Here is a 72,089-nt window from a genome sequence, read left to right on the forward strand (position 1 = left end):
TGCAATGCAAGACTAATGGCATTAATCAATAGTCCGTCATGTGTATAAAACTCTAATTCTCATTATCTGAACGAGACCTATTACATGACAGACGCTCAGAGTATGCAATTGAAGCATAATCGGTCCATTCCTCAGGCTCTACAGGAAGGACCGCTCTGATACCATAATGTAACACCCTCGCTTACAGAAGTCACGCTTCCGGCTGCGCTACTCTGATAACAAAAAGTATTACGACTACTTTATATATTAAATACTAAAATAGGAGCCTGTGACTCGACACTGTATCGCTGATTTCTTTGAACATCGGAGGTAAATACTTTATCTTAAAAAAAACAAACAAGCAGGAATAGATTCATACAAAAGACTCCTTACATAATAACTCAACATATTAGAAAATATAAAACATACAATTCCTATCCCTCTTACAAACTTGTAATAACAAAAACGAGGGAAGAAATAATCTAAATAATACAACAGCATAAACCAAATGCAGTATAACTCTTCTTAATGCTTCTTCATCCGGTTCCTGAAAAGGTAAAGCTGTAGGGGGTGAGAACCTAACCACACGGTTTCACCACGGAGTTTCAAAGTTGTCATAAGAAGATATTTAACAAGAAAACTGTTTTCAAGATCAATGATTATTATTGCCTTATGAATCTTTTAAAAACCAATAGGTAATCATTCACAACCTTTTCAAAGAAACAATGTTTAATCTTTCAGAAATTCGAAACCTTTCTTTTTTTATAAGAAAATCTCAATCAAAAACCAACCACGCAATCAAACAACACAATCATTAATTTAGCACCAAAGTTCATTCTCAAATGTAGCACACCAAGACAAATACAGGCAAGACAGACAAGGAAAGCACAAGTAGGCAGCAGTTACAGCAAATAGTTCAAGTAGCAGTTACGAACAGTTTAGCAATTAGGCAAACCAAAACAAATTCAAACTCAAGCAAAGCATACGAATGCATATGATGCATGCCTGTCCTATGGCTGATGAGGCTCATCTGTCGGTTATCCAGCCAACCCGACAAGTCTGAATTGTACTTAGACTGTCCCCCGACGTGCATCCCCAAGAGTCTATGCATAGCTTTTTCTCAAATAATCAATATTACTCAATGGGGGTAACATTCCCGGGAATTTATATAGTGCCCGGTCACACACTTACATCGTAGGGTCAACAGAGTATCGAGTTTTCAACCTGGTACACGTGGTGGCAAGCCACGGCACTTAATCCAGGGAACCTCGTATCTCAGATATTTCAAATTCATAAGCCATATAAATAATTCATTCATCATTCATCAATATCTAAACCATTTCCAATATCATCATCATTCAATCCACATCCATTACCAAATTCATTCAAAATCATATTTCAAATCAATCATCATTCTTCTTCCTGTTTCGTTCACTAACAATTCTCAATCCAAAACATAACTTTTTCTTTGATAAATGAAGTATTCTTAAATCATATAATGCTTAAAATTAAACCTTTTAAAATAACTATTTCAAATGAAACTTCTAATTTTATAAAATTTCGGCAGCATCTCCTCTAAAACTCGGATTCTGCCACCCTTTTCGGGTCCCATCCAAAACATTTCTCAAACCTTTTCAAAACCTCGATCATTTTTCCAGATTCGGCTAGTTCCAATATCAAATAATTTTCAAAGTGAATCAGTGCCCGTAATAAATCTCTTTTTAAAATCAAACCAGCTCAAATACTAAATCATTTATAAAGTCACTAACTCAAAATTAAACCATTTCCAAAGCCAATTCCTTTACATCATTAAAAATAGCTTCAAAACCAAGAAAAGCCATTTTTCATAATAATCAGTTAAATAACCTTTCAAACTAATTTCTTTTCAGCAATCACAAGCTACTCAAGCAATCAAGCAATCAGTCATTCAATCCAGCAAACAACCACATTTAGAAGACAATTATAATCACAGGCATATGTTCTCTCACATTAATATCTATTTATCACAACTCTGTAATATAAATTAGATTTAAGAAAAACCCCTACCTCGAAAGTTGAACCCATAAACTAAAGGCGTCACAAGAACCATTCCTATTCGCCCGAAACCAACTGCAGCTTCAATCGCAAGTCTGCTCACTTCCGCTCAGACTTCCGCAATAGCAGAAACGGCTTTAATTGCAACAGGCAATCCCGATAACTCAATCGATAACAGCAGAACGGAACAGTAGCAACCCCGAACTGTCCCCACAGCGGCTCCGGTGATGGCGGAAAACCTCAGTGGCGGCTGCAATAACATCGCAGTGATAACAATATCCTTATAAAATTGAAAGAATGGGGACCGAGAGCAGGAAGACTATTTACCAACGGCAGTGGCAGCGACTAAGAACTCCGATAATGGCTGTGGCAGCTCAGGAGTGGCTCTGTCAGTCCAGCAGCAACGGTGATTATATAACCAAGCAAACCTAGATCTCGGCGGTGGTTTCTGGTGGCAGTGGCGATCTCCGAGCAGTTCTGATGGCCACAGCACCGTTTCTGGCGACCACAGTCGCGGCGGCGCAGCTCAGAACGGCGAATAACGGCGGTGACACCAACTCAACAATAACAGTGACAGATCAACGCTGATGGAGGCACATAGGAAAGTAGAACGCGACGGCGGCGACTCCCTTAACGACGACGACATGCAGCTCGGCGATGGTGACCCGACATCGGCGACGACGAACGACAGATTTGACGCGAGAGAAGGTAACGCGAGCTCCCTCTCTTTCTCTCTTCGTGGGTCTGTCTCCCGGCGGAGGTTCGGCGGCAGTTTCCCTCCATCGGCGGCGACGGGAAGTAGCGAGACCCGTGGCGCCGGCGCAGCTTTCCTCTCCTCCTCCCTCGGTTCTCTTTCTCTTTGTTATCCCTTTCCTCTCTTTTCTTTTTTTTTTCCCCATGAATTGTTGTTGTGTGTGGGAGAAAGAAGGACTTTGGTGGCTGAAGGAGGTAAGGCGCTAGGGTTAGGAAAATTGGGGTTAGGGTAATATTTTGGAAATTTATGGTTTAATTTAGGACAAATATGAAATTAGGAATTTTTGGCCAAATTAGGGTTTTGTTAAATTTTAATAAAATTAAGAGATATTATTAAATTAAATATAAAATATCTATCTTTAGAATACTTTCAATTATAAATTTATAATTAGTTTCAATTAAATGCTAATAAAAAAAAATTGGAGACAAATAAACTAATTCTCCTTCATTATAGATAAGGTTAAAAATAAATATTTAAAATCAAGGCATATAAATATTCACTATTTTCAATTATAAGAACTCTAAATAAAAATAAGAGTTTATTCAACTTTTATATAAAAATCTCCAAAATACAATCTTAAATAAATATAATGCATCGTAAATAATTAATTAATAACTTTTAAAAATTTAGAGGTCTTACACGTTTAATATTCCGTCTTAAATTCATAAGTTTAAAAAAATATAAATTTTCTGAAATTTAAACTAAAACACAAAAGTTAGATTTCTATTCTTATTCGTTTTGATTTTTTTGATATTTTTATTTGAATTCAAATAGAAAGTATTTTTTTATTGACATTTATATTTTAAAGTTAATAGAAAATAATTTATACTAATACTAAATCAAATTAAGCTGATTCAATTTATTATATATAGACTATTTAATAATAAATCAAATAGCATGAGATTTTAACGTAATAATTTTTATTTTGAAAAATTCATGTAATTTTAAGATACCTTTAATTTAGTTATGCATTTTACTCTATTTATTATCAATAGCAATTACTCAAACGCAATATACAACTCTTTTATGATACACAAAATTTTATCGATAGATCAAGAATATTTTTGCATGTTAATTTCATTAGTTACATTCACTATTTAAAATTTTATTAACTCAATGAATATTAGCACCGGATACATACCTATGTAAAATATTTGTGATTCTCTTTGGAATAGGACTCTATGTCTCTATATGCAATAAAGTTCTCACTATTATAATATATTAATAATAAATTCATATTAACTTTCATTTTTCTTTCCAAAACTTTATTAACTTTTGCTCTACACTTAGAGATTAAAGATGAGAGAAACTTTGCATAGGAGACTATAGAAAGAAAGTTAAAATGAACATTGCAATTCCTAGTGGTATATATATACTAAAAAATGAGTTTTTTTTTTTTTTAAATGATTCTTTAGCTTGGTAATTAGATTTTAATTGAAAATAAACTTTAATATCATTTTGCATATTATGAAAAATTGAATCCATCAACTCAATTTATAAAACATGCTTCTCGAAGCTAAATTCATTGAGTCCTGTTGGAGAGTTAATGGAATATTTGTACAATGTGTATCCGGATACTAGGGATAATAAAGCTCTGATACTATGTCATGATACAACTCATCCCAAAAACTTCAGTTGATAGAAAAAGATAACACTAATGATTATATCTCTAAAATTGAATTAAACATTCCTAAATTTTCATTGTACATATTGTACAAATATTCCATTAGTTCCTTATACTTTCTCAAATTCATTACATAAAGTTACTTTTTCGTAGAAAAAAGAAAAAGAATTTTTTTTTTATAAATTGCGAGGAGCTCAAACCTATATATTTGCATTTCCCACAAGTCATATTTTATGATAATACGTCAAAATTAAATCATATATAAATTTTTCAACTAACATATAATGGCATTAGTATATTATAACATAGGAAAATTTTTAAATATATCTAAAATACTGATATTTCAATAATCTTAATTGTTAATGTTAACTAATATATATTATATATTTTTTATAATTAAAATTAACGATTAAAATTATTAAAATACAAATATACTTGATATATTTAAAATTCTTCTGATAATATAAGAGAATCTAAATTTTACTCTTCTAATAAGGGTCATCTTTATTTCGTCTATTTCTGTTTTCGTTCTCTCTCTTGAAAAGAAAAAAATTATGACAAACCGTTACTTAAAAGGTTATATTGCTGCCAACTTTTTAAGGCATAATAAGTTAAGAGATTAGTCCTTTTTTCTTTCTTTCTTTTTTTTTTTGGTATTTGTAATTATTTTTTTTAAATTTAAATAATTCTTTACGATGTTATTTATATTCTTTTGTGGTATCTTTTGTTTCCTTTTATAGGTGGTATTATTATGTTTAAAATTTTTAAAATCCAAGAGTTTCAAGTATACATCAAGAGAAGGTTTTCATTCCTAGAGGAACTTCCAAATCATAAACGAGCTTATATTTGTTCAAAGAGAAGGATAATCAATGTTGCAACACTACTTTCTTGTACATTTGGAAACTAGAGGCAGAGTATCATATATATTCTCTATTTATGAAGATTCTTTGTTATTGATATTTGTGTTCACTCTCAAATAAAGAATATCTATTTATCTTCTTTAGTTTTAAATTTAGAAAATAGATATTGTCACTCCAATTTTAATATACCATTTATTTTTTGTCAATTCATGCAATATATAATATAAAAAAATAATAATAATGTCACACATTTAAACTTTTTATTGATTAAATCTAACAAAATTAGTCAACATAACAAAAATCAGTTATAGCTAATATTATTCTAAATTTTATTGTTTAACTTGTTTATACTTAGTTCATAAAAGGACTTAGGGCTTGTTTGGGCGAGCTTTCAAAAATTTTTTTTTTCAAAAGATCTTATAAAAAAGTAAAAATAATTTTATGTTTGTATAATTTATGCAAAAGATCTTTTTATTTATCAATTATATTTGGGTATAACAGTACTTTTTTGTTTATTTATTACGTGAAAATGATCTTTAATTTAAAAAAAGATCTTTTAAAAAATGTAAATTATAACTTCTCAAAAAAGATATTTTTTTTAGTGTTTTTACTTTTACTATTAAAAATTTACAAAATACGCTAAAAAATATTTTTTATTGAAAAAAGATATTTTTATATCAACTTAATGATGTTCAAATAAGCACTTAGATATGTAGCATTACTCATAAAAAAATTATATATAAAATGGTGTATAAGAAAAGGAGTAGATTCATTATTTTTCTTGGATCTAATATATTTCTATTGTTAGGCACCAGAGATCAAGGGTGAAGAAGGCGAAGATTGTGTATTCTCATTCAACGAAATAGAAGAACGGTATCTTATACATGAAAAGGGCCACATAAACTCTATATATAGAAACTCAATCCTTCATGGCCCAATAACAAGATGATAACAGAATTGGTTAGTTAAAACAGAGTTTTAACACAATAAATTTTGATTTTCTTGCTTAGTCAAGTTATCTCAGTAACTCTATTATTTCTATACTCAACATCCCCCTCAAACTCATGGTCTTTTCAGACAAGACCTTGTGTTTATTCTTGAAGCAATCAAAGGTGAAAAAGGGACAGGGGCTTTGTAAAGAGATATGCAACTTGGTCTGTTAGTTGGAATGTGAACTATGACAAGTTGATTGTGATTTATTCATTCCCGTACTGAATGGAGATCAAGGTCAAAGTGTTTGATTTTGTTATGGAGGATAGGATTTTTTGTGAGCATGACAGCACTGACGTTATCATTGTAAATCACTGGAGTGTTTGAACATTAGAGTCAAAGTTCAGTGAACAAGTTCAATATCCACCGAAGATCTGTTTCGGCTGCAGCAATGCTTCTGAACTCAGCATCAGCACTAGACTTGCTGACAGAATGTTGCTTCCTACTTGCCCAAGAAACCAGATTGGTGCGTGCCAAGATAGACACAGAAGCCAGTTGTGGATTGACGGTCATCAACATCCGAACCCCAATCTGAATTTGCAAAGATAAACAAAGTCAAATCAGTATAAGATTGAAAAAGAAGTCCTTGATCAATGGTACCTGCTAAATATCTCAAAATTCTCTTAACACACTTCCAGTGTGGGAGAAGAAGTTTATGCATATACTGAGAAACTTTGTTCACAGCATAGGCAATGTCAAGCCTAATTAGAGTAGCATACTGAAAGGCCCCAACAATTGATCTGTAATGAGTTGAATTGTCAAATACATCATTGCCATGAGCTGAGAGTTTAATACTTATAATCATGGGAGTAGGTATAGGATGAGATTCATGCATCCAGAATCTAACTAAAAGGTCTCTAATATACTTTGATTTTGATAATATGTAAGATCCTGATGTTTTTGTTACTTCTATACCTAAGAAGAAACTGAATTCTCCCAAGCCCTATAAAGCAAAAATAGAATTAAGTTGTGATATAAGTTTAATAATCTCAAAATCATTATTATAGGTAACAAGAATATAATCAACATACACTAAAACATACATAGTAACAGTTTTAGTGAATCGTAAGAACAAAGAAGGATCTGACCTGATATTTTGAAAGCCAAATCGAGAAAAGGTGTTAGACAATTTAGTGAACCAGGCTCGAGAGGCCTAACCATAAATTGACTTATGAAGTTTGCAAACTTAACTTGGGAAGCCTTGAAGAAAAGAGGGAGGTTGCTACATGTAAATAGTTTCTTGAAGTTTACCATTGAGGAAAGCATTTTTAAAATCGAATTGTCGAATTGACCAAGATTGAGAAATTACAATTTTTAAAATGATATGAATAGTTGCTAGCTTGATGATAGGGTTGAAGATTTGATCATAGTCAATTCCTTCTCATTGATGAAAGCCTTTTACCACAAGTCGTGCTTTATATTTGAGTATTGTTCCATCGGGATGTCATTTGATGGCAAAGACCCAACGACAACCTATCACAGTGCTATTTGGTGGTGGTGCAACTATTGTCCAAGTTTGATTTCGATGTAGAGCAGCTAACTCCTTCTCCATTTTCTTGGTCTAATGTGTTGTTGTAAGTTGGAGGTTATTTCATTGAGAAGATCAGGAGGAGCTTTCACTCTGGATTGTAAAAATTTAGGCTTTAGGGACCTAGTTTTTGAACGGGTAATCATAGGATAAGCATTGGTAGTGTTGGAATTAGCAATGAATGGAGGTAAAATTTCAATGCCCCTTATAGAAATAGGAGTTAGGGTTGAAAATTAGTTACTATATCTGAAGAGGAGGTTGGAGGGGCGGTACTAGTAATTGGTGTGGGAGATGTGTGAGTGATAAGTGAAGGAGAAAGTGAATTGGATGTAAAATCGGTAGTGAAAATCAGCATAGGAACTGGCAATATAGAAGTGACAGTAGTATTTCTGGCTGGTATGTTGCACTATTCTGAAAACATAGAAGTATATGAAAAAATCTTTTCATCAAAAAGCACGTGACGAGTAATAAATATCTTACCTTGAGAATCCATACACTTGTAACTTTTGTGATGTGGGCCATATCCCATAAAGACACACAAATTATATTTAAATTAAAATTTAGTAGAGTTATAAGGTGTAAATAAAGGATAACATCCACATCCAAACACTTTAAAAAAGAAATTGTAATCTGGTACTTGTTTATGTAAAAGTTCAATGGTAATTTATTTGATATCACAGTGGAAGGTAATCTATTTATAATGAACGCAGCAGCTAAAAATGCATTATCCCAGTGCTTAAGAGGCATGGATGCAGTAGATAATAATGAAAGGCCTACTTCTACTAAATGTCTATGTTTTCTTTTAACTCTACCATTTTGTTGGTGAGTGTAGGGACATGAAAATCGATGTATGATGCCATTTATTGATAAAAAAAATTAAAGGAATGAGACATATACTCTTGACCATGATCAGATTGTAATTGTTTAATTCGTAAACTAGTAAAATTTTTTATCTGATTTTTGTATTACTAAAAAACAGTGAATACTTGTGATTTTGAGGATTGGTAAACAATGAATGATGAGGATTCCCAAATATCAATGTAGACCATTTCTAATGGATGATTGAATTGAAAAATATCAAAGTTAAAAGACAGTGAGTGCATTTCAGACATACAACAAGACTTGTATAGAGATGAATAATCAATATCATTTTTATTCATACGAATTAAAGGAAGATTATAGAAATTTAGTACTGAAAATACAATTTTAGGGACACAGTGACCAAATCTTTGATGTCAGACATGAAAATTAGTACAAACAGCAATAAAGACAAGGGGATTAGACTGAGTTTTAAATGATTTATTTATAGAAACCCTCTCAAATTCATACACTCCTTGCTTATGATATCCTCGGAGTAGAATCTGGTGGGTGCTATGTAATTTTACATAACATGCATCAGGATGAAATTCAAAATAGCAACTGTTGTCAACTGTGAATTGATGCACAATGATTAGATTATGAGAGATATTTGGTGTATGAAGTAATTGTTTTAAAATACATCTATGATTGTTATCTAAAGAGATGAGATATGAATGACCAATGTGTGCAATAGGAGTTTGAGAATCATTACCTAATACTACCTGTTCGGCCCCTTGAAAATTCGAAGAGGAGTAAAGATTGGTCTGATCATTAGTGATATGATGTGAGGCTTTCGTGTCTGGAAACTAGGAGGATTCAACATCAAATTTAGGTGTTATAAAATAGGCTCTGGAGTTGTGAAAAGAGTTTGGTGGTGGTGTTACTGAGGAGGAGGAATTGGAATTGGCGTTTGAATTTGTGCAAAAATTCTGGTTGAACCGATGAAAACAGAAAGCTGCAATGTGTCCAAAACTTTCACAGAGTTGGCATTGAGGACGATTTGTGGAATTTCAATTTGATCGGCCACCTCTAAAGGTTCTTTCTCTTCCTCTTCTTGCTGCAAAACCTCTACCATTTCCTTTATTGTTGAATTGATAGCTGGTTTGAGTGAAGTTTGATTGAATGATTTCAAGATCAGATTTTTTGAATTTTTGCAGCATACTTTTATGAGAGATCAGTAATGTCTCAACATCTATTAGACTCATAGAGTCTGATTTTGACATCATCGAGATGTATATTTTATATTCTTCATTTAAATTTTCAGTAGTGGCTTCAAAGTGCTCATCAAGTATTAAATGATGACCCATAACAGCGAAAGAATCAATAATTTTTCTAATTTTCTTGAGATACTCACTAGCTGAACTTTCTCCTTTCTTGATGCTTTTTAATTCTGTCCTCAATTGCTTGATTTTGATCTTCGAAAAATTTACAAAATGCTCTTGAATTCTTTCTTATATCTTATAATAAAATTTACAACCAATCATTTTTGTTTTGAAAAATTCATCCATGGATTGAAGGAGTCATGTAGTGAGAAGATTATCACGTTATTTTCACTACTTGTAGTTCTTTAAAATTATGTTCGATGCACGATCTGCTTCAGAATCAAACATGGAGGAGACCAATTCTTTTTGGAGGTGATTCTCAAGATCATTGGCTCTTATTGTGAATAAAACAAGTTGTTCCAAGTAAAAAAACTTGCTTCATCAAGCTTGTCACCGATCGGCATAAACTTTTGAGAATTATTTGTGAGAAGAGAAAGATTGTTAATCATGGTAAGAATTTTGGAAGATGTAATTCTGGTGAATTTATTTCTGAATCGGAGCCTTACTCTAATACTATGTTAGGCACCAGAAATTAAGGATGAAGAAGGCAAAGATTGATGATGAACGCAGCAGAGGAGATTCTACAACAGTAACAATAAAATTGGTATTGTGTATTCTCATTTAATGAAATAGAAAAAATGTATCTTATACATAAAATAGATCACATAATTCTATATATAAAACCCAATCCTTCATGACCCAATAATAAGATAATAATAGAATTGGTTAGTTAAAACAGAATCTTAACACAATAAATTTTAATTTTTTTATTTAGTCAAATTATTTCAATAATTCTATTATTTTATACTCAACATCTATAATTATAAGTATCATTTGACTATACTTTAAAAATGATATAACCTTACTTCTATTTTAAATAAAAAATCATCCCAATGAAAGATATCATCAAAAAGAATAAATTTGACGAAAACCAAAAGAAAATTGAGTTTCTTTCTAGCTAAGAGATATCATTAAGGAAACAAAATCAAAATTAAATTATTCACATTAGGAAAAGAGAATCAATATTAAATCTTGGATTTAGAGCTAATGGCATATGCTATTCAAAACATGAATGCAACTAACTCAATTATATGTTATAGGCTAGGAGCCTAGGACCACCGATTTCTTGGTTGCTGACATACTTCCATTTTACATAGGACAAGCTAGGACAGAGAGACATGAGAGTTAATGTTCCTTAAACACTGATTAGATTAAATGGTGACCCCAGCAATTATTCTATGAACTGTCTCCACATAGGTCATTATCCAAATCAACATCTAGAAGATAACCGTCCATATATGACAAATATTTAATTAATATTTTGCATAATTATTTGCTTTTTTAGTTTTATTATTAGAATTTATGATAATAATTTAAAAATAAATATTATATATAGATATTGTTGTGATAATTTATAAGCGTTGTATATAATATGATTTAAGGTACCATTTATCTATAAGTGTTAAACAAATTAAAAAATCATCAAATACTAAATACTTAATGTCTTATTATTAATAAAAATGGGTTAATAGTCAAATTATTTTCTAAAAAATAAAATATTTTTTAAATTTATTCTTGAAAGATTTTTTCAATTAAATTGATCTTTTAAAAACTGTGAATTAATCATATTTGTCCTCTAGTCACTCTATTAACAATTTTTTTCAAAAATTGATGTTGTAAAACGTTAATTGATAGATATAATATCTTATATGCCTAATTGGATATTGACCAAATATATTTATGAAAATTTATTAATTTAATCATTTTTTCAATTACAAAAATTATGTTCCTAATATAACCTAGTGACTAAATTGATAGATTTTCATAAACATATTTAGTCAACGTCTAATTGAACATGTTATGTGTTATATATGCTATTAGTTAACATTTCACATAATCAATCGTTGACGAAAATTGTGAGTGAAGTATTTGAATGACAGATATGATTAATTCATAATTTTTGAAGGACTAATTTAATTAAAAAAATCTTTTGAGGACAAATTTAAAGAATACCTTCTCTTTTAGAAATTAATTTGACTATTAACCCTAATAAAAATATCAATCAACATTAATCTAATTAATACATACATATTCTAATATATTCTCTAATAACTCCAAAAATAAGAGCTTAGGTTTTCTTTGTTGAAATTGTAATGCGTTTCTACTACTATATTAACACTTATATTGATAAAGTACATGGTAAATATTACTTCTTTATTCATAAATTATCCTCAAAGACACAAATTTTTAGATTTTAAAATTTTTTTATAATTTTTAAAAAAAATAAAAATAATTTTATATTTAGATATTTTATATAAAAATATATTTTTATCTAATAATTATATTTTAGTATAACAAGATAAAAATATTTATTTATTATTTATTATGTTAAAAATATTTTTTAGATTTTTAAAAAAATATAAATTATAACTTTTAAAAAATATATTTTTTATCTTTTTAGTATTTTTATTTTTATTATTAAAATTTTGTCAAATACACTAAACAATAAAAAAATTATTATTAAATTTTTTTTTAATAATTTAATAACACTCAAACAAACACTTTATTAATAATCGCATTACTTACGAAACTTGAACAACTTGGTGAGCAGAAAATATTATATATTGTTGTAGTAATTAATTAAATTTTAATAATTATAAAACCTTTTCAATATTAAAATATTATTAAATGTTTGTAAAAAAGATATGAAAATTATTTAATATCGTCTTTTTTATTAATAATTAAAAGAATATTTTGAAGCAATTTTAAAGGACAATTTTGATATGTAAATAATGTGTTAATAGAGAAATTCTCCACATATATGCATTTTTTTATACAAGTCTTTACAAGTGCACATTTTTCTTCTTCTTGCGCACGTTCTTCTTCCTCTTTCTCTTTTTTTTTTCGTATCTTGCATTCTCTTTCTCATTCTTCACATTTCACTGCACCTCCTTCTTCTTCTTGCTGCACGTTCTTCTTCTTTTTTTCTTTCGCTTCTTGCCTTCTCTTTCTCCTTCTTCAACCGTTACTGCACGTTTTCACTTCTTCTTCTTCTTCTTCTTCTTCTTCTTCTTCTTCTTCATTTACGTGCTTTTCTCTCTGTTTTCTTTCTTCGTTATTCTCGATTTTAATTGTTTTTTGACATCAAGCTCTGAAATCGTTTTTGAAGAAAAAGAAGGAGCAGAAGATGAGGAGGAGAAAGAGAAAGAGTTTTGAATTATGCATAAGGTGTACTTCAACGAATTTTGGATGTATTTCTTAAATTCTTTGGGTGTAGTTTTTGTAATCCTTTAGGTGTATTTCTATAATCGTTTGGGTGAGTTCCTATAACCGTTTGGGTGTATTTCTGTAATCTTTTTGGTGTATTTCTGTAATCGTTTGAGTGTATTTCTGTGTTTGGGTGTATTTCTGAAGTTCTATTATCTTTAAATTTGGCAAGAAATTCGTTTTCATGAAGGAAGAAGAAGAAGAGTCGTTTATAATGGATGGTGAGTAGTGCGCTTTGGAAATAGGAAGTGGTTGAATAACGTGCGTTTATTTACTCTTGAATGTAGAAGTGTAATGCGTGTTTTTTGTTGGGCTTGTATCAACTTATAAAATTTGTAAGTCAAAAAGATTTGTATATGTAGTAGGCCTCGTGTTAATATTAATATATATGGGAAAATTAATGTTAAGGATAACTAAGAGGGGTTAATTAAAACAAAGACCAAATTATATTGAAATTACTAAAATTATATCAGTTTTTTATATATAAATGTTAGTATCCCTTTCTTTCCTTCTCAATCTTTTTATTTATTTTTTCTTATTCAAAATCTTTATAATATCCCCTTTAAGTATTTCTTAAATCTCGTCATATATAGTCATCGATATTTTTTATAATAAAATTGTACAAAGACAGTTCACCAAAAGAAAAAAAATAATAAAGAACTACTGATAAAAAAAAAGTTTAATTATTCTATTAGTTTTTATAGTTTTATTAAATTTTTAATTAGATCTTTATATTTTTTTAATTGGTCTTTATACTATTTTTAATTTTACAATTATATTATTTTTATGTTATTAAAATTAACATAATATTTTTACTAAAATACATACGATCAAATATTTAATTAAGTTTTTAATTATAACTAAATACCATGAAAAAATATTCAGTTAACTCTAATATTTTTTTACATTAGGAAGAATTTAATTATAAAATTAAAGCAATATAAGACTAATTGAAAAAAAATTATAAAAATATAATTAAAAATTTGATAAAACTATTGAGACAAACAAAATAATTAAACAAAAAAAAAACCTATAACGACAATATTTTCTTCTCTTATCGATTCAAAGAAGGTTGGTTTTCAACATTAGTTGATTGATATTCTCAATTTATTTATAAATTATTTTGTCAATAATATTTTTTAAATTTTTTTTATCAGCAGTTAGATTTTGGATATTAAATTAGCAATTAATTTAATAATATATTTTTTAAAATAATCATATTAAATATATATTAAATATCAATCACTAAATTAATTATTGATATAAAATATATATTAAAAATAAATTAAATAATATATATTTATATAAATATATAATAAATAGTTTAATAATTAATTTTTTATATATATATCATTTTTTTTTCAAATTGTCTGAATATTTATTATAGTAATTTAGAGTCTATTTGAGAAGCTTCAAGAATTTTTTTTTTGAGTTTTTGATTTATGAAAAGTAATAATATTAATATTTGGTACAATTTTCAAAACTAAATGATAACTTTCTAAAAAGTTATTTAAGTGTTTATAAAGAAGTTTTTAAAAAAAATTTCATAATAAAAAATTTTGGATTTAGATCCTATAAAGTTTGAATTTCACTTTAGAGAGTAAAATTTGATCTCTCACCATTTATTTCATATGTGGAACCAAGAATAAATATGAAAGAAAAATCATTTAAAAGTAAAAAATCAAACTTTACTCTTTAAAGTGAAATTAAAACTTTAGAAGATTTAAATCCAAAAATTTTTCATCACATTTTTTTAAAAATAAGTATTTTTAAAATTAAAAAATCAAAAATAAAATAATTTATTTGTAAACTATTTTTAATATAAATATTTATTATTTAAACTATTTTTTAATTTAAAAATTGTTTACTCAAATTGGATCACAGTGATTATTGAACGTACATGGATTTTGTTGTGATAAAAGTGGATGACCATGGATAACCACGCAAGACTTAGGTAGATTTCATTCTCAAGACTAAATGAATCCATTTACAAGACAAATGGAAATAAATGAAAGTTGAAAGTGGTATCATTCTTCATGTATAAATAGCAAGCATCCTCGTATGCTTTTACACACACAGCAATAACAAATATTCCTACTTTTCTCTTCTTTCATATATTATTATAAAGTCTGATTCTATTTCTCTCTCTTTTTCTTTACGGTGAAAAGCAAGTAATAAGAAATCTATTATCTCTTTATGTTACAATCAAACACTCTTCTCCTTATATTTCTACTACAATTTGTTCTCTTCTTTTATTTTATAAGTATTTTAAATTCTATTTTCTATTACTCTTTACATATAATATTAATAGCAATATTAACCATCTTTATTATATTTAGATAGTAACAATAAACAAATGCAATTCTCTCTTTCTTTATTTTTAATACTTTTTCTTATCTTTGTATATATATACACAATACAACATATAATATTATTATATATATATAAATATTATTGAGCTAATTATATTAATAATAGAATCTTCTATTTATACATCTTTATTTTATATATCTTTTATTTATTTTACAACACGTTATCAGCACGAGACTCTGATCAAATTTTTAGGAAGACTCAGGTAATATTTTCATTATGTCGAAGCTCTCTCATCTTGAATTCAATGCTCTTGATATATCTGGAAATAATTATTTATCATGGATATTAGATGCTGAAATCCATCTTGATTCAATGGATCTTGGAGATACCATTAAGGCTGAAAATAATGCATCCCAGAAGGATAAAGCCAAAGCCATGATTTTTCTTCGTCGTCATCTTGACGAGGAATTGAAAAATGAATATCTCACATTAAAAGATCCTGCAGATCTTTGGAAAGACCTTGAAGAAAGGTACAATCATCAGAAAACGGTGATACTTCCTCAAGCCCGGTATGAATGGACGCATTTGCGTTTACAAGATTTTAAATCTATAAATGAATATAATTCTGCAATGTTTCGAATCACCTCACGAATGAAATTATGTGGGGAAAAAATAACTGATCATGATATGTTGGAGAAAACTTTCTCAACCTTCCATGCCTCGAATGTGCTCCTGCAGCAGCAGTATCGAGAAAAAGGGTTTAAAAAATATTCTGAGTTAATTTCTTGCCTTCTTGTTGCCGAACGCAACAATGAGTTGTTATTGAAAAATCATGAAGCGCGCCCAGCTGGCGCCGCCCCATTTCCTGAAGTAAATGCGGCAAATCATTACCCCAGAAGAGGTAAATGGCAAGCTTTTAATAACAAGAAAAATTATGGAAGGAAAAAGAATTATGTTCAAAAGAGAGGATCTCACCAGAAGTGGGACAAAGAAAGGAATATCGGGCAGAATAAATTAACCGAGGAGAAGTGTTTCCGCTGTGGTGGAAAGGGCCATTGGTCATGTACCTGTCGTACCCCAAGGCACCTAGTCGATCTTTACCAGGCATCTTTGAAAAAGAACGACAAAGGAAAGGAAACAAATTTTGTTTCAAATGATGCTGAGAACTCCACCACTCATTATGATGTATCTGATTTTTTTGAGGATCCTGAAGGAAATATTGGTCATTTGATCAATGATGGAATAGTTTAATATGTGGGATTGTGAAGTATCTATGTAAATAAATAATGTAAAGAACTTATTGTTAAGTTTTATTTTCTATGTATTTAAGTTTCAAATGTGATGTACATAAATAATGAAATATTAATGTTTATGAATTTTGAAATCAATAAATATGTCATGTTTTTAAAATAAAATTTTAGTATATGACATTATTTTATGTGCAGTATTTTTTTAGAAAAATAATTCTGATCAAGTAATCAATTTAACTGTGCATACTACTCATTTTATTATTATTTGTTTTTGAAGAATGGCAAGGATATGTAATGAAGATGTATGCCTTGCGGATAGTGCAAGTTCGCACACTATTCTCAAAAGTGATATATTTTACCCATCTTTGCCAAAAGAGGAATATGTTAACACTATTATTGGCTCAGGCAATGTGATAGAAGGCTCCGGAAGAGCTATAATTTTGTTTCCTGGAGGAACAAAATTTATAATAAATAATGCACTATTATCTACCAAGTCTCTGAGGAACTTGTTAAGTTTCAAAGATATTCGCCGAAATGGATATCATGTTGAAACTATGAATGAGGGAAATCATGAGTATTTATATATCACAACTCATGATTCAAATAAGAAAGTTATATTAGAAAAATTACCCTCACTTTCATCTGGGTTGTATTATACCAAGATTAGTGCAATTGAATCACATGCCACTGTAAACCAGAAGTTTACTAGCCCAAATGAATTCATAACTTGGCACGACCGATTGGGTCATCCGGGAACAACCATGATGAGGAGAATTATTGAAAACTCTCATGGACATTCACTAAAGAACTAGAAGATTCTTAAAACTAGTGAATTTTGTTGTGCTGCATGTTCTCAGGGAAAGTTAATTTTAAGGCCATCACCAGTAAAGATTGGATTTGAGTCTCCTGAATTCCTAGAAAGGATTCAAGGTGATATATGTGGACCTATTCATCCACCATGTGGATCTTTTAGATATTTTATGGTCCTGATAGACGCATCTTCGAGATGATCACATGTGTGCTCATTATCTTCTCGCAACCTGGCGTTTGCGAGATTACTGGCTCAAATTATTCGATTAAAAGCACAATTTCCAGAAAATCCAATTAAAGCAATTCGTCTTGATAATGCTGGTGAATTTACTTCCCAAGCTTTTGATGCTTATTGTATGGCTAATGGAATAAGTGTTGAACATCCAGTAGCTTATGTTCACACACAAAATGGGTTAGCAGAATCACTTATTAAGCGCCTCCAATTAATTGCTAGACCCTTGCTTATGAGAACAAATCTCCCAACCTCGGTTTGGGGGCATGCCATTTTACATGCCGCAGCACTTATTCGTTTGAGGCCAACGAGTTATAATCAATTCTCTCCTATGCAATTAGCTTTTGGCCAGCAGCCAAATGTTTCCCATTTAAGAATATTTGGGTGTGCAATATATGTTTCCATTGCACCACCTAATCGCACCAAAATGGGACCCCAAAGAAAATTGGGAATATATGTTGGATATGATTCTCCCTCTATAGTGAGGTATCTTGAGATACAAACTGGAGATGTATTTAAAGCCAGGTTTGCGGATTGTCATTTTGATGAATCAAAATTTCCAACATTAGGGGGAGAGAATAAGCTTCCTGAAAAGGAACTTAATTGGAATGCATCATCGTTGATGCATTTAGATCCTCGATAAGGGCAATGTGAACTAGAAGTTCAAAAGATTATACATTTGCAAAGAATAGCAAATGAATTGCCTGATGCATTTTCCGATACAAAGAGGATAACCAATCTTATATACCAGCGGAAAATGCCTCAATTCGAATTGACGTCCCAGTAGGACAAGTAGCCACTGAAGCAAATTCACGCCAGAAGCGTGGCAGGGCGGAAAATGCCCCAATTCGAATTGATGTCCCAGTAGGACAAATAGCCACGGAAGCAAATACACGCCAGAAGCGTGGCAGGCCTGTCGGTTCCAAAGACAAAAATCCTCGAAAGAGAAAAGAGGTAAAATGTTCCTGTTGAAAAAGACATAGTAGAGACACCTGCAGTTGTCCAATTCTGATATAACGCCAGAAGACGTCAGGTACCTGAAAATTGTGAAAATGACGAGATCTCGATAAATTATGTCTTTACAGGAGAGAAATGGACCGAAATAAGACAATTGTCAATGAAATATTTGCATATAATGTGGCATTAGATATCATGCATGAAAGTAAGGATCTTGAGCCAAGATCAGTCGAAGAATGTCGACAAAGAAATGATTGGCCAAAATGGGAAGCAGCCATGAAGGCTGAATTAGACTCACTTGCAAAACGTGAAGTCTTTGGACCTGTAGTCCGTACACCTGCAGATGTAAAACCTGTTGGATACAAATGGGTATTTGTGTGAGAAAACGAAATGAGAAAAATGAAGTTGTGCGCTATAAAGCCCGACTTGTGGCACAAGGTTTTTCACAAAGACCCGGTATAGATTATGAAGAAACGTATTCCCCTGTAGTGGATGCGATAACTTTGCATTATTTGGTCAGTTTATCTGCATATCATAAACTGCATATGCATTTAATGGATGTGGTAACAGCCTATTTATACGGCTCATTAGATCGGGATATCTATATGAAAGTCCCTGAAAGATTAAAGATATCTAAACCATCCAATGAATATTCACAAGGGCTATACTCAGTCAAATTACAAAGATCTTTATATGGTCTAAAGCAATCTGGACGAATGTGGTATAATCGTCTTACTGAGTATCTGGCAAAAAATGGATTTAAGAATGATGATATCTGCCCATGTGTTTTTATAAAGAAAACTATATCTGGGTTCATTATAATTGCTGTGTACGTTGATGATTTAAATATCATTGGGACTCCTGAAGAGATTCCAACAATTATAAAAACTCTAAAAGAAGAGTTTGAGATGAAAGATCTTGGAAGAACTAAATTTTGTCTCGGCCTGCAGATCGAGCATATAAAAAGTGGGATCTTTATTCATCAAACAACATACACAGAAAAGATCTTGAAGAGATTTTATATGGATAAGTCACATCCATTAAGTACTCCAATGATTGTAAGATCTTTAGATGTGAAAAAGGATCAATTCCGTCCTAAAGAAGAGAATGAAGATATCCTTGGTCCTGAAGTACCATATCTTAGTGCCATTGGAGCGCTAATGTATCTTGCTAATAATACGCGACCTGACATATCATTTGCTGTGAATTTACTAGCAAGATATAGTTCCTCTCCAACCAGAAGACATTGGAGTGGAATCAAACAAATTTTTCGATATCTTCATGGAACGGTTGATATGGGATTGCTTTATCCCTATGGATCCAAGTCACAACTAGTTGGCTATGCAGATGCTGGATACTTGTCTGATCCACATAAAGGGAGATCTCAAACAGGATACCTGTTCACATATGGCGGTACAGCTATATCTTGGAGGTCCACGAAACAGACGATTGCTGCAACATCCTCTAATCATGCTGAAATACTGGCGATTCATGAAGCTAGTCGCGAGTGTTTTTGGCTGAGGAGTCTGATTCAATATATTCTATCATCATGTGGACTGATTGATCATAAGATAGCTCCAACCGTCCTGTTTGAAGATAATACAGCATGCATTACTCAACTTAAGGGTGGATACATCAAAGGTGATAGAACAAAGCATATTTCTCCTAAATTCTTCTTCACTCATGATCTTCAAAATCAAGGGACGATTGATGTCCAACAGATCCGCTCAAGCGACAATCTGGCAGATTTATTTACAAAGTCACTCCCAAAATCCTCCTTTGAAAGATTGGTACATGAGATTGGGATGCGTCGATTTCGAGACATTAAATGATGTCGACAAGAGGGGGAGACTGTACTCTTTTTTCCTTGGACAGGTTTTTTTCCCATTGGGTTTTTCTTGACAATGTTTTTAATGAGGCAGTCCCTATCACTAAAGGATATTGTACTCTTTTTCCTTCACTAAGGTTTTTTTTTCCCACTGGGTTTTTTTTTAGTAAGGTTTTAACGAGGCAATAATCCTAAATGGTCATCCAAGGGGGAGTGTTGTGATAAAAGTGGATGACCATGGATAACCACGCAAGACTTAGGTGGATTTCATTCTCAAGACTAAATGAATCCATTTACAAGACAAATGGAAATAAATGAAAGTTGAAAGTGGTATCATTCTTCATGTATAAATAGCAAGCATCCTCGTATGCTTTTACACACACAGCAATAACAAATATTCCTACTTTTCTCTTCTTTCATATATTATTATAAAGTCTGATTCTATTTCTCTCTCTTTTTCTTTACGGTGAAAAGCAAGTAATAAGAAATCTATTCTCTCTTTATGTTACAATCAAACACTCTTCTCCTTATATTTCTACTACAATTTGTTCTCTTCTTTTATTTTATAAGTATTTTAAATTCTATTTTCTATTACTCTTTACATATAATATTAATAGCAATATTAACCATCTTTATTATATTTAGATAGTAACAATAAACAAATGCAATTCTCTCTTTCTTTATTTTTAATACTTTTTCTTATCTTTGTATATATATACACAATACAATATATAATATTATTATATATATATAAATATTATTGAGCTAATTATATTAATAATAGAATCTTCTATTTATACATCTTTATTTTATATATCTTTTATTTATTTTACAACAGATTTTTTTTTTCCCTCATAATTGTACTTACAATGAAGAGAGAGATTCTAGGACCAAATAATAAGAATATTAATATTCGTCCCCTTCTAATATATAATTTTCATACATATTCTTAATTAATCATTGTTAATGGTTCTTCTCATTAATTCTCTCTATTATTGTTCCGTGGAATTCATGCTTTGAAACACTAATTCCCTATTTGATTGGTTGATTCTTGATGCGGTGTGCTTTCTTTTCATATAAAAAAGACAAAGTCATTTAGCGTAGTCAGTATACATTATCCATGATTCTTTCCCATTACCTCTCTAGCCCCACTTGTACTTGCGTAACGCCATAATTAATTGATCAAATCGACGGTGGTGGATTGATTTTCCCAAATGATTTGATTAAATTTCACATATAATGACAAATTCATTATTAATCTTTTATTAGTATACTTAAATTGTACGCACTTCATAGATATATAGTTTCAAAAGCTTTGTATCATATGTGCTTATATGTTTGATTTTTTTTGGGTGATTAGACAAGAAAAAAAAACAAAAGAGAAAAAAAGATTTCTTAAAAATTAGCAGCTAAGTCTCTTGTAAGTAAGATGTGAAGTTTATTTCAAGACTTCAACAACTCAGTTTAGAGAATATTATTTATTAGTTATAAATTTTGTCATAGCATCTATAACATAGTTGACTGATCTCTGAATTATTTTGACATCAGCTCTCCAATTTTATGTCAAAATATCATGAATTTTAGAAATCAAATTATGATCAAAACTTTGAATGTTAGTAAAATAGTTTTTGACTAGGAAAAAAGTTTCTAAACAATTTGTCTCACAAGAAATCTGCCTGTACCCTGCCTCCCAAGCCAAAAATAATCCCCTTCAAATAGCAAAAATCTCACAATGAAAAACCATTCCTAGTGACAGAACCCTAATACAACCACCTTTTCAGACACCATCCGAGTTTTGGATAACACAGCCAAAGCCAGCACAATCGCCATAGATACTAGCGTCACTGTTAATCTTAAACATCCCCCCAAGAGGAGGAGACCAAAATAAGCTCAGACAAGATAAATAGACACCGTTAAGCTTAGTGAACAAAGAATTTAATTTCTTATCAGATACTGAGATTAATAATAGCACTTTATTGAAAGGCCAAGAATTCATAGAATTGAAAATATCATTATTCCTGTCTCTCCAAATCCACTAAAGACCAGAGAAAAAAAGAATAGCATTGACATTTTTCCATTGAGATATCCATTATTTAAAGGATGAACAGTGAACATCATTAAGCTGTAAAGTTTGCCAAATTACACTAGCTTTTGGACAATCACGCAAACAATGAAGAACAGTTTCTAAAGCTAGAGAGCAACGTGGACATAAATCAAAAGAAGAAGGCCTACAATGATGTCTAAAAACAGCAGTTGGAAGAGCATTATGGAGGCAAAGCCAAACAAAAAATTTAAATTTCTCAGGTACTTGGGTTCTTCAAAGCCAGAGCAACTCTTTAGTCTCCTCCCATCCATATTTGTGCTTGCAAAGCCATAAATAATCACTACTAAGAGAGTTAATTTTTGAATTTGATGCATTCCATCTCCAACCTGTTATGTCCCCAAATTCCACATCAGGATTGTAAGAATTTATATTTAGAGACAAAACATCAGGTATAGTAGTATAAATTCCATTAAAATTCCAACAACCATCTCTCTAAAGGTCACCAATAGCAAGGTCAGTGTCTGCGATGTGGACATATGGCAACTCATTTGCAACAACACTTTCTCTTCTTCAAGAATCAAACCAAAAAGAACCATTTAGAGAACCAATACACTAAGAAAAACCCTCTTTCAAAACTTCATAAGCTTTCACCATACTTGTCCAAACATAGGAAGCATTCTTATAGGAGGACAAGCCTCTGCTCTTATATTTTGTAGTAAGCATTTGAACCCAAATTTTCTCTAGACACTGAAAAAATTGCAACAAATTTGCCTAATAGTGCTATATTGGTGCAAGCAGGATCTCTAATCCCAAGCCCATCAAACTACTTCGGGGTGACTGTCCTCCAACTGACAAGACTCATATACCTTCCTCCAACCTGGCCCTTCCAAAGAAATCGGCGCATTAACAAAGATATCTTATTAGTGACATTGATAGGAAAGAACAAAATCTGTATTTGGTAAACTGGTAAAGAGGTCACTACTGAATTAATCAAACATAGCCGCTCGGCCCTATTCAAGGGACGCCCTTTTCAATTAGCAAGCCGACTTCTTATTTGTCCACGACACTATTAAAGGAAGCTCTGGACACCCTAGAGTGATTAAGATTGACGCCGAGATACTTTCCAAGATCTTGGGTGAATCTGATGGTAGAAATTCCGGTAAACATCTCTTTCCTTTGATTAGAAACATTCTTGGAACAAAGAGCTTTGGATTTATCCAAATTAATTATCATCTCGGAAGCTTTGCAAAATAAGTTGAGAGAATTCATGACAACTTGGACTTGGAATTTCCTGGCTTTGTAGAAAAGTAACAAATCATCAGCAAATATAAGATGGGAGACCCTAGGTCCCCCTTTAGAAACAGCCATAGGATCCCATATACCCATATCAACCTAATTAGTAATATAACAAGCTACACGTTCCATACAGATAACAAACAAATAAGGGGACATAGGATCTCCTTGCTGGAGACCCCTCTTAGGGACAAACTTATCTAACCTGTTGCCATTCCAAAGAATTGAGAGATAAAAAGCTTGGACACAGGACATGATTAGTTTGATAGTAGCAGTAGGGAAACCAAAACCTCTAAAAAAATGCTCAAGGAACCTCCAGTCAACCCTGTCATAAGCCTTCTCTAAATCGATTTTAAGGGCCAACGTTCCTTTGTGCGATTTTATTTTTTTTCATAAAATGGAGAATATCCTTAGCAATGATGATGTTCTCTGGTGGGCCCCTACCTTGGATGAAACCGCCTTGAAGAGGTCCAATGATATTTGTCAAAAAAGGTCGGAGCCGGTTTACCAAAACCCTAGTGATAATCTTATACACTACATTACACAGGCTAATCGGCCTAAAATCTTTCATGTAATTAGGCACCTCCACATTGGGAATAAGCACTATAAGAATTTTCATAAATGAAGGGTCAATGTAACCACCTGTAAAGGCATTTTGAATAAGCCTCCAAATATCCAAACCAAGAATCTTCCAATACTCTTTAAAGAAAAAAGCTTGAAAACCATCCGGACTTGGAGACTTAAAGGAATTCATACCAAAAACAGCTTCTTTTACCTCAGCTAACGTTACTAGTACAGTGTGATTCTGACAAGCTTCGTCACTTAAAGAGGGTAAGCGACTATCTCCACGACAATCCAAATCCACTTCCTCTATTGAATAAAAAAGTTGTTTGTAGAAAGATATGGCTTCATTTTGGAGAGCATCTTGATTCGTACACTAAGTACCATCGTTTAAAAACAACCCATTGATTTTATTATGTTTCCTACAATTTAGAGATTGGAGGTGAAAAAAATTTGTATTCCTGTCTCCAAAATGCACCCACTGTTCTCGGGACTTTCGGAACCAAAAGATTTCTTCTTTAAAAAGAATGCAATTATACTCATCTGTAAGCTCCTTTTCTTTGTTTCTAAGAGAAAGAGAATCAACTGACTCAAGCCTCTTTTGGATGGATTCAATTTGCTTTTCTAGCTTTATTTTTTTTTTTGCAAAAATATTACCAGAAATCTTGGAATTAAAATCCAAAGAACCTTCTTGCACCTTGTGAAGATTTTTAGCTACACACCAAGACCCATGCTTCCAATTTTGCTGCACAATCTGTCTACATGTTGGTTGAGTAGCCCAAACAGCTTGGAACCTAAAGGAACAAACACCTTTGAGTTGAGGAGAACCTTCACATCTCACTAAGATTGGGCAGTGATATGAATGAAGTCTACTGAGAATTTTTACATAAGCTTCTAAAAACAATGAAAGCCAAGAACTATTGATAAGAGTCCTGTCCAACTTCTTTGTTATGTCTCTATAATTTTGGATTCTTCTATACCAAGTGAAGCTCCTACCAATCATACGAAGGTCAAGTAAGCCACAATCTTCTAGGATATAGGCAAAAATCTTTGCCCTTTGAACAGAAAAGGAGCCACATTTGACCTCATCTTCTCTTAAAATTTCATTAAAATCTCCAAACACAAGCCACAGACCATCAAAAGAAGAATCCAACAAGACTCTACTATTAAAATGAGAATTAGCATACACCACACTGCATCTCTAATTTATATTATCTCGGCAAAATTCAAAAGTGAGACATTGATCAAAATTACTAATAAGCTTACAAGAAATATTTGGAATAGAAGAGAGAAACCAAATACCTCCTTTATGACCTGTAGCCTCTACTATACCAATAGAATAAAAATTCAACCTCTTCCAAAACACTTTAAGATTCTGAAAAGGTGAATGTGTTTCCACAATAATGAAAAAGGTAGGATGGTATTTTCTCACCAGCTTTTTGCAATGAACCCGTGCCAATTTTTTTGATGCACCTCTAATATTCCAAACTATTATATTAAGACTATCCATAAACAATAATATCAAAGAAAAATAGAGAAAAGGGGTTCTAATTCTCAGTCTTTGCCCCAATCTAGCCATCTCTTTGTTTCACTTTGGTTTGCTTCTCACCATTCTTAGATCCCGCATAAGCTTTGTCATTGTTCACCGGGGATGCTTGGAGGGACGCCGATCTTAATCTTTTTCTACCAGTTTCGAAGCGAGAAGTATACACTCGAGGGGTTGCACCCTTCTTCAGGTTCTGTTCCATGCTTATTAGTGCAATGGATTTTTTAATTTTGTCCTTCTTGGCAATATCTTCTTTAGGTGCATGCAGTTGTTTATTTTAGCCCAAATTCACTAAGCCCTTCAAGGTAACTCCTTTATTAGCTTTGTGGGTCTTTCTGGAAGATGGCCCATATGAATCTCCACCCTTTTTTAAATCCAATATACCTTTTTCTTTTTAAATCACCTTGGCCCACCCTCCTCTTCATTACTTGTTGCCAAAGTAACGTGATTTGCATAAGAAATTGTCTCCAAAGAATCCGGACCTTCCCTATTCTTTTTCTCCTCACCATTATTATTTCCAAATTCAAAACTTGTCATTTTTTATCACCCGTTACATTCTTTATCTCCGACAATTTGTCGATTTCCGATGACTCCTTCCCATGGTTCTTATTCAAAGTAGTTACTTCCACACCCTCATCAATGGAAGATGAAGCACTCTTGCACTCTCTTGCTATATGACCATAGCATGAACACATCCCACAAATAAGATGGAGACTCTCATATTCAACCTCATATTCATAGTCATCAACAATGATTTTTTTTTATCACCGCCATACCAAGGTCGATCTGGTCGCATGCACGCGCAAACTTGCTTCCCTACTGCCGCTGCTATGCACATCATTGCCTCCTCCTGGTAGTAGCATACAGGAAGTCCAGAGATACGGATCCAGACCATGGTGGATCCAAAAGAAGCCTCACATTGTTTGAGATCATAGGACCAAGATTTTACAACCACATAGAATTCCGCAATTAGCCAAGGACCACCTAAGAGCACTCTCTCTCTATCTTTGAAGAGATCAAACTTAACCATGAAATATTCAAACCCAACATCTAACAATTCATCAAAACTACCTTTGAGACGCCATACGACCTTCAGCTTATGGAGAAGCGCTGTGTAATTGAAATGCTTTCCTAACACCTTAATAACCACTGCATCCATATATGGTTCAGTCAAAGAAGACCTAGTTTTTTCTGAAAAAGTTACACGTAGTGGTGTGGAGTCTCCCTGTTTTTCAAACACCACAGCCATGCTATCTCTAGAAAGAGATTCTGCCCATGTGAAAGCCTTATCCGTTTTAGTGCCCACCACTTTATCTCTAAAGGACACTTTTAAGAGTATGACCGTCTCTCTCAAGTTAATCTCCTCCTTATCCCCATATACAAACCCCTTGCACTCTTCCCCTTATCTCTGTTGTTAGCATTGCTGGCTTCCTTACTATGTTTTTCCCTTATCTCTTCTATGATGTTTGTTCTGAATTTTGATATTTTAGATGCACTCTATTTATATGTTTGATTTGTATTTGTATTTTTTATTTTTATTTTTATTATTTTTTATTTAAAAATCTTATAAACAACATGAAAATAAGAAGTTCAAATAGAAAAATATTATATATATATATATATATATATTTATTTATCATTAAATCTTTTTTATTTATAAATTTCTAAAATAAAGAATATTAAAAATAAAAATATAAATCAAACGAAGATTTTTATAGTCAACATTTTAATTAATTTTCCACTTTGTCTCTTCTTTTCTTTTCTTTCTTTCTTGATTGTTATTTGTTTTTAAATGTTTACAATTTTTTAGATAATTTTTAGCTTACAAAAGGCTAATTTTCTAATTGGATCGGCATTTATACGTCGGTAAATAGTTAGTTTAAGTAAAACATATATAAGTTTAAAATTGAAGGACATCCTCTAACCAAGGGTGAAGGGTTACTCATGTTAAAATTGAATAATTTGAGCCATGATCTAAATTATAAATATCATAATTGAATTGATAATTGAACTGATTAGATTATTGGATTATTAGATTAGTAGTTTATAGTGAGTTATATATTAAATTAAAAAATTTAGTCATAATTAAATAATTATATAAAATTTTATTTTTATTTCAAATTAAATTAATTATTATTTTTATATTTCAAAATTTCATTAATTAATGTATACCTATTATAATAAATTTTAAGTATTTATTAAAAAATAATATTAATAGATGTTATTAAATATGTTTGTGACTACTTTTGTGTTCTATTTCGTGCTATGTTTATTATTTATGAGATCCATAATGGTTGAATGTTAGAAGTGTTCCTCTAGTAGATTAAAATAGGGTTAAATCCTCTCACTTAGTTATCTTTTATCTCATTCCATCTTCCATCGTTGTCCATTCTTCAAAACTTTCTCCCTTCTAATAAATTTCTCTAGGCTCATAAAGAATTGTTGTTTGTTTCTACTTTTGAAAATAAGCTAAATGAAAAAAATTGCTTTTGTAGACTTGATATAGTAAAGGTTGAGATTTAGTGAGTGGCACTCGTCTTTGTTTTACTAACATTACAAAGATAAAAAGTTTGTAAGTATTTAAAATTCAGATCACTTTATTTCCTAGATTTACACATAATATCCTAGTTTAATTTGTGCATTTTTCTTTCTGTCTTTTGCTATTCTCACCAAACTTGTAAAGTCATTTTCAGAATTTATTCAATTAAAGTTTTTGAGAGTTTGAAATAACTCAATTTATAAGTAGAAATTGTCAAAATTATTGTCTTAATTAACATTTTTCTACCACTAGTTGATAGTAAGTATCATTTTTGTAATATTCTATCACATAAAACTTTATGCTTAAATCATAAAATAGAAGTGGTATAATATTACGACCTCTAATAAATAAATAAATATATATATATATATATATAATATATATATATATATATATATATATATATATATATATTCGAGGAGTCTTGAAGGATGGTTAAAGCAAAATCATGAAATTAAAAGCACAATGCTCAGAAATAACATTTACTTGCGTACGAAGAAAGCATATATATATATATATATATTTACTTACGAAACTAAGGCTAGCCAAAAAATATTTACTTACATACATATAAATTCCAAGTTTTTAAAATACACAAAATACCCTATTTCTCCAAAAACCTATATGAGGTTCAAGAAGCTAAACAACACAAGGAAAAGTCTATACACATATATTATATATATATATATATATATATATATATATATATATATATATATATATATATTTCATCAAAATAACCCAGACACAACATCCCAACTCCGCTGCAACCGGAACTCCATACATCAAGTGAGGTGCCTCTCGACCTGCATCTGAAAAATACAAATATCCGTATGAAATGAGAATTGAGGGTTCTCAGCATGGTAAAGATGCCACATGCATAAGATATAAGATCCTGGGAAAGCTAGAGGCGATCCTAGAACTTCGAGACTCATATTTAAATCTTAACATTCATAAATTAAAAACCATAAACAGGGTAGGTTATCTTAGGTTCTTATTTTTAATTCTTTTCTAACTTAAGCCCTAATTTCCGGCTTCCTCCAATCCTCCAAAACTTGAGTGTATAGACAAAGCAATCACAAGTAGGATACAGATATGGTAGGTAGCAAATATAGCAAGTAAGCATAGTAATTCACAAAGGCAAATCCAAATAATGCACAAGCAAGTAAAACACACAAATACATATGATGCATGTCTGCCCTATGGTTAAGAGCTCATTTGTCAGTTATACAGTCAACCCGACATGTCTGATAGATAACCCTGGACAAAACACCATAACATGGAATAGGTATTACTCGTCTCCCCATGCCGGTGTTTCACCCAACACAGAATAGGTATTACTCGTCTACTCAGGTAGGTGCCTCAAACCATAACCCAGGTAGGGATTACTCGTCTAACCACATGCCATGACTCGAATAGGAATTACTCGTCTACCCATAAAATCGCATCTCGGATAGGGATTACTCGTCTATCCTCAAAATCTCATCATACATAGGGATTACTCATCTATTCTCAATGTTATAGGGGGTTACTCATCTATCCCTAAAGTCATTACTCAATATCTCATCAATTCATCGTGTATTTGGTGTTTTAACACTTCTCAAGCTCATACTCGCCACCTCACAACCTTTCTTCACTTTCAAATTACCATCCTCTCAAGGTTTAACTCCCTCATTATGACTAAAACTAATTTTTAGGGTCTTAGAAAGTAAAAATAGAGCTTTATAGGTTCAAAATCAAGTTTAAATCACAAAACACAACGTTGCTGAAAAATAGGATTTTTGGAGTAAAACAGGGTGTGTGCGCATGCATACCGCTCATGCGTACGCACGAGCCAAAACACACTCCCTGTTCGGTGCCCGGGCACACCAGTGTGCTTACGCACACACACCAGGAGTTCTGGTTTTTCTGCAACTTAAGAAAAATTCAGTTTTTTTCGCATAACTTCCTCTAAAAAAATCCATTTTCCACAAAATTTATACCGTTTTAAAGCCCTTTAAACTATCTTTAATTTGAAACAATTTTCATTCAAATCCAAAATTTGAGGCTCAAGTTATGGACCGCCAAATTTTGTTCAAAATCAAATTTTTCGTCAAAAACACCAACCTCTATTTTTACCACATTTTCCAACTCAAACTAACATTCTAAGTTTTTAAACCAACCCAAAACAAGCTAAATTCAATCTCAACCCTACTCATTCATTCCATAAACCATCAATATACATATACATCAATTTTCTCACACAATTACTCAATCACATATACTTCATCTACATTACTCTATCTCCATCACAACCAATATCATACAAGTCATTTTCATCAAATTATCAACATTCACAATTCGTCATCAATCATCATCAAAGTCATCAACCAATATCATACAACACATTTTCTTCAAATTATCAACATTCACAATTCGTCATCAATCATAATCAAAATCATCAATCATCAACCTTTATATTAAAATTACTAAATTTTAACATACATACATGCTTTAACCTATCTTACGGTCAATTAGACTAAGTTTTCACGATACATTATATATTACATACGAGAAACCAAAACCATACCTTGGCCGATTTCTCGTAAAACCCGAAACATCACAATTGACCAATGTTTTACAAAATCCAAGGCTCCACACCTCTTCCAAATAGAAATTAAGCCCCAACGATCTAAATTCCAAGCTTTCAACACCACCAATTTGCCACCAACACTTATATAATTTAATCTAATATCACATATACATCACTAAAATCAATACCTCATTCTCTATATCAATAATTTTATAAGAGTTAGAGATTTTTCACCTTACCAACAGAGGTTTGGAGACAAGATCCGACAAGTCCACAAAGTTAATTTGATCTAAACACTAAAATTACATAAAATCTCAACACTAAAGCTAAAAAATTTCGAAACTGAAGAGTGAACATATGGGAATGAAAGTGAGGCTTACCAACAATTTTGTTCCCTGAGTTTTGTAGAGAATTCCGGGACGAACGCGTGGTCACTGACGACTCGTCAATTGGAGCTCTGGATTGAAGGATATAAGCAATTGAAGATTGGAGGTGATTAGGTTTTCCTTCTCCTCTTCTCACTGTAACCTTCCCCCTTTTATTTTCAATGTGTTTCAGTTTATGATGGTGATAGGGCTGCAAATGGAGGTTTTATATGTTGGGCCTTAGGTCCGGTCTAACCGATTTGGCTTAATGGCCCAATTTTATGTCAAATTCTTTAAAATTAGTGTCAAAATTCATGTTTTAATTAGTTCTACCTCATTAAACTATAAAATTTAATTTTCTAATTTCTTTAAATAATAATTAATTTCTTGGCTAATTATTTATTAATTTAGCGGGTTTTACATCCTACCCCTTAACAGAAATTTTCACCCTCGAAAATATCGTCCACCGCAAGAGTTCACGAAAATAATTCCTTTCTTAGCTCAGCGTATAGTTCCTCGATAGTCAACCAATTCTTACAATAGCTTGTCAACCGCAAGATCTATTCCTCATTCGAGCAACCTTAATGTCTTCACATTCCTCTCGCTCCCGCTGCCGCACTCTGATTTCATTTATCTTTAAGAGATTGACTATTCATCTCACGTCAAGCAAAATTAGGCATGATTAATATTTTTTGCAACGCAGTTATGTTTAGTTTTAGGTTCGACACTTTTAGTCTTAATTCATTATTTTTGTCTTATGTACGAATAATGCAATGTCTCCATGTCCTATAACGTAATTAAAAATTACTTACCAGTTTCTCCGTACCTCTAGAGAGATTTGACCTTGTTGCTAAGGTCGTCCTGTCTTCTTTTTCTCTTTCCTCGGGCAATTCCAAGACTTGTGCCCTTGTTTTTCGTATGTGAAACATAATCTTGAACCTAGTAGACATGGCCTATCGGGATGAAAATGCCCACACCTTTGGCACTTCGAGTCCTCTGAGTATTTCCTAATCTGCCTCCCTTCATTTTTCCAATGCTGCCACTCTCTTCAAAGCTATTCCAACTCTGGGAGGGTCGAGGTCCGTAGCCACTCCTCTTGAATTCTTGGCCCCTTGGTGAAAGACTCTGATTGTGGTTTCTTTGGTGGAATTTCCAGTTATTATTCTCTGTCATAGCGGCCTTTCTCACACATTCTTCAGCAAGTCGACTCTTGTTCACAAGTTTGGAAAAAGCATTAATCTCCATTGACCCAACAAAGCTCAGAATGTCACTCTGAAGTCCTCCATCGTACTTTATACATTTTCATTCTGCAAAGTCCTCCGAAGCACCTTGGCAGATTCGGAAAAACTGGCATAGTTCTTCAAATTTATTTGTGTACTCTGCAATAGACATTTGACCCTATTTTAACTCCATAGCTCAAGCTCCTTAGTGTTCCTAACTGAATTAGGAAAGTATTTTCTGTAGAACTCCGTCCAAAATACCCCCAAGATATTACAGTGCCGTCTGGTTGTAGAATACGCTATGTTCTTTGCCACCAGTATTGAGCTTCACTCTGTAACTGGTAGGTCGCAAACTTCACCCATTGTTCCTCAGGAACCTGCTGAGCTTGCAAAGCCCACTCCATTACTTAGAGCCAATTATCAGCTTCAGTAGGGTTTGTGGTCCCTCTGAAGGTCAAAGGATGTACCTTCAGGACAGCGGCAAGTGTCATCATCCCCTCTCACCGTTGTTCCCATTTTCGTTATTCATTTGATTCCTCAACGCTTCAACTATCACCTGTATAGCTGCAGCCATGTTTCCAAGGCAGCCAGAAAGTTCACAGGGTCGTTTTTGCCGTTTCAGGGTTCGTACTACCTATTCTACCTCTGCCTCACCTGTGACCGCATCCACGAGTCGACATCGAGTTTCTGTTCACACTATACAAGTGATATCAAGTTGATCAGTCTCAATATTGCAAGTCTAGTGCTTTAAAGTTCCAAATGCATGCTCATGAACATTTATGCCACATATATCAGTTAGATAATCTAGTTTAGCATGAACAAACTCCCAGAGTATGCCCAGAAGCATAATCAGTCCATCTCTCAGACTCTGCAGTAACGAACTGCTCTGATACCATAATGTAACACCCTATCACACAGAACTTTACGCTTAAGCCGTAAAACAGAAGTGGTGTGGTATTACGATCTCTAAAATAATATGATTGAAGGAATATAATATTCGAGGAGCCTTGAAGGATGGTTAAAGCAAAATCGTGAAATTAAAAGCACAGTGCTAAGGAATAACATTTACTTGTGTACGAAGAAAGCATAGGTACATATATACATATATAGACAATGAGAGTAAAGAGTCAAGAATACAAAATATTCAAGCTCCGAACTCAGCCTGTGAAACTAAGGCTGGCCAGAGAATATTTACATACATACATATAAATCCCAAGTTTTTAAAATACACAAAATATCCTATTTCTCCAAAAGCCTCTGTGAGGTTCAAGAAACTAAACAACATAAGGAGAAGTCTAGACACACATAATATATATATATATATATATATATATATATATATATATATATATAATAAAAACCCAAACAACATCCCAACTCCGATGCAACCAGAACTCCAGACGTCTAACGAGGTGCCTCTCGACTTGCATCTGAAAAACATAAATATATATAGAATGAGAACCGGGGGTTCTCAGCAGGGTAAATGTGCCACATACATAAGATATATGGTCCCGAAAAAGTCAGAGGCGATCCTAGAACTCCAAAATTCATATTTAAATCTTAACATTTATAAATTAAAAATCATAAACAGGGTAGGTTATCTAAGGTTCTTATTTCTAATTATTTTCTAACTTAAACCCTAATTTCTGCCTTCCTCCGATCCTTCAAAACTCCAGTGCACAGACAAGCAATACAGACAAAGCAATCACAAGTAGGATACAGATACGACAGGTAGTAAATATGGCAGGTAAGCATAGTGATTCACAAAGGCAAACCTAAATAATGCACAAGCAAGCAAAACACACAAATGCATATGATGCATGTCTGCCCTATGGCTAATGAGCTCATTTGTCGGTTATACAGCCAACCCGACATGTCTGATAGCTAACCCTGGACAGAACACTATAACATGGAATAGGTATTACTCGTCTCCCCATGTCGGTGTTTCACCTAACCCAGAATAGATATTACTCGTCTACTCAGGTAGGTGCCTCAAACCATAACTCGGGTAGGGATTTCTCGTCTAACCATAGGCCATGACTCGGATAGGAATTACTCGTTTACTCATAAAATCGCATCTCGGATAGGAATTACTCGTCTATCCTCAAAATCTCATCATACATAGGGATTACTCATCTATTCTCAATGTTATATCTAGGATAGGGGTTACTCATCTATCCCTAAAGCCATTACTCAATATCTCATCAATTCATCATGTATTTAGTATTTTAATACTTCTCAAGTTCATACTCACCACCTCACAATCTTTCTTCACTTTTAAGTTACCACTCTTTGAAGGTTTGAATCCCTCACTATTAAGTTTTAAGGTCTTAAAAAGTAACAATAGAAATTTAGAAGTTCAAAATTAAGTTTAAATCACAAAGTACAAAATTGCTGGAAAATAGAATTTTTAGAGTAAAACAGAGTAATTATAGAATAGATAAATAATTATAGAATATATGACATTCATTTTTTTTAATTCTCTTCTGTAAAACAGATAAGAGAGACATTCTATACAATTATATTTTTTTCATCTTGAATAATATTGATAGAGGCTTATTTATTTTCCCTTGGAGCAACAAATATTACTGCAATTTAAGTACAATAATTATTTTTGATTTGTGTTTTCTTATTAATATTCATGTAGACACTATGATCTATTCATTTTTAAAAAAATGAGTTAATGAATTTATGTTAATAAAATTTATTTGTAAATAAAAAATGAAATACCATTACAGTTTACTAATATAATAACAGGACATATATTAAGATAGAGAGATAATTGAATAAATTTTTATTTAGGTGAATCCCTTAAAATAATTGGTTTGAAAACCTTTTATTTTAATATAAAAGAATATTAAAAAATCAATAAAATTTATTATTTTTTGGTCAACAATTAACTAATAATATTTAAAAATGTAAATGAAAAATATATTGTTAAATGCACAGACTAAAAAAAAGTTAAACTGATAATTAAGAGTATTGGTTTAAAACAATAACTTTAATTGGTTCTTGAGTTTTTTTTTAAATAAATAAAAAACTTTTATTTTAAGTTTTAACCTACATAGTACAATATTGAAATCCCGGAATACACTGTGATGAGTGATATCAATCATATCAAGTCCATTTCTGCAAGACTCAAACATTTTAGGCACATGTTATATTTTTAGGTATTTTGTCAACTTTCATAGTCGTATAACTTAAAAGTCTATACCCTAGGGCCTAGGCTAACAGTACTAGGGCTTTGTTCACTTATCCGTAATCTTTTATAGTCTAAGACTCAAAACTTTGACAAACCATTTAAACCCAGCCACACGATAAACTCACAACAATAATAAGTGATTTTTTTGGCAAATAATGCACAATTAAAATGGTACTATTTTGGAGGCGGTTGTATTCTTTTTATTGGACAATATACAAGACAATAAAGTTATAGTTAGTTTGTGTAGGAGTACGTAGAACTATAAGAATTAAGATGCAAGCAATATTTCAATTCATTTCACTAAATATCTAAGAATTCTTCATGAAATAACTTTAGAAGTTACCATAACAACGTATGGATATAATCAATGTTGTACTGCCTTAAAATAAAATTTAGCTAATGATCTGTATTTTTTGATTAGTTATTCTTATAGACATTTTTATAAGGGTTGATGAATTAATTATTTCATTCACGTTTTTTTTAATTGTTTGCAAATAAAAGTATTAAATAAAAATATTAATATGTAATTAAATTTTAAATAATTAAATGTTAAAATTTTAAATGTAGGTAACATGTGATAGTGTAGTGAATAGAAAGGCTATTTTTATTTTTCTAATAATTTATTTATTTGAGATAGCCGCCAAAATTTTAAAAAATATCCTAAGTTTTTTTCTTCTTAATACTAAACGTTTATGTTTTAATTTTTTTTTCTAAGAATAAAGGTGTAAATAGTAGAAGCAAAATTATTTGTTAATTAGTCACCAAAAAATTATTTGTTAATTTGTTAGAGGATAATGATAAAGTATACAGAACAATAATAAAAGAAAGAAAATAAAAAAGGATAATCATAAAATAAAGAATTATGTAGGCTAATAAAGAAGGAAGAGGGAAAGTGATAGTGCATGTAGATGGATGAGAGATGTGTGTGACATGTAATAGAGTTAGAACCAAGTAATACGAAAAGACAACCACCACTTGAGAGTCCGAAGTGATTCTTTATCTTTGAAGCCATGCCACTAATGTCAGAATCTATATAATGGAAAAAGAAAAAATCTCAAGGATAAAAAATAATTTAAGTTTTACGAATTAATCGTCAAATTTTACTAAAAGTTCAGAAAGTAATTAAATTAAGTTAAATAATTATTTATTATAATAAGTATATTTATTAATTTTTTTATAATTTAATAGTATTAAATATAAAATAAAATAAAAGAATATCCAAACAAATAATTTTTTTTAGCTTAAATCAAATTATTTTTTAGTTCAATAACAAACTTGGTAATAACAAATATAGTCATATGTAATTTTATATACTTAAAATAAATTTGTCTTTATGTGAATATTAAATAGATAAATAAATAAAAAGAGTGTGATGATAGAGAGTATAACTCTACATATATAATATCAGTTTTCATTCGAACATTAATTATATTCTCAAAATATTATTTGGTCTAAACAGATATTATTTTACAAAACTAAACATAGTTTTTTTTATTAGTAATCCTATTAATCAAGAAAAATATAAAAAAATATCTTTATATATTCATTAAATTTATCTAAAATAAAAACTAAAAATACATTTATTTCATTCTTTCATCAGGTGCGTTCAATTTTATCCATAATAGGAAATATTTTTTAAGAAGGACAAATTGTCTGTATTATTAGAGTCACATAGAATTAAATTCGTAATTAAAAAGTGGGGCAAAAGTAGTAGTACAATTTTGTCACTACATTTATTCATTTATATTTTCTGTTGTGAACTTTGTCGCACCTTAAAATTCTGATGACTATGAATTATTTTTTATTAATTTTTTATTAAAAATATTATACTTTTTTATTATTTATTATGAAGTTTAATTTGGAGTACTTGCTTCAATAATATAAGAATTTCTATCTATTATTTTTTCTTGTGCAAGTTAGTATACTTACCAGTATTTTGTTTGACTATTTTCCAACGTTATCAAATATATATTGCTATAAACTTTTAAAATTATAAAAACAGTAGAGTATATCAGTAGTACTCTATTATTCTCAAATTTAAGTTTTATTTTGAATGTATTAAAAAATATTTATTTGAAATATTTTAACTAAGTATATTAATTTTTAAATGAACATAAGAAATAATTAATATAAAAAGAAAATAAAATAAATAAGTATAGATTTTGTATAATTGAATAATTCATAGTAATACCTCGGTTGGAAGGCAAGCACAAAAAATACACTCCAATCTATAATGTATTACTACTAAATAAGAATAAATACACGTCTTAATAATTTTTTTTCAATTAATCAAAACTAAATTTTAATTTGTAATACAAGTATTAATTAATATATTAAAATGATTATGTACCTGAAAAAAGGTTAAATAGTAGTCTAAATAACAATTTGTCATATAAAGAATGGCTTCGGTCACTCCCCTTTGCAAAAGAGCAGAAAAAGTAGCAGGTCCTTTCTCTGTCTTTCTTCAACGTTCTGTATCACGTGCTTCAATTATCTGTCACCTATATCACTGTAACAAAAATATTAAACAACTCAATAATAATTTTAAATTAAAAAAATTTTATTTTTCTCTCTCTTCTTTATTTATGTTCAGTTTATTTTATAACCACGTGTTAAAATTCTTTTCTTTACTTTTTTTTTCTTCCTTTCTAATTTTTTTTCCATCCTCTTACTTATTTCTCACACTCTGTTATTTCCTCCTTCTACTCTGTTTGCAATTCAAATAGAAAACATGAAAATTCTCACTTCTTCAACTTTATTCGTATTAATTTTTCTTTCACCAATAGTTTTATCGGCTAAACAAATTCCTTCTACAGTGTACAATAGTCTCCTATTCTCGGGTCACAAAGAGAGTGTTCCGCCATCATCTGAAGCCGCCATCAACAAGAGCAACAACGCCACACATCGCACAACAGAATCTGCAGATGACATCGATGATGGAGAAAACTGTGAATCTTCATGGAATAAGGCATGTTCAGAAGCAGTGCTGAAGGTTGCACGTCAGCCGGAGACAGTGGATTGGCTCCGGAAGGTACGAAGAAGGATCCATCAAAATCCTGAGCTGGCTTTTGAAGAAATCGAAACAAGTCGCTTAATAAGAAAAGAACTGGATCTGATGAGAATTAGTTATCGATATCCACTGGCTAAAACAGGTGTTCGTGCGTGGATCGGCACTAATGGTCCACCTTTTGTTGCCATCAGAGCTGACATGGATGCACTTCCCATACAGGTATCCACAACTTCTGTTAGCTTGGACGTTTGGACCATGCTATACTCCTGTCTCTTCTCTTAGGTTGTGAGATTATAACTTACCTTTCCCTTATCTTTATATCTACAACCTTGAGAATGTATAAAAATTTTAAAACACAGTTTTTTAGATGTTTCTCTTGAATTATTTAAATTTTTTCATAATATTTCATGGTAGAATTGAAAATAAAAATTATTAAAGCATTAATAATTATACATTTATTATAGTTCTTAACTTCTTTCTTTTTTCTTTTTTTTCTAAATTTGGCCTTTTTTGGTATTATTTACCTTATGTCGCTCTGTTATTTATCTTATATTTTTTTATGATAATTTTATTTCATTACTTTGATCAAAATAATAAAAAATTATAAAAAGCTTTTTAACCAAAGTTTGTTATTTTTTATAAGATAATGTTTCAAAATTAATGAATATATATGTTTAATATATCGAAATTATTTTTATTTTTTTTATTCTGACATAGTACATATGATTGTATCTTTAATTTGTCTTTTTCGCCTGACATAAATGATAAAATCTCAAATATTTTTTAGTATTTTGTCAGATTTTTTTGCCTGTGTGAGGTAGATTATGAAACCTTAAAATCTTTTTAGTTTTGTCAGTTCTTTTTGAATTTGATGCTATAATTTTTATAATGTACTATGTTGTGTACTATTTTACTCTATCTCTAATTGTCTTAACAAACAAATTATATTTATACTTTTTTCAATTATATTAAATAAAAAATATGATTGTCTTCAGAATATATTAGGTAGAAAGTAAATATGTCTTATATTACTTGTATTTTTACTATTCTTTTTTGTAAAGTGAATTTAATTTGATACAAATAAAAAGGATTAAAAGTTATATATAAATTCAATTTATAAATAATTAAAAAATTAATTTAAAAAATAACAAGAAAAAAAGAGAAAAAAAAAGTTAGATTTGCACTTCTACTAATAATTAATTGTTGCTTTAATGTTAACGAAAACATTTACCTGAAATTATTAATATATAGGTATTAACTGTTCTGTAATCACTCTAACATATACAGGAAGCTGTGGAATGGGAATACAAATCTAAAGTTGCCGGCAAGATGCATGCTTGTGGGCACGATGCACATGTGGCCATGCTTATGGGTGCTGCCAAAATATTGAAAACTCGAGAACATTTGTTGAAGGTTTTTTTTCTCGCTTTACTCTTACCTTATAAAAAATGCTTATATGTCTGTTTATTAATTTTTTCTACAGTATTATATGTACATACACTCAACTTACCTTCTAAAAATGTAATAACTATTAAAAGAGAAGATACGTTAAAAAAAAAGTAAATTTGTATTTTTTTTTTATAAAACTGGCAACTATATAAAAGATTAAAAAAACATGGTAATAAAATTGATATAATATTATAAAAAAATATTTTATTTTTTTTTATTCTCTCTCAAATTACTCTTTATAATTTATTGGACTCACATGACACATTATTTAATTTAATAATAATTAATTTTTTAAATCCTACTTTACAATAATTTTCATCTTAAAAGAAATATATAGTACATACCCTACTTTACAAACATATAATACATTATATATTATACCACCGAGAAAAATATATATTTTATTATTAATAAATATAAATAATTTAATTTTTATTCTATGATAAGTATACAGAATATATTTATTTAGTATTGTATATAATAAAAATTCTCTAACAATAGACCAGATGCTTGTAACTATAATAGAATTTACCTCTTATTTATATTTAAGAAATATCAATAATAATTATGAATTTATCGTTTTGTTCAATTATAAAAAATTAAAAGTAAAACCAATTCTATATTTTTATTACAATACATGTGCTTAGTGCCATCATTCAGTACATATACTCATGTACTCGGTCTCAAAATTTATAGCCAAATGTTAGCAACTTTTTGTTCTTCCATTTATGAGAAACATCGAAGGAATCTTCGCACGCTATATTTGTCCAACTAGCTTTCTGTCATTTTAAAGGTTGGATTTCTCTTTTGATTGTAATATTTATTTTATATTTTTATTGTCTTTTTCTACTTTGGTGTCATAAAATTTGAATGTAAGTAATTTTTTATTTACGCATTATTAAATTTTTTATATATTAAATTACTTTTAATAAAATTTTAAATCCAAAATATGATTCATGTTAGCAAAAAATGTTTTATTATCATGTCAATTTTAAAATCTTTATAATTTTTCTAACAATATCAACACATTTTATTTGGTTGTTAGTAAATACAAATTACTTATTCAGTGGTGAATTAAATTTAATTAAATCTATTTTTCTTTTTCACCAAGAGACAAAGTAATTATGAAAGTTCAATTTGAAGTCCAAGACAACCACTACATGACATACTATAAACTATGAAGGCTTTTCTACTAATTAAACATCTAGAGGGGGTGGTTGGTGGTCCCTTTATCTCTTATTAGTTATTATATTTTATTTTTCCTTCTCATTTTATGTTAAAGACATTAAATATTAGATTAACTAAAAAAGATTTTCAGAAAATAAAATATTCCTTAAATTGTTTTTAGGGAGCTTTTGTTTTAATTAATTAATTTGAGATATCAATGTTATCACAATTTTTTATGGTTGATCATTTTTATTTGCAATCATTTATTTTTTCAAATTATCACTATACTTAGAAATTCATATCACAATGATAATATTTTATTTTTCCAAAGATTAAGCATTTCATGTGAACAATACTTTAAATCTTTGGTAGAAGAAATTGTGTGACTATAAAATTATAATTATTTTTATGCCTTATATTTTTATAATCATAGAGTGTTAGAGTAACTTTTAAATTGTCTCTTGTGTAATTCTAAGGTTACAAATTGTAGCCTATTCTAAAATCATCTATAACGTGTGATACTGTTCATCACACAATTTTTTATTTTTATTTTTATTCTTAACTCTAAAATGTTTTCTCTCATATCTTACAAGAATTGAGAACCAAGAGTTAGTCTTCTGTCATATTATACATTTGGCCTTCTCTTTATATGTAGAAAGAGAAATGATAACCTTGTTCTGTTCATCTTATATTCACCTTAAATAACTAGATATTTGGATTCCCAACATACATCGCAAGCCAATCAATTATTCATAAAAAATACACTATACAATCTCAGTAGTTTATACTAAAGATATTAATGTAGGGTATTTATGGATCGGATTCTATTTGCATATCTACGATATTTATTCGAATCTGATTTAAAATTGTGGATATGCATCGATTTATAAGATTATCGGATCTGATCCACACACTAATAGCGTCAAATTGTAAATTTTGTGTAGGTATCCATATATCCGATCCGTATATCTGCGTATCTAAAAAATAAAGAAATAAATAAATAAATATTTTTTATTTTTTATTTCAACTAATAATAATCATATATGTTATATTATTTTAATTTATTATTTAAGAAAAATATGTTTAATATTATTTTAGAGTAAACATATTTAAAAGAATAGAAAAAATGAATTTTATTCACATTTTTTAATAAAAATAAGTTTTTAAAAATATTTTTATCCGATATATCCGATATCCGAATCAAATCCAAGCTTAAAAACTGTGGTTATCAGATCCGATACAATCCGATAATTTTAGTACGGATCAGATCAAAATTTTAGTCATATTCGATCTAATCCAATCGACGTTCATTAATAATTAATGAATAATTTTAAAAAAGTGATGATGTTATTCTCAAATTTGATATTATCTTAATTTTAAATTATTTAATAATATTATTATTTTTTATAATGATAAAAAAGTTTCTGTTAAAAGTAATTTAACAATAATATATAATAAAAAATAATTTTTTTTATTTAACCTACTTAAGTCACAAAAAAAATTATTTCTATCCGCGAATTGAAATTATATTTGTGACCCCGTTCTTAAATTATAAAAGCAGAGTACCTTTCACCAATTGAATTACTATCGTTTAGTAAAAATATTCAATTATTTCTTTACTTAGAAATTTATTGAAAAGTTATCTATCTATAATTATACTTAACTTAATAATCTATGATGTATAAATACTAATATAAATACAATATAATAATGAATATGTAAATTTTTAATTTTTATAAGATACGAAAATATAGTATACATATAAAATATAAAATATTTTTTAAATTAATTATAATATTTTAATATTTTATTGATATTAAAATATAAATTAATTTTTTAATTATTTTTAATATTTTTTATGATATAAAATATTTAAAATATTTTTTATTTAAATACTTAATAATATATATTATTTTTAAACAAATATATATTAAAAATAAAGTTGGACATAATATATAATGATATTTAAGTGTGTTTAACTATATTTAAATTTTTTAATTTAATTTTTTATTAAGACACATTTAAACACAAAAAAATATATGAATCGAATAAACATTAAAAAATGTCATGTCTAAATTATTCGATAGGCAGACACAACAAATAAAAAAATATCGGGACTTCACAATTAATAACTTTTTTTCAAAAATTAAGAATCCTAAGATGGTATCTACCACATTAAATAAAGTTTGTTTGGTTTTATTGGTTTGAGAACACGTGATTGAATATGATGAACTACCCCGCAGTTTTTCTCTCGATTAAAGGGAAAGTTGACTCTTGATTGCACCAGTAATGTAACCTTGACGAGCATAAAACTTTTCTGTGCATTCTGACATTAGAGGGACTACATACATATTCAGGAGCATGCCTTGTGTTTGTTCCAATGGAATCCAGGATTGTACTAAAATAAATAGCGCTGCACATGGATCGGATAATATCTGCATATTCGCGATAATTATTCGCATTCGATCTGAATTTTGAGGACACTATCCGATTCGCAAAGTCATCGGATCAGATCCGTATTATGGTAAGATCGGATTGCAGATTTGCCAGTGATATCTGCGAATCCGATCCGTAAATCCGCATATCCGCACATCACATATAAATAGTATAGTTTAAGAAAATAAACCCTAATGTGATATGAATTTTAGTGTGTTGTTTTATGAATTTTATGATATCTTGTTTTTTATTTTTTATGTTGTACTTTGACTTAGAATAATTAAACTTAAATCTTGTGTTATTATTTTTTTTTTTGTTATTCAAGAGAACTTTTATTGATAATATTTTAGAATTAAATATGCTTAAACAAGTGAAAAATGAATTTTTTTCTGTAAAAACAGCCAAATAGAATTTGAAAACAATTTTTTTATTATGCGGATATACCCGATATCCGATCCGATCCGATCTGCATATTTGCGGATCGAATCGGATCGGATCTGGCCTGAAAAATTGTGGATACTGTATCCGATCTGATCCGATGAGTGCAGTACGGATCGGATAGAATTTTAGGCTATATCTGATCCGATCTGATTCGTGTGCAGTCCTATGAACAAATATGTTTTTCTTTTTTCTTTTTTACATCAAATTTTAAACTTCTTTAAATTTACTTAAAATTGCATAGATTTAATGAGAAAAATTAAATTTGTAACCATCAAATATGGATATTTACATTTTTCAACTTGATATATTATTTTCTGTTAAATAAAATGACATTATTAATTTAAAATTGACTATTCAAAAGTTTTTTAATAGCTATTTGTTTGAATCAATGCAATGAGACATTACAATAGGGTGTTCAGTGTTGTCAATAGAATGGTATCTGGTCCACTACTACTTGCTCATTAGAATTAGCATGTGATTGGATTGGTGTTTTCTTTTTTAGCCATTGACATGATATTTAAAAGTATTTGTTAATTTACTAAAAAGAGTTAAAAACTAATATTTAATTTTATAAATATAAAAATAAATAATTATTAAATATTTAAAATTTATTATAACAAATAAATTAAACAAAAATTAAACACAAAATTATAGACACCATAAAATTTATTTTCTTTCTTTTCATGCTACCACTAAAATTAATGCCAAGTAGTACTAACACAACAGTAGAGTATGGTAATGTGAAGTGAGTAACTGAATGGTAAAGGTGTGTCAGGTTTCACAAGTCTTCCATAGATGACCAGAGTCTAGAGCGTAGATTATTCTCCACACCTGAAGCTATTGTAAACTTTGTTGGTTTCAGGAGATTTACACATTCTGGAGGGTTAATATTTAAAACGGTAATTAAATTGGTTCTTCCACTAATTATATGATGTCTTAAAATGATTATGCGACATTTATTTTAGCGAATTAATGAACTAACTACTAAATCAAATTAAGTTGGTTATGCTGTTGTCATTATCTAAGGGATGGAAAGAGACAAATCTAATCTATGGCTATACTTTTTATTAATTAATTTGAAATATTTGATGTTTTGAAAATAGAATTTACACATGCTTCAAATCTATAATTGTGGATTTATTTATTTTTAATATTTTTTTAAAAAATTTATAAAAAATAAAAAATAAAAATGAAAAATAAAAAACAGAAATGAAAACTTTAACCACATGTAACTAAATAAATAGACACTAAATTTTTATTTTTAAATGCATTAAATAAATTTGAATTTTTTTTTTTTTTGCTTGAATCCCTATTCTCGATCAGTGCAGAAGAACTTTGTATACAATAATATTCACTCAATTCCATTTTTTTGTTTGTACAGTTGCTAGTAATTTGAATATTTATTGAGGGATTTGAAACCATTAACGGAGAACATACATATGGTTTCTCATTTGGAAATTAGTGTCTAGCTTGTCTGTTTGTCCCATATTCACAATTGACCCTACCAGGCCTTGCTCTTATGGCAGGGAACTGTAATTCTGATATTCCAACCAGCGGAGGAAGCTGGAAATGGTGCAAAGAGAATGATACAAGATGGTGCATTGAAGGATGTTGAGGCTATATTTGCAGTTCATGTATCCCATCAGCATCCAACCGCTATTATTGGGTCCAGGCCCGGCCCATTGCTGGCTGGATGTGGTTTTTTTAGAGCCGTGATCACAGGGAAAAAGGCCCTCGCCGGCGATCCACACCACTCGATCGATCCGGTTTTGGCCGGTTCAGCCGCTGTGATCAGCTTGCAGGGTATTGTCTCCCGCGAATCCAATCCCTTGGATTCACAGGTACGGCCTCATATATTTAGTAGATCAAGCTCTTCTAAAGTTAGAAAATTAGTAAAATAAGAAAATGAAAATCTAACCATCTTTGAATTAAAATAGTGAGACTCACATATGATAAAAATTATAAATTAAATAATGATAACTATTTAACTACTTACTTTATTACTTTACAATTATCTTCACTTTAGAGGATTTTTTCTTTCCATATTTGGTATATACTAAGAACTTAGCCCCATTTGCAATTTAGGTTGTTTCTGTGACTTCATTCAATGGCGGCAACAATCTTGATATGATACCAGATACAGTGGTTCTTGGTGGAACTTTCAGAGCTTTCTCTAACACCAGCTTTTATCAACTACTTGAAAGAATTGAGCAGGTTAATAGCAAGTTACATTGTGTTATATACTAAATTGAATGAATACACATATATAGCTAAGCTGGAATGAAATCCTATTATTATTGTTGTCTCAAACAGGTGATTGTGGAACAAGCCGGTGTGTATAGATGCTCTGCAGAGGTTGACTTCTTTGAAAAGGAGTACACCATATATCCTCCAACAGTCAATGATGACAAAATGTATGAGCATGTGAAGAAGGTTTCCATAGATTTGCTGGGTCAAACGAATTTCAAGGTAGTTCCACCCATGATGGGTGCTGAAGATTTCTCATTCTACTCCCAGGTGGTCCCTGCAGCATTCTTCTACATAGGGATAAGGAATGAGACATTGGGGTCTACTCACACAGGACACTCCCCACATTTCATGATTGATGAAGATGTTCTACCAATAGGTGCAGCAGCACATGCCACCATTGCAGAGAGGTTCCTCATTGAGTATGGGTGAAGTTAATAATAAAAAAGTCATGCTGGGAAAATGGGAATGAATGACTATTCTTCTCACTTCTCAGTTCTCACACTCTCCACTCAACTTGGTACAAAATTTGGTAGACACAAGTTTGATCCGTCGCCCCCCTCCCCCCTCTCTGATATTCCCTATATTTATTTGTTGCTTTGAGTTAAGGAATGTAGAGGCAAGGCTCATAAATGATAACAAAAATAGAGTGCGCCAGAATTTTATACAAGTTTGGGTTGCGTTTTTGGAGGCAGATAGATATGTATGTGCACGAGTATAAATAAAATAATAATAATAATTTAGCTTCAGGAAATCTGTGAATTCTTGTTTTTATAAAATTGGCGTTACTTTCAACACAGTAAAATGCATTCAAGAAGAGCACGTAGGAGAATGGAAGACTCGATAGGAACATTAGCTTCTCGACATATAGTTCGTTTCAGTACCAAAACACACCACATTTTTCACTTCAGCGGATCCTTTATCATACAACAACGGGTTGGCAATGGAGATGAAAAGCATTTAGACAAAAACCGGCATACAGTTACGCTTTCCGTCCGCCTTCTAGAATGAACTATCCCCTACATATTTTGAACAATTTTACCTCTTCTCTCCACATAAACTTCTGGCAGCTTGAAGAGCAAAATAGGTCAAGATGATGTCAGCACCAGCCCGTCGGAGGCACAATAGTGACTCCATCATAACCTTTTCTTCATCAATCATTTTCAGAGCACCACCAGCTTTTATCATTGAGTACTCACCAGAAACCTGCAACACATAAAGATTGTTAGATAAATAAGTACTCAATTATTCCACGAAAAATTGGACGACTTAGAATTTGACAAGACATAGTAGCATTACTGCATTGCAGTAACTGTTAAAACAAAAGAGTAGTGCGCTAAACAAGTATCAAAGCATGGTGTTATTTTTGTCGAGGAATACTAGAGGGCAATCAAAATTTATTATTTTTAGTATTTCTGATGACCCTCTAGTATTTCTCATTTTTGTCAAGTGCTAGTGTAAGCCAAAGAAGAAACCTGATATGCTGCAATTGGCAAAGGAGAATTATCCCTCAGAAGCCTTATGATATCCAAATAAGGAAGACCAGGCTTCACCTGGAAACCAATATTTTCAAGTTAGAAAATGGTATACAAAAAACGTGCAGTGTTTCATTCTTGTAATGATCATGCACACACAAATAAGGGAACCAACCAAGAGAATATCAGCTCCTTCAGATTCATCTTCTCGCATCTCAGTCAGAGCCTCTCTGTAATTTGCTGGATTCATCTGATAACTTTTGTACACAAGGCCATATTTATAAGCAAAGTATCAATTAATCATGTTAAATTGATTACATATATGGCTCTAAGTTGAGGAGGAGGATTGGGGGTAAGTAAATAAATAACAAAAAGTTGGAAGTTCAAGTTAACACAGACGTTTTCTTGTCTCCAAACCGAGGGTTGGAGTCCAGCGCTTCTCTAAATGGGCCATAAAATGAGCTTGCATACCTGTTGGTACCAGATAAATGCACATTTTAGGACAGTGAGTTGAACAGACAATATAGATCTACCAATTGGTACTATATCTAAACCCTTCATAAACACATTTGAATAAGAATTATAACAGATCAATGACACAACGGATACCACCCTAAGTACATACTAATTTTGAATTATTTCTGTTTTTTCTTCCCTAAAAATTTGAGATGTACATATTTGAAATTAACTAAACCTTCAGAAATTTCAAATGCAACATGGCACAGAAAGAAGATATGACAAGGGGAAAAGAATTAGTAGTCAAATTACTTTGCTGTGTAGGACATTATAGAAACATGATGAAAGCCTTCAGCATCAAGAGCTGCTCGCATTGCTCCCACCCGACCATCCATCATATCACTAGGACTGACAACATCTGCTCCAGCTCGGGCCTTTTTGCACAGTCAATAAAGACAAAGGGATTGAAAAAAATGTTAGTGGGTTTATAGAAGTACAAAAGGAACCCTTGGAAGTTGAGAAGAAAAAAGCATATGAAATCCGAAAGTAGCAATGCTCAACCATTAACCTCCACACAATATTAACTTTTTTACCTGTGATACACCTATTAAATTAAATGGATAGGAGGGTAGATGGAAAGAAGACTACTAGTATTATGAGAGAGGATTAGTAGTGATGATACTATTGCAAAATACACCAATTGTTCTCCCTCTAACATTGAGACTATCATAATCATTTCGGTAATCCATGTGTGTATTTAAAGCTAGATAGTTATTTGAGAACGATGGGAATAATACTGGTTTGCTACTACTATATTTGGCATCAGCTCTTTCCTCTTTCATTTTAAAACATTGAGAAACTATCATCCCCATTACATGATCAAAATTTGAAAGTGAACCAATTAGAATGCAGTCATATTACCTGGGATACAGCTTGTTTGCATAATTGATGAACAGTCTCATCATTCATAATAACTCCTACAAGATATCAAAGATAGTAATTATGATTAGTACTTTAAGTGTTCATGTTTCAGAGGGTTTGTTTTATGAATTATCAAGTCAATCATGTTTACTAATAGCATTTAACACATATATCCTTCATGGCATCTGGTTCCTAAGATGGCAGAAGAAACATATTAGATTTTAATATTGAGAGAATCTTTTTTTGATAAAAAAAAAGAGAATCTAATTAAACAACTATAGGTTTTAATTTTCTCAAGAAAAACTCTTACCATCTTCTCTAACTATACCATCATGCCCATCTGATGAATAAGGATCTAGTGCAACATCTGTATAGATAACCTGAAAAAAGTTTGATAAGGATATTATTGGCTTAACTCTCTACAAGCACCAGAAAATATTAACCTCAAATTATGTTCACTTACAAGGTCTGGAAACTTATCCTTGAGCAAACGTATTGACCGAGGCACTAAACCATTATCATTGTATGCTTCATTCCCTGTGGGAGACTATAAGGAAAAAATCTGTCATACAGGGCTGAAATCACACTACAGAAAATCTACAGTATGTAAGTAACAGAATAGAACCTTCAAGGCATCTGGAATTTTAGGAAAAAGCACCACACTATTAACACCAACATCCCGTGCCTTTGCAACCTGAAGATATGGCAAGCATAATGTCATCATCAACCATGTGGTTTGCAAATATAAATTAGAAGAGCATTATATGGGAGGATCGACTTTGTGTGTTTAATGATTATTTTTAATACTACACAAAAAAGACAACGTAAGCAATGTAATAGGCAGATTCAGGAAGGGAAGTAGAATACCCAAACAAAACTAGCCAAGTTCCTCCCAGCCTAGATATTTAAAGAAACAATTAAATCTGTCTAAACGTCTTGAACATATTTAAACAGCTTCAAACTTCTGATAAGTAACTCAAATAAATGAATAATGCTAGAAAACATTAAAGCCAATCCATAAAAAGGGAATTAATCAAGTGTAATGCTAAGGAGGATTACTAGAGCACTTTTAGTAGGAGATACAGAAACAAGAGGAAATAACAACCTCTTGCACAAGTCCATGCCTCCATCCAAGCCTATAGCATCCCGGCATAGCCCCAATTGGAGTGTCCTCCTCACCTGCAAGTTAAATTTCTACCAATCAAAACAGATCCAGCATAGCATATTACACTACCTCCACTACACATGAACAATGCATAAAACAAGTAAAAACAAGACCAACCTTCATGAATGAAAAGTGGATACACGAAATTCGCAGGCGATATTGTCGTCTCCTGAAAAGCTTCCCTCAGCGCCGGCGTCCTCCGGTTGCGGCGAGGACGCCTGTTAAGTGGCTGATACAAAATCAAATCAAATCAAATCAATTGCTTAACTCAACAAGTTTTTCTAAGTCATCAGCAAGAATGCGCAAGGCTTAAAGTCAACACATTTGGTTCCTATTCGGAAATTGAATCGGAGACTCACAAGTGAAGGGACGACGGGAGTTCCAACCGGAGAAGCCGGTTTAGGGGGAACCGGAGGTGCCTCCGGGACGTTACCGGCAACAACGGCGGCTTCGCATTCGGCGTCGGAGAGGCCAAGCTTGTGGAGTGGACCCGCATGGTTACCGTTGTGGGAATCACTTGCTCTAACGGCGAAGAGGTGGAGAGGGCGAAGAAGGTTGGTTGAAGTGGTGCGGTTAGAAGAGAGCTTCAAATTGGAAGGTTGGGTGGGCCTGAGACCAATGTATCCGTGAGAATCGAAAGAAGAAGAAGGGTTGATGATGGTGAATTGGGCGTTAGCGATAGCTGAAGCCATTAGCATCGAGAAATGTCAGCTGAAAATCTCAGCTTCCTGAGTGACTTATTATCGAATAGAGAATAGAGGGAGCCAATCAAAAACATTGCTCAGCTCCAAGACACCTCCCATCGGGATCCACCTAACCGCCTACACTCTATTTCTTTATTCATTTAATTTTTTTTAAATCATTAATATTAACTTGAATGTAAAATGAATATAAAAAATTAATCATTATTTTTTATGTTTTTGAATATACTATTGTAGAACCCTACAAGTATACAACTCGACCTGTCCAGGTTCGAGCTCACCTTCGTTAAAGATGGATGAGGTATACTTTAATTATAGGAAAAATATGAGAGAAGAATATAATATATACAAAATGAATCGCGTTCCTTTTAAGACTTCTATAGACATATAGTGTATCTTTTTAAATGTGGTATAATCAATTATCATTTATTCATTTTGATCTGATCTTCTCTTGACTAAGCATAATGTTAAGTTTTACTATAATCGTATCTTTTGTGCCAGCTTTTGTAATGACAATGATTATTTATCTAAATTTATTAATTTAACTGATTTATAAAGTAGTTAAAAACGAAGTATAATGAATAGATTACTATCAAAAATGAATTTAAAAAAATTATTTGTGAATAAAAATAATTTTGAAGAGTAAAAAAAGAATATATTTAAAAAAATTAAATAAAATATAACAAAATTAATTAATTAAAAAATATTTTAACAAAATCATCCAAATTTATTTTTTTTAGTTTGCACCAGGGTATTCATCATGTCGAAAGCCCAATGACTAATTTTTCGAGTACTGCAGAGACAAAGTGGACAACCTTTTTAAGCAAGCAAGCTCCATTTTTATCCTCTATGAGTATCAAACTTGGGAGAAATAATTTGGGTTGGTCATCCAAATTTATTTAATATACATTGTTTTATAGGTTTTTTTTTTTGGCGACATGTTTTGTAGTTTATTGTTATTTTTTCCTATTATGGAAGAAACTCAAAGCCCAACAAAACCGAGGTCAATAAATGGGCTCAAATGACGAGATCCAACTATGCAATCTTGCAAACAGGCATTTTTGAAGGATAAACCCCAGGACCAAAAACAAAACAACATATATAAAAAAAAGAGCAATCTGGTAGGAGAGAGATTCAAGAGATAAAAAATTTTCTTTAACCAATTCCGTATAAGTAAAATTTTGAACATGCATGCTTGGTGGAAGTGAAATCCAACAATATCAATTCACATAATTTTATGTATAATTAAGTTTGAGCCACTAATTGTATGAAAAAAGTCGTTAAAACTTGAGGAATTCGAGCAAACAACGTTATACTGTTAAGGAAAAGTTCTTAGGCTCGAATATCTGGTTCTGTGAATGGCTTATTTCTTTTGACCCTGATCTTTTTTTACCGACGTACGACACGTATGTATAGTCTTCGATCGTTCCCAGGGCGGCACTTAGTCAAGGATTTGATTGGAAAGTGGGGTCATGTCAATGCACATGAACTCGTGAATTTTCACGCTTGAAATCTTTGATGCTTATGATAATTATGGAGAATTAAACTAACGACATATGTCATATATTGCTATGATGATATGGCTAATAAGCTATGGTAAAGGCAATCACGGATTTGAACAAGATATATACTATCTAATTGATTGGAGATAAAGGAGAAATTAAACTTCTTTAAAATCTTTTTCCTACTGTTCAGTCTCTCTCACATGGTAATTATAAAGGTTCATATAAAGTATGGTCCACTAAATAGTTGTAAATCTATACAATATATTCATAATTGAATAAATGGTTAAATTAATTTTTTAAAAGTTATTTACTTTTTTAAATTAGTTTTTAAAATTCTTTTTAATCAAATTCACTTTTTAAAGATTTTAAATTAGTCATTTTAGTTATTCTATTACTGTTATTGTTAACGGCGTCAAAATTATTAATGTGATTCCTAATTGATAATTAATATGATAAGTTTATAAAATTAGATTAAATAAATATTAAATTGAGATATTTTAATGCTTTAATTTTTTTTAATTAAATTTTGATTTGATCTAATTTTATAAAGTTATCATATAAATAGTCAATTAAAATTTTTATGTGTTTATTACAGTATCATTTAATATGTTACATTAATAAATTTTAGTATTGTCAATAACAAAATAACAAAAAAATTAATGTGATTAATTTAAAATTTCTAAAAAATAAATTTAATTAATTTTTTTTTCGAGAATTAATTTTAAGAACTAGTAATATTTTAAGGAGGAATTTGATTTTAGAAGGAATAAATGAGTTATATGTACCAAGATTTTATATATCAGTCAGCTTTATCTTGAGCAGGTTCATTTATAGAAAAACTTTCAACGAAACTGATTCACGAAGTAGAACAGCTCCATTAAACACGTCTTTTGTCTGGAGGAGCTTTGAATGAAATAATTATCTTTCACTGTGTTACAACTTCATTTTTGTCTCCACCAAAAGTGTTCGGTTCAATAATGAATCGGTTGCACTCTCCACGAAAAGAGAAAGAGAAAAAAAAAAGGGGGGGGAGGGGGTGGATTTACAGATTTGTCTCCAATTTTCCTTTTTAACTTGCAGTTTAATTATCAAAAACCAAATTCTTGATCTAATGTATCATACTTTCTCTGAGTAATGTATTATCAATATAATTGTCTTTGTAACAGAAGAAAGATATTTATTTGGAAAAGAAGACAATTAAATATAAATTTTTCTCCAAAGGTAATATAATTGTATTTCAATATGAGAAAAAAAAATATAATTGTCTAAAGAGAAAAAGCGGTTTTAATTTTAACAAAATAGTAATGAATTATGGTGGTTGCAATGCAAATCCTAACTTGTCTTTGCATATATATATATATATATATATATATATATATATATATATATATATATATATATATATATATTTCAAACTTTTTTTAGGTATACAAAAATTTAGATTAATATTTTAAGGTACAAAATTGCATCTTTTTTTTGTATAAAAAAAAAATATACTGCTCATTACAGGAAAAAAATGAGAAGAAATGGAAATCTCCCTAATCACCGCCGCTGTTAACTTCTCATCAAGAAGGAAAATCCGTACGCGTGGCCCCGTAAAAATTTTGTAAAAATTTAGATTAATTTGACATCAATAAATTTATTAAAGTTAATAGAACATTTTCCAAACTCAAAATACTTACATAAATATTTACAAATTCTTTAAAAAGTGGATTTAAAATCATGTCTTTATAAGATATGTTGAAAACTTTTACTACATGTGTCACTATTCCTCTTTAGCGAATTCATGATTTTAACTACTCTATAGTTTACTTTTGATGTTTTTTCTTTTTATTATATATCGGTGTCACGTTTTTGTATCGTGTGACAGCAGTTTGTATAAAGCGGAAGCCTTTTGCAGTGACAAGAGTGTTTCTTTGCTATTATACATACCAAGTTGAGTTCTATATATACTTAGCTGTACATTAAATTTAATTACTAAAATTAATTATTAATAAAAATATATATTAAAAATAAATTAAATAATATATATTTATACATAAATATATAATAATTAATTTTAATATATATATATATATATATTGTATGTATATATATTTGTATGTTTATATATATATGTGGCGTGCTTTAATTTGTCAAAGATCCAGACACAAGGATCTTGAATGATCATGCTTAACTTGACAAAAGCACATCAATTTGTCCCATGAAAAGGATAGGGTTTGTTCATGCCCTATTCCAAATAAAGCGTGGATTGAGGCATGCGCAATATTCATATTATTTTTAATTTTTACCCTTACTATAATATTTTAATTTGATGAATTTTTATTTGATTTCTTTCTTAAAATGAATGAAGCAGTTTTATTTGCACTTACCAATCACCATTAAAAGCATTACTATCGCATCTAAATTTCAAATCAGGTAAAGTGATCCATCATATCCATATCCATGTACAATCGAAAATATGCCACCACCATCCGTACATGTTTTCAACGTCAAAAATCAAAATTATCCTCTGGTTCTCTCTGTTTCCTAAACCCGATAGTTGTTGAAGACTTGAAGCATTACAAAGATCTTTGCCTCAATTCAATATGTTATGGTGTGGTTATGCTCTCTGTTGTATATATAATTTGTCCAACCCTAGATGAACGAGTTAAGTCCCACTTTGGTGTTTGAAATTAGTGAGTTATACTGATTTAATCTTCGACTTTTTAATTGTTATAATCTGGCTTTTTAGATTTAAAAAAGTACACTAATATAATCCTTCATATATTTTCGATCGCCGGAGCTCGATGTTGTTAGTGATGTAACTCAAACCTTACCATGTTGTACATATTAAAATGATGTCGTACGTATTTTGGCGCTAAAGAAGGCATTAAATGACGTCATTTGAGAATTAAGATAAGAAACTTGATTATGACAAGATTGTTGAAACCCTCAAACGACATCGTTTAATGTCTTCTTTAACGTCAAAACGCGTACAACATTGTTTTAATATGTCCAATGTGGCAAGGTTTAAGTCACGTCACTAATAGCGTTGAGTTCTGGTGACAAAAAATATACGAAGGACTACATTGGTGCACTTTTTTTTTATTTGAGGGACCAAATTGTAACAATTGAAAAGTCAAGGACTAAATCAGTGCAACTCGTTGATCTTAGAGACTAAAGTGGGGATTAACTCGTAGTTGAACCTACTCTGTTTTTGATAGACAAGGAATATTTTGGCAATTAAAAACACGTAACGTAAATTTTTGCAAAAAACATTTTGATACTCAAATTAATATAGGTGAATATGTAGTTATTTATCTTTCATACACAACAAGAAATTACCGAAATAGCGACCGATTCTGGTGGTCGTTATAACCTTGGTCGTTAATTTAAAAATAGCAACCAACTTCAGTCGCTAACCATTAGCGACCGATTTTCAACCAATGCTACCAAACTAGTACCAAACGATATTGGTCGCTAAATCGGTCACTAAATAGCGACCACTTTTTTTGTCGCTAAATTGGTCGCTGAAAAAATCGGTTGCTATATAGCGACCAACTTTTTTGTCGCTAAATCGGTTGTTGATAAAATCGATTGCTAAATCGGTCGCTGATGTCTGATCTGAAAATCTAAAATCGATAGTTAAATCGGTCACAGTTACTGATTTTTAATTATAGATTTTTTTTTAATTTCACATATACCACTATTAAAACTTGATTTTTATAAATAATTATTTTTCAATAAAACATAAAAAGGATCAAACATAGATCAATTTTTTAAATAAATATAAAAATATTCACAATATCTATATCGAAATATAGAAATTAAAAGAGACAAAATTCATAAATACATCAAATTTATGATCCACAATATAAATGTACATTGATGGCTTTATAATCAATATCCCCAAATGTATGGAAAAAACAAGCAAAGAAAAAAAATTTTATTTATATAAAGTAAAAAAAACCCTTGAAAAAACTATGGCTGATCCTCTTCCATGCCTCTTTGTCTGGCTCCTAAAGTGCAACTTTCTCCCTTACTTCCACAGCCAAATCATCATGTTATATTATAAAAGAAGGCATGAATAATGGTAGACATAGCCAATATTTATTAATTTGGTAGTCAATATTTTGGTGCCTGCTGCATCTTGTAGTAAAAGAACATTAATGGCAAGTCCAGGACTAAAAGACATGTGCATCCTGTTCTCCCAAAACATAAAACTTCAATTAACTTAGAGGGTTGCTGAAAATTTTACCAAAAGAAATAGAAAATCTCTTGAGAAGGTAGAATTCAACCACAAACAAAGATGATGAAAGCATCATCACAAATGTTCCTGTCACACTAGCAACCTGTAATACCAATGACATACATAAAAATATTTAGAAGTTAATCTTATTGATTTTTAGTCTTAAATCAAGATTTTTACGCTTGCAAACCATTTCATAAATTCTAAAGTCAATCTTACTTTATACTTTCTACAAATAAGTTAAAACGAGTTTAAGTCCCAACTTAATCTCTAAAATTGGCTGTGCATACTAAAATAATTTTTAAAATTCTAATTACACCAATTTTATTCATGAAATTGAAAAGATTACAACATATTAACAATTGGAATCTCAAAGACTATTTTATCTCAAAATAACATATAAACTTAACCTAGACAACAAAACCTTGAAAATGTGCATACTATATACTTTAATTACCAGAGGGATAACACCAATCTCCAACAGAAGAGGTCCTTAAAACAAATCCACCACCAGAACCAAGTAACCCTCCAATAATTCCACCAATGATTCCATACAATGCACAAAATGCAAGATTCATAGGTGTCCATGATATTGAGGCCTTCACATATGTAATCTAAGCACAATGTTGTGATTCTTTTCTTGTGATTCTTGTACAACTTCACTATTTCATACCCAAACACCACAAATGCAATCGAAAACTGAAAACACAAAAATGCATATATAAGATATAGAGCAACAGATTTTGTATCAAAGCCAATAAGGAGAGTAAGCATGGGAACAAAAATACCACCACCACCAACCCCACCAACAGTTCCAAAAGCAAACCCAAGAAAACCAATCACTGTGGCCAACACAACCCTCCAATTCCTACAACAACCAACCATTGCTCTTGTTACATTCACACACAAAAAAAAGAAGCAAAACTCATTCAAAAAGTTCTCATGGGAATATGATCAAACACCTACAGGCCAAACTTTCTGAAGTCCAGATTCATAAAGGGTATTGGTGGTAAGGTATGGTTTGCTTTCATGATAATGATGATGAGCATGGTTTATGAGTAACATAGCAGACAAAACAACAATAGAAGAAGTAGAGACAAGATATGCAATGAAGATTAATATGTAAATCAAAAGTAAAGAACCTCTGGCATCTTGATGTTCAAATCTTCAAAGAGCTTATCAATAGATGTGTTTGCATCAACGTCAAATACACTTTCAGCTCGCATTACTATGTAATATTAACAGCCATCACACGCTCAGTCAGCTCAATTTTCAAATTAAATAGATTAAAGCACCACCTTTATCACCGTCTAAACAGACATTCTGAGCAAAAGTTTCTTCAATCATCTAATGCATCAAGTTGAGGACTAAATGCCACCAAAATTAAGAATTTTTTTTATCACCTTTCTATGTGAAACATCACACATAAAATAAAATACATTCCAAATGTTCAATTCAATCCTAATAAAGCGCAATTCTATAATGCACAACTCTAAATAAATTTCCAGAAAAATTTTCAGTCCTTAAATAACAATTTTACAAGGGAAAAATAAAAAGAAAACATATATAAAAAGCATAAAATTATATATAATCAGAGCTCTAGTGTTTCTCAATCTCACTACTCTTACCTTTCAGTTCACATATCATCTACCACTCCATATAAAAAAATGTGTTAACGTGCTTAATTATTTCACAGCAATAGACACATAAACAAAAAAAATTGACAAGCATCAAGTGACTGATAGTCAAATTTATTATTGCATTTTTATAAGAATAATATATACAATTTTGAAATAAAATTAATTATTAATCAGTGTAGTTTGTTTGGAATAAGTTTCGAATATATATAAATGAGTGTTCTGTATAATATTTTTTAATCGTAGATCAAGCATTTAAACCAATGCAAACTCCTAAAAAGTTAATTACACAGTGATTACCACTAAAAGATCATCCTTTGAAGCTTCAAGAGGCTAAACAATGCATTTCTTATCCAAAACACCAAACGACACTAGGAATCTTCAAACTTGCCTCCATTTAGAAGAATCAAACAGGTGCCTACACCAATTCATAATGCATTATTAATTGAAGAAAATAATAATTCAATCACCAGTGTTTAAAAAGAAAAAAACTAAAAAAAATTCCTTATAGTTTTTCAATGTCGAGAAAGGATATGTCATAAGATTCAAAATAGATAATCGGAACCTGAATTGTACAAAAACCTAACTAAGTTCAAATAAACCACAAGTACGTGTTGTTACTTCTTAGTTCATACCTTGGAACGAGACACATTGAAGTAGAGCTTGCTCGAGAAGATGCGGTTGCGCTGAACGGGGTCGTTTGCTGATGAAGAAGACATCGTAAATGATGTCGGTTCGGACAGACGGAAGAATCTAACCACAACTGCTGTGATAGTGATGAACGCGAGAACAAAAGCGGAGGTGTAAGGGAAGCGAGTCGACTCAGTAACAAATTTTTGGATGAAAGTGAAATTCATGAATTGGTGGGAACTCCAAATAAAATATTTATTTAAGGCTTCAGAATATCAAATAAATTAGTTTGAGAAGAAGTTATTGGAGAGACTGTTATTGTTGTTGCTGGAGAAGAAGTTACCAGAGGAGGTGGCAGTGAGAAATGAACTACGCGAAAAAGAGCAACGGCGGATCTGGACGGCAAGGCGACGATCTGCAACAAAGGAGTGAGCAGAGAAGGCGATGGTGAGAAAAGAACGGCATGACAATGAGAAAGTTAGATCTGGATGATAATGAGATGATCTACAAACTCAGACGATGCCAATGCTGCCGAGATCTCTAACACGAAGGCGACGACGCCGAGATCTCAGAAGATGACGGCGACGAGACCTCAGGAGATGGCATTACAATCAAAAGATGATGAAGACGACGCTGCGATGAAGAAGACGGTGCTGTACTAGCGAGTAACTCAATAATTATTTGGAGAAGATAAGAATGGTGTGGGTGAATTGAGTTAGGGTTTGCGAGAGTATTTCAGTAACTATATTATTTTATTTAAATTAGTGACCGATTTAGCGACCATTATCTTAGCGAACGAATTAGCGACCAAACAACTTTTTACCCTATTTTTTATCGGTTGCAAAATCGGTCAGTAAATTAAAAAATAGCGACCGATTTTGTGACCAAGAATCCCAAAGACGTTACTTCTCTTGTTTAGTTTGCTAATTCGGTCGCTAAATTAAAAAACAGCGACCGATTTAGCGGCCAACTTTATTTTGGTTGTATAATAAACTTATCAGTTGCTTTTAGTGACCATTGCTGTAGCAAACGAATTAGCGACCAAACAAATTTTCACCCTATTTTTCTATCGGTTGCAAAATCGGTCACTAAATTTAAAAATAGCGACCAATTTTGTGAGAAAAAGTCCCAAAGTCGTTTCTTCTCTTATTTTGGTTGCTAATTCAATCACTAAATTAAAAAAATAGCGACCAATTCAGAGACCAACTTTATTCTGGTTGTATAATAAACTTATCAGTCGTTAATTCGGTTGCTATTAGTGACCGATTTGTGGGTCGCTAAAATCGGTCACTGAATATAATTTTGCAATCAATTTTTTCTGATCCTAGAAATTCTATATCGATTGCTAAATCAGTTGCTATTAGCAACCAATTTTTTCAGTCGCTAAAATTGGTCGCTATTGATAATTTTTTGTAGTGATAACTGAGAACATAATTTCAGTGGGATTTGAAAAATTCTTCTTATAAGTGATTTGCAGAATGAACTGTTGATATTCCATATGGCCGATTAAAGGTGAGAAATGAATTATCATGATGAGAAGAGTAAAACCTCATTTAGGTCCGCTCTATTTCACAAAAAAAAACAACTCTCTTTTACGAATAGAAATCAGATAATTCAATTCATAACTATCACATCTCTGTAAGATAATTAGTCCCCTCTGTCAACTTCAATTCACCATGATCAGTTAATGACAAAATCCTAAGTGGCGCGATAGATGATAACTGTCGCTCAACCATTGGATTGGGAAAAATAGCCCCCACACTAAAATGTTCAATTAAGACAAGATGGAAATTAAAATGTAGTTATTTTCATGTAAAATTGATAATTGAGAATTGTTAGATAAAAATTTAGTCAAATATGTCAAATCATCTAAAGATTCTCAACTATCAACTTCATATAAAAACAACTGCATATGAGTTTTCACTTTGATACAAATAGCCCCACAAAAATGACGTCTTCTTCCATGTGATGACCACAATTTCCTCCTTTCTTCCTCATTCTCCTATTCATTTGACTTCGAAACTTAGAAAGAAGCACTACATAATTTCATCTTTGGCTCCAATTTGATATTCTCCTTTTTCTCATAGTTAAATTTTGTCTAGAAATTTTTTCTCGAAGATGCTGCTATAAATGCGGTGGCAAAAATTGGTGGTGCAATGCTTGTTGACGACATAGCAATACTGGATTGGAAAGGGTGGCAACAATTTTTTATAATGGAACTCGGAGTTAGAAAAGGTGAACAGTTCTTTTGGCTCACAATTGTGGAAGCCACGATGGCAGTTGAAGGTGAGGTTTTTGATGAATTTAGGATTGTTGAATTCTTCTAGCTACTCCTTCGTTTGCCATACTTGAGATGGAGAAATCCAAAGGTGAAAAAATTATTTCTATTTTTTCTGTTTCTACCAATGAAAAAGATAAGAAGGAAGAACAAGAAGAGATGATATCATTTTAGTGAGAGACAAGGCTTATTTGTCCCACTGAACGTTTAAAATAGATGATTTGTCCTAATCCAATGGTTGAGCGACACGTTATATCTAATGCATGATTTTACCATTAAGATATCACAGCAAAGTTGACAATGGAACATAGTAGTTTGACAAAAATGATAGTTAGGGATTGGATTGTTATTTTTTTATTGTGAAGGAGTTGGTCGCGATTTTGTGAAATGGACCGCATAGAAGTCCAAGTAGAATTTTATTTAGGGGGTGGCAATATTACCTAAAACGACAAGTACCTGTTGTGTCTCCTACCCAGTCGGGGTAGTTAATTACTCGACGCAGTGTAGGGCGAATTTTCGACAAAGCGGGAGTCTTGGGCGGGATAGGTGTATATATATATATATATAATACATCTAATATATGTAAAAATAATAATAAAATTAGTAATCATATTGTTTTATATTGTATTATTCTTAAGTTTTTAGTTAAATTTATGTTATTTATATAATTAAAGTTATATAAATTTTAAATTTTAATTTTATTTGTTAAATTTAATAATTAATAAGAGCGGTTAAGGGAATAAATACTTGCGAAAGCAAATTCGAATAAATTTTTATTATTCATAGGTAAGGAGAAAACGAATTCTATTTGGACTATTATAGAATATGACAGGGTCAGATAGAATAAAAATTCATCTCTATCCACTCTATTATCACCCCTAATTCTACTCTACTAAGAATAGTAAGTACATAAATAACCGACTTAGGACGTTAATAGAACTGTTTTATCCAAATTATCTTTGATAACAAATGAGTTATAATAACCGATTCACAATACAACACTTTTTCCCCTTTGTAGTTTGCTCTAAAGTACTACTCTTACGTTACTTATATATATGTTACACTTTGGAATACTGTTTATCCATCTAAGATAGTTTATTCCTACTCCAATACTTAGCTTAATCATTTTGATGGTTAATCCGATTGTCCTAATCACTCTTCATTATTGTTAGCAAAATGAGTGTTTTAATTTTGAATTGTTTGATGATTTTCTGTTGGGAGTCGCTATAGTGAATCATTCAATCCGTTGCTTTGATATGACAAATCAAACTTTAATTCGTGGGTGTGTATTCCTTTAAGAGAGAAAAAAAATGGCACTTAATTTTGTAATTCGAAGATAAATAATTTTTTAATTAATTAAAAATAGAACATGTCACTCATTTTTTAAAATAATAGATATCTAAGTTTTTTTAGAGAATTTATTTTTTTTATAAATTTTGAATGAAAAACTTAAATATTTTATATTTTAAAAAATAAAATTATTTTTATATTTTTTAATTAATCAATAATTTATTTATTTTTTAATTAAGAGACTTATCTGTTTTATTTTTTCTTTTAATTTCTAGTTCCCAAATTAAAAGAATATTTAGTTGGTCCATCTCCCTTGGAAATTTTCCTACACACAAAAAAAAAAGAAGATCGATAGCCAAATTGAGGTGGACCCAGAAACAAGATTTAACAAAATCTATCCCTTATGATAATTATTCTCATTTTCTTTTGTTAGTTGTGGTCCCATAAGTTGTAGCTTAGTTCAAAATGAATACAAATAAATTGATGACTTGGGTCATTAATTAATTGATGATGGCACTATGATAGTATGATACGTACAACTGTTTTTTAACTCGGCATATTACTGATCCTATATTAACTAAACTAATTACCAGGCCACAACCACTATGCAAGAAGATGAAACCAGGAATTTTGGATTAGTATGGCATGCACTCTAAAACTAAAAAAACGTTTAATTCTATAATTTTACTAAACTTGCAATTAAATTTTAATATTATAATTAAATTTTTATAAAAAAAAATATTAAAATTATAAAAAATTAAGTAAACTTAATTTACTTAAAAAATTAGTTCAAAAAGTAAAAATTATCTCATATTTATAAGAATTATCAGACTTTTAATTTTAAATAATGTGAAATTTAATATATCCCTTTTATACTCAAGACAGGACAAAGACTTGGAACGTGAATTTTGAAGACAACTTAAATTTGTTATGGTGTGAGGGTGAATAAAAAACAATTTTTAATTTTTGATGTAATACTATATATAGTGGCGGAACCAGAAATTTTATAAGAGGGGACCAATTAAATATAAAATATAACAAAAAATTAACAAAATATGATCTGTAGCATATATATCAAAAGAGTAATTATATTATATAAAAGTCAATGTTCAACTATATACTTTAAGATTTTGATATTTTTAAACTTGCTCGACGATGCTTCATGGAACTAAAATCATCAATTATCATCTCTGAAGTGAACAAGTTGTGTCACAGGTTGTTCAATAATATTTTGAACATTACTCAAAGAATCTGAAGTTGAATTTTGTTCATCATATATTCTCCCTTTTTTCTTGAAAAAAGAGTGAATTGTTTTCATCTTGGACATTTTTAACTTAACTTGAACTATCTAACAAAAAAAATAAAAATAATTGCATATATGTTATTTTCTTAAAAAAAATATTAAACTTATTGAGCAATAACAAATAACTTTAGAAACACAAATATATAATAACCAAAAATAAAGTTATTGATTTACCTTATTATTTTTTTGTTCCAAGTCTCACCCAAAAAAAATTCTATTGAGTTTTGCCCTCACTTCAATCTTTGAAAATTGTCTATTATAAAAAAAATAAATTAATTATTTTAAATAAATAATGTAAATAATACTTGACATTATTATTAACTTAAAAAAAATGAAATATACCTCTTTGAATCTTTGTTGTGCATTCAATGGTTAATATTTTGCTGGAGCCACTAAAAGAGAGAGAAAAGTGGCGTTGATGCCTCTGACGGTTTGAAAAAAATGTTTGAAAAATGTACTAGTGTTACTTTAATTAATAGTATGGGCTTAAGCTAGTATAATAGAACCATTTTTATTAATTATTAGAATGGGCTATTTGTTAACAAGAGCAACAATAATTCAAATATCCAATACATAGTGCAGTTTTTAGTTATTTTAATTTATAAAATTTTGTAACTTATATTTTTTCTAATATTATATATAAAAAAATGTAATATTATTAATTATTACTATTTACTATTTTTTTTGAAAAATTTTGGGGGGACCATGACCACCTTAGACCTCCCGTGGATCCGCCATTGACTATATAAGAAATTAAGTGGGCTTAGCTTACTCTAAAAATTAGCACAAGAAATAAAGATTGTTTCACACTTATAAAGACTGTCAGACTGTTAATTTTAAACAATGTTGGACTTAATAAGAGTTAATGGAATAATTTTCTGTAAATTAAAAGTATTTACAATTAATAACCTAATTAAATGTTTAATTACATATTTTTTTTGAAGGAATATTTCGTTATTTTTATTGTTTTTGATACAAAAATGACATAATTATAAAATAAAAAAGTAATATATGGGATCCAATTGAAAAGAAAAAATATAGGAATATAATTGTAAATTTGATAAAATTACATGAACTAACAGAATAATTAAACTAAACTAAAATATAACTTGAGAATGAAAATATAAAACCAAGACCATTACTTCTCAAAATAATACTAAACAATGTTGCTTATCCTGAGAATTATCTAAAAGATTTAATATTAATGGGTGTGGATGGAGCAATTGAAGTGTTTTTGAGAATTTTTTTGTTCACTCATGATGTTAAAATTTTGTACAAAAGATACAATTAAAGCACGTTAAAGCAATTTTTGAAACTAAATTGAGGATTGCTATGACAGACACAACTTAATTGCAAAAATTGCTACAAGAGACGCATTTACCATCCGGCCCAGTACCTACAAAGTTCTGTAACAACCAAAGCACAGTACTAATCTAATTTTCCATAGTCGATCTAAGCACTTCGAAATAGATCTACACTTCGTGAAGAGTAGTGCAACAATTAGCTCATGTAGTTCACATACCCTCGCAAGATCATCTTGCCAATATACTAACAAAGCCACTTTCTCAAGCATCATTTCACAGTCACAGGCCAAAGCTTTGGGTAGGTGGAGAAATATCAAGACCTCACATAAGTTCAAGGGAGGATGTCGGAGAGGTTATGCCAGTAAACCATAACCCTTCAGGTTAAAGGAGGATGTTAGGAGTAACTAATAGACAGTTAGTTGTTAGAGATTAGGACTGATTTTGTTATTTAGGTTGTAAATTAAATCAGTTAGGAATGTAGTGAGCTGGCATAGTTAGTTACAGCTCTCACTATGTATAAATAGTAGGTTGCAGTTCAGTTTAGGGTTCAATAATGATGTATCACTCTCATTTTCTACAATTCTCATCCTAGAATTCTCTCTACAATTCTGGAACTCGCTCTATGGTTCTCATCAAAGACTAAGGTAGCGTTTGTTTTGAAGTACTGAGACAGAGACTGAGAGACTAAGACTCAATATCATGTTTGTTGGTTTAGAGACTGGTACTAAAATTTCTGTTTCTGTCTCTAAAATTTCAGTATTTCAGTACCTCCAAAAAGTAAGGACACAAGGGACTAAAATTTTTAGAGATAGAGACTGAAACTTTAATAATATTTCCTAAAATACCATCATTTTAATAAATTAATTCCAATTTTATCCTTTGTACAAATTAAATTAGAGTTTTATTCTTATTTCAATTTCTGTCTCCCATTTTGCACCAAACAGAATATTGAGATTTATTTCAATCTCTATCTCTTAGTCTCTGTCTCTCAGTCTCAATCTTTCCGTCTCTGTCTCTCTACCAAACGCTACCTAATGTCTCCTCTTATTCCATTCTATTTCATCTTGATCTTTGATACCTTTCAATGTTCTTCTCAACCAAGTGATCGTTTATATATAATTTTTATTATGACTTGAATATGTATCAATTCTTTAGACAATGTTTGATTTCTATCTAAAAAAATAAAGACATCGATAGAAAGAGATAAAAGTACATAAACATAAAGATTTACACTTCTTTAATATGTTTAGTGAAGATACATATGATATAATAATCTAATTCAAAAATCAATTTTACTCGCAAAATAAAATTATTTTACCACTACCATCACCACCATTATTGATTTTTACCACTATAATCACTACTGGTTTATCAAACTCATTTCAAATATTATCAGTTAAAGTATTAAATAATTCAAATTAAAGGGGGAAAGCTAAAATAGTTAAAAAAACAATAAGAAAGGTGAAAGGGGATATGAGGGTTAAGGCCGCAAAGGTAAAGACAGAGGAGATAAAGGTAGAGTCGGTGCGGATATATAAAACAAAAATCATAATGAAGGAGAGACAAAGGCAAAGAAGGTGACACAACAGAGATGAATCGATGAAGATGAAAAAAGGCGTAAGCAAGCCAAATAATGACAGAGATGACGATGACAATGGCGAAAGGAGACACGAAGGAAGAGGATAAAAAGAGGACAATAGTGATGCAAAATAAAAGAGGAAGACCAAGGTAAAAGGTGATGCGAAGGAGGAAACACTACAAGGGAATCGGTAAGGGCAATTTTTTATGGCTTTGCGGCAGTTTTAAACTGCCACAAAACAAAATACCGACAGTTTCAGAAACGTTGCGGTTTAGGGGGTAGAGATTTTATTTTGCGGCACGCTGGCACAACCACAGCAAAACCAAGAATTAGCGTCGGTTGATTTAGCAGCAGTTTAAAAAATAATTTAAAATCGCCGCTATTTTTTATACTAGTTTTTAAAAAATAATGCGGCGGTTATAAACCGCTGCAATTCTAATAGGTGCTTTTTAAAAAAGAAAAGCTGCGGTTTTTAGCCCACCGCAATCTTCTATATGATATTTAAAAAAAAATAATTGATGGACTAAAATATATTGTACCTTTTTTTTACTATAACTTTTTTTTTTACGTCATAATTGATTAAATTTAAGATACGTGTATAAAAGAGGACTAAATGGATAAAACAATAATTTTGAATAATTAAAAAAAGCTAATTAATAACACCAATAGAAGAAAATAATTTGATTGTAATAAACAGAAAACAGAGAACATGATAGAACAAGCACATCTTTCTTTAAATGAACATAATCTTGATCACAATGATGATTTTACAATAGGTGATAGATTTGATATAAGGCATCCCTTGTATTGGGAGGCACCAAATTCAAACAAGAAACTTGAGAAAAAATGAAATGTCAGCAAAGGACTACTTTCACAAACATTTAGCCCAACTGATTTACTGAAACAATCTTTAACCTGCAAGCCAGAAAACATAAAGCTTCGCTAGTAAAACAATATGGGTTAGGGAACATGCAATACTAGCAAGTGAATTTCTAGCTCCAGAGGAGAAGGCTCAGGCCCTTACTATACCTTGAAGCTGAAGAAGAGAAAAATCCTCCTCCTTTTACTGCCAGTAACATCAGTTCTTTTCATCAGTGCATCAGGGAAATTTTTATATATGGATCCCTACTCTCCAAGAACCAAAATCACAATTTACAACCTTCCACACAAAAAGTGATTAAATGTCAGCATGATCAAGACTTCTAATGCAGTAAAAAAAATTAATCTACTTATACTTTATAGCAACTTATAATAATATTTTTCATTTCAATTATCAATTTCAACTATTAAAAGACAGAATATGCCTTGTTGAACAAATTCATTGTTGGCATGACATAGCTTTGGAACAACTTTAGACAAAGATGAACACAATACTAAAACCACTTTAAGACTTCCTCATATTTCTTGATGCTCCAATAATATGTTGAAACTATTAAGCATAAGCCCAAATTAAATAGCTACAGCCACAAAGGAGTTAAGCTTTTTGTCTTTGCCAAAATCATCAAACTCCTTCAAAACCATTATATAAAACAAATTTAAGACAAAATCTTAACTCAATAAATAATTCTAATCACTACAACTTCTACTGAATTATAAATCCAATAACTTACACTAGAGAGGAGGATAAAAATACTTATTTTTAGAATTTTTAACCATTTCTATTGTTTCTTACAAAAGAGAAAAAAATTAACAAATATTAATTAAAAATTATATGGAAAAATGGCAAATAAAGAAGATCTTTGTTTCATGGCAATTTTAGCATCCTAGCATGCAACTTTTCTCTTTATACAATCAGTAACAATAAACCTCTAGCTCAAACATTTCTCTAACAATCAAAGAATTACTTTTTCTTACAACTCCACTGATTATCAAATATTATTGAATCTGAATCAATCAAAGACCCAACAAAGATAAACAAACCATCAAACAATCATTAACTATTTGCATTTATTTACTCAAATTAAAAAACTCAATACAAAGCACATAATAAATCAAAATAGTAGTACCTTCAAATCCTTTAACTCTAAACAGCCATAATTAACCTGTTGGTTAGAAGCACCCATTCCCATGGCTGCTTGCTTCATGGCAGCATGCTGATTCTGTTGATGCATAAGTGCCACATGCACACCACCGATCTTGCTCAAAGTCATTTGGCATTCATATTTCATACGCTGCAAGTCCCACAGGAGAAAAGCCATGCACATGTGCAGTACTAGGTAAGGGAAGAGGAGTAGAGGCTGTTCCAGGAGGAATGGATTTGCTACCCCATGAACACTTTTAGAATCCGAACTCTGCTTTTCATCATTGCTAGTAGTCCCTTTAGTGGCCCAATTACAGCGTATCTGTCTACTTCCAAACCACTTACCTAAAGTGTCAAAAAAATATTAAAAATTTCCTAAACAATAGAAAGTGCTAATATGTGAACTACAAACTAGGAATGAGAAAAAAAATAGTAGCTTACAAATCCAAGGACTCCTTGGCTAATTTTACATAGATCTGTACAAAACTGAACCCCAGTGATCAAAACTCCATGATGCTTCTCCCTTAATAAGGCAGTAGCAGAATTGATAAAATTTTCTACCAAGTCTGGAACTTTCTTGCTGATCCTTATAGAACATGATGCTGCTCATATAATAATGAGCATATTTATTTAGATTAATTCAGCACACAACAAATATCATACGAAGGCAATATGTCATTATTATCGTTTAATTTTAGTTGGATTGAAAAAGTAGACTTTCAATTTCATATGCTAGAATACTATCCCATAACAGAACCAAATAACTACAGGATGGCTAGAAACCGAGTTCGAAAAAAAAGAACAAAATAAAAATGCAAAAGAACTGAGCTTTATTCTTCTTCCACCCATAACAGATTGGACAACATGTTGAAGACAGTAGCAGAAAGCAACATAAATAGAAACATAACAAGATTGTACCTCCCATTCAGAAATAGTAACAATCATTTATCAATAATGAAAAATTCATAGGACCTAGAGAACATAAACAACAAGATCTCAATTTATCAACCATTTGAAAGTATTAAAAGAAATCGATTGACAAATTGCGTTCCTCACTCCTCTTCTCACCGGCTCACCCATATTCTTCCGCTTAGTAATTTAACAACTACATGTGCCTTTTCTTAAGTCAATGTCAAAAGATACAACATTAATCACAATGTATATATCTCAAGTAACATTGTCAAATGTTAGACTACTTACAAAATGAGTTTGACCAATAGAAATTTGACTAGCAATTACAAATTTTATTTCATAACCAATTAATTTGCTGAATGAATTAGCTAATTTATCTAACTCCAAATCTACACTTCGATATAATAAAATAGTGAAATTTGATTAATCTCTCATATTCGGTGCAAACCACCTAGAAGACAGATTTAGGAGCACAAAAACTAATACTCTAATATTGCACAAACAAAGGGATAGGTTGGAACACAATCAATGTTTATGGACTAAGAATAGGAATTGAAACAAAATAGTGATTGAATCAGGATAAATTTGAACAAAAGGCAGAAGATAAAGGGATGAAATCGGAGCAAAATTAATAGAACAACAAGCAAACAAATTAAATTGGGATAAAGGGATGAAATTAGAACAACAGGATAAGGGGAAGAACAAACTAGTGAAAGGGGAGAAGGTGATCGAGTAGCACACAACAGGACAAGGGGGAAGGGTACCGACGACAACGACGATGACACCAGGACGGATGGGCAACCACATGACTTCACGACGATACAGATGTGCACGTCGGAGGGAAGAACAATGGTTTTGTGCCCCTCCAGTTTCCTTTCGCATGCGGGGGCTGCACGGCGGAGGAGCAAATCAGTGACGTGGAAGGACGTAGCAATTGGAACTGATGCAGGAGAGCTACATGGCGGGAAGGATTCGAGAGGGTGATTTGTGCCTTTACTCCCGTTGGGTTCGCACAAAAACGAGAAGACTAGCTATCGAATGTTGAAGGTGAGGGTTTTTGATGCAGTTCAACAAAATGCTATTGGCGGCGGTTAGTATTCAACCGTTGCTATCTTGATCTAATTTGTAATGGAGCTCAAAAATATTAATGGAACTGCCGGTATCCTGCCAATTTGAGGTGGTTCAAGAAATAGCTGGTAATTTTCCGCCGCAATTTTTTGTGTGTGTTGTAGTGAAAAGAGAGACAGACAAAGATGTGAGAAGAGGAAGAAAAAGAGAAGAGAGCACAATGACAGTAATAAAAAAAGTTTAAAAAATTAGAATTAAAGATAACATTAACATTTTAAAAATAATTAAAGATTGAAGTTGATAGAGAGAAGACTAAATCAATAATGATCAAGATTGACCAAGATTCTAATTTAGCCGCTGAATCAGTTAGCAAAACAGCAGGCAGTTACATAAGCTAGCCTAGTAATATAGTTTTCCCACTTGTATAAATACTCATTGAGCTTGTTTTATAAAGGAGTTTTTTTCATGATCATTAATTCAATACAAACACATACACAGATTTATAATTCATCAGGAATAGAATTTTAGGTTTTTCTTTACTTTTTCTCATGGTATCTAGAGCTCATTAAGATCCATGGGAGAAATAGTTCCAATTTCCACCACTTTACCCAATACGAAAAATTTTCTTTCTCAACCAATCCTTGATAAACATGGGAGCAACTTTCTCTTCACACGATTGGTTCCAACAGTTTCAAGGATCATTTAATCAAAGAGAAGATTCTTCCAAAATTCTCCACTGATGTAGAAAAAATAGCAGAAACAGAATTTTCACAGTACAAAGAATGGTTGGCTCATGACTACTACCTCATGACTTGGCTTCTCATGTCTATGGATCTTTTTTTAAAAATAAAATGCTAGATTGTGTCTTTGCATATCAGGTATGGGAAAGGATTCATGATCATTTTGCAAAAACCTC

General features: G+C 30.9%; 2 protein-coding genes across 2 annotated transcripts; one reads left to right on the top strand and one right to left on the bottom strand.

Moving 5' to 3' along the window:
- Positions 1–38,623: 38,623 nt before the first annotated feature.
- Positions 38,624–47,449, top strand: LOC130943606 (IAA-amino acid hydrolase ILR1-like 6). Its single transcript, XM_057871549.1, has 5 exons — positions 38,624–39,177; positions 40,246–40,371; positions 45,978–46,292; positions 46,537–46,665; positions 46,765–47,449. Exons 1-5 carry the CDS (start codon positions 38,680–38,682, stop codon positions 47,128–47,130), a joined length of 1,434 nt encoding a protein of 477 aa, XP_057727532.1. The 5' UTR covers positions 38,624–38,679; the 3' UTR covers positions 47,131–47,449.
- Positions 47,450–47,527: 78 nt separating this feature from the next.
- LOC130943607 (delta-aminolevulinic acid dehydratase, chloroplastic) lies at positions 47,528–51,506 on the bottom strand. Its single transcript, XM_057871551.1, has 12 exons — positions 51,075–51,506; positions 50,833–50,944; positions 50,656–50,729; positions 50,176–50,244; positions 50,014–50,097; positions 49,861–49,930; positions 49,551–49,606; positions 48,942–49,063; positions 48,573–48,644; positions 48,349–48,430; positions 48,174–48,251; positions 47,528–47,904 (listed from the first exon to the last, which is right to left on the bottom strand). Exons 1-12 carry the CDS (start codon positions 51,411–51,413, stop codon positions 47,737–47,739), a joined length of 1,326 nt encoding a protein of 441 aa, XP_057727534.1. The 5' UTR covers positions 51,414–51,506; the 3' UTR covers positions 47,528–47,736.
- Between the last annotated feature and the right edge of the window lie 20,583 nt (positions 51,507–72,089).

The sequence above is a fragment of the Arachis stenosperma genome, chromosome 8 (assembly GCF_014773155.1).
Source record: "Arachis stenosperma cultivar V10309 chromosome 8, arast.V10309.gnm1.PFL2, whole genome shotgun sequence".
Taxonomy (NCBI): domain Eukaryota; kingdom Viridiplantae; phylum Streptophyta; class Magnoliopsida; order Fabales; family Fabaceae; genus Arachis; species Arachis stenosperma.

What these genes read in the sequence shown, in the direction of transcription:
- LOC130943606 (XM_057871549.1), top strand. Translation starts at nt 38,680, where the DNA reads ATGAAAATTCTCACTTCTTCAACTTTATTCGTATTAATTTTTCTTTCA. An exon ending in TGGATGCACTTCCCATACAG is followed by an intron (nt 39,178 to 40,245) that starts GTATCCACAACT and finishes TAACATATACAG; the next exon opens with GAAGCTGTGGAATGGGAATA. An exon ending in CCAATCCCTTGGATTCACAG is followed by an intron (nt 46,293 to 46,536) that starts GTACGGCCTCAT and finishes TTTGCAATTTAG; the next exon opens with GTTGTTTCTGTGACTTCATT.
- LOC130943607 (XM_057871551.1), bottom strand. Translation starts at nt 51,413, where the DNA reads ATGCTAATGGCTTCAGCTATCGCTAACGCCCAATTCACCATCATCAAC. An exon ending in AGGATAAGTTTCCAGACCTT is followed by an intron (nt 49,931 to 50,013) that starts GTAAGTGAACAT and finishes AACTTTTTTCAG; the next exon opens with GTTATCTATACAGATGTTGC. An exon ending in ATAATGTCCTACACAGCAAA is followed by an intron (nt 48,645 to 48,941) that starts GTAATTTGACTA and finishes TGGTACCAACAG; the next exon opens with GTATGCAAGCTCATTTTATG.